We start from the raw sequence: 72089 nt of genomic DNA, 5'->3' as shown, positions 1-72089 counted from the left end.
TAATCACCGAATTTACGGACCATCATATGACACAAAATTGATCTTAACTATGCTAAATAATATTTAACAAACAGGAAAGTAAAATATTTAAAATGCAATGTTACTTGTGCTACAATTGGTGTTTGTAGCGAACAACCTGTTTTTGAGTCTATTGGCTTGGGGGATCCTGGAAGTGGACTGTGTCAATCTTCCTTGTGTGATCATTCTCGAGATAAGGCTTCAATCTTTACCCGTTCACTTTGAAAGGTTCATGACCCTCCTTGCCAATTTCGACTGCTCCATGACCAAACACCTTGTTTACCAGATACGGCCCCGACCATCTTGATTTTAGCTTTCCAAGGAACAGCCTGAGTCGTGAATTGTACAAAAGAACTCTCTGTCCTTCGTGAAATGTCTTTTTCTGGATTTTTCTATCGTGCCACATCTTGGTCTTGTCTTTGTAATTTACTTCGTTTTCATATGAAAACAGCCTGAATTCTTCCATGTCACAGAGTTGCAGTCTTCTTTGGTCTCCCACAGCCTGTTGCTCAAAATTCAAGAAAGTTAATGCCCAAAAGGCCCTATGTTCCATTTCAACCGGCAAATGACAGGACTTGCCGTATAATAATCTAAACGGGGACATTCCTATGGGTGTCTTATATGCGGTCCTATACGCCAAGAGAGCATCGTCAAGCTTGTTTGCCCAGTCTCTCCTAGAATGCCAACAGTTTTCTCTAAAATTCTTTTGATTTCTCGATTTGAAATCTCAACCTGTCCACTAGTTTGTGGATGGTATGGTGTGGCAATTCTATGAGAGACTCCAAGCTTGCCCATTAGCTTCTCAAATTTAGCGTTGCAGAAATGGGTTCCTTGATCACTAATGACCGCTCGTGGGACACCGAATCGGGCAAACAGCCTTTTCATGAATTTTACAACCACACGGGCGTCATTGGTGGGACTAGCCATTGCTTCAACCCATTTGCTTACATAATCGACTGCTACTAAGATATATTTATGCCCAAACGATGTAGGGAATGGTCCCATGAAATCTATTCCCCATATATCAAAAATTTCACAAACAACTATGTTATTGAGGGGCATGGCATTTCTAGCTGAAATATTGCCTGTTCGTTGGCACTCATTGCAAGTGCGAACAAACAAGTTGGCATCTTTAAAAAGTGTTGGCCAGAAAAAACCTGATTGAAGTACTTTGGCTGCAGTCCTGCTGGCGCTATGATGTCCTCCTGCTTCTCTATCATGACAATGGCTCAGAACAGCCTGTCCTTCCTCGTGAGAGATGCACCTGCGAATAATTTGATCGGCGCATAGCCTGAAGAGATAGGGGTCCTCCCAAAAGTAATATTTTATCTCTAAATAGAACTTCCTCCTTTGGTTAGTGGACAGGTTGTGAGGTTTAAGTGAGCTGGCCAGATAATTGGCGATGTCTGCAAACCATGGAGCAGGCTGTATGGCATACAGATGCTCGTCGGGAAAATTCTCCAAAATCTCTAGTTGTTCCTTGTGGCCTTGGTGAGAAATTCTTGACAAATGATCAGCTGCTAAATTTTTCGTTCCCTTCTTATCCTTAATTTCGAGATCGAACTCTTGCAGCAAGAGTAACCATCGTATCAATCTTGGCTTTGCATCCTTCTTCGCAAACAAGTAGCGTAGCGCGGCGTGGTCTGTGTGAACAATGACTTTTGACAGAACCAAATAGGGGCGAAACTTGTCGAAAGCATACACTACTTCCAGGAGCTCCTTCTCGATAGTGGTATAGTTCTGTTGGGTCTCGGTTAATGTTTTGCTTGCATAATAAATCGGCCTGAACTTCTTCTCAATCCTCTGCCCAAGAACAGCTCCCACACATGTGTCGCTAGCATCACACATCATCTCAAACGGTTGTTCCCAGTCGGGTCCTGCCAGTATGGGCGAGTTGATTAGCTTGCCTTTCAACAATTCAAAAGCTTTCAGACAGCTTGTATCAAATGAGAACTCTACATCTTTATGTAGCAAAGCTGACAACGGCAGCACGATCTTTGAAAAATCTTTGATAAATCTTCTGTAGAACCCGGCGTGTCCAAGGAAACTTCTCACATCCTTTACATTAGTTGGAACAACCAGTTTCTCTATCACTTCCACCTTAGCTTTATCTACTTCCATCCCCTTTTCCGAAATTTTATGCCCGAGAACGATTCCACATGTAACCATGAAGTGGTATTTTTCCCAATTCAAGACTAAGTGGGTCTCCTTGCATCGCACAAGCACAGCCCTGAGGTTGTTCAGACAGTTCCCAAAAGAGTTTCCATAAACAGAGAAGTCATCCATGAAGATCTCCACAGTCCGCTCCACCATATCATGAAATATAGACATCATGCATCTTTGAAACGTGGCTGGGGCATTGCACAATCCAAACGGCATGCGCCTGTAGGCATATGTCCCATAAGGACACGTGAAGGTTGTCTTCTCTTGATCTTCACTGTGGATTGCAATCTGATTGTACCCCGAATATCCGTCAAGGAAGCAATAAAATGCATACCCTGCTAACCGTTCTAGCATCTGATCAATGAAGGGCAAGGGGAAGTGATCCTTCCTTATGGCTTCGTTGAGCTTCTGGTAATCCACACAAACTCGCCATCCTGTTATGGTTCTTGTAGGGACCAACTCGTCTTTCTCATTGAGAACCACTGTGGTTCCTCCCTTCTTTGGCACAACATGAACAGGGCTTCTCCATACACTATCGGAAATGGGGTAAATAATTCTGGCATCCAACAGCTTGATCACCTCTTTTCACATGGCCTCCTTCATATGGGGGTTTAGTCTGCGCTGTGGCTGGATAGATGGCTTGTGATCCTTCTCCATCAAAATTCTGTGAACATAGACTGTTGGGCTAATACCCTTGATATCATCAATTTTCCATGCAATTGCATCATTGGTTCTCTGCAGCACCTCCATGAGTTGGGCTTTCTGGTCAGGAGTTAACTTTGAAGATATAATCACTGGGCTTCCGTTAGGTGGTTCCAGGAAGGCATACTCGAGATGTGAGGGTAAAGGTTTTAGTTCGAGTTTAGACAACGGCACAGTGGGTATTTCAGGTGGTTCTTGATGAGTAGGAACAGTAGGATCTAGAGGAGGTGTGGGCAAGTTGGATTCAATGGAACAGCCTGTTCCTTCACATAAGTTCACCTCTTCTCCCAAGAGAGTCTCGAGAGTGTCCTGTTCCTATTCCTGCAAAGTGGAAAGACTTTGAAAATCATCTAAGAAACAGCATGTGTCATCACTAGTGTTAGCTCGTCTCATTGCTTCATTCGTTTTGAAAATGATTTCCTCCCATTAATTCTCAAAAATAGTTGTCCCTCTCCCACATTTATCAATGCTTTACCCGTTGCTAAGAACGGTCTACCTAGGATAATAGGAACATGCAGGTCCTCATCTATGTCCATTATGATAAAATCAACAGGTAATATGAATTTTCCCACTTTGACCAAAACATCTTCCACAACTCCCCTAGGGTAACAGACTGACCTGTCGGCCATCTGAATAGACATTCTGGTTGGTTGTGGTTCTCCTAGTCCTAGTTTAGCATACATAGAATATGGCATAAGGTTTATGCTAGCTCCTAGATCACATAGTGCATTTTCAATATTTAACTTGCCAATCGAACAGGGAATAGAAAAACTCCCTGGATCTTTTAGCTTTTTCGGAAGCTGCTGTTTGTTCTGGAGTATTGAAGAACAGTCCCTGTTGAGTTGGATCATTGAGATGTTTTCCAATTTTTTCTTGTTTGACAAAATATCTTTCAGGAATTTTGCATACGACGGCATCTGGGCAAGCGCTTCCACGAAGGGAATGTTGATATGTAACTTCCTCAAAGTGTCTAGCACTTTAGAATTTTGTTCTTCCAACTTCTTGTTTATTAACCTCGTCGGATATGGTACAGGTGGAACAAAGGGTGGTGGTGGTTTGTACTTCTTTCCTTGTCCCTCCTGGTCTTGATCACTGGTTGGTTCTACCTTGACTGGTTCTTTTTGACTAGAAACAGTTTGTTTCTGCTCATCTTCAGCATTTTTGGAGGTTCCTGCACATTCAGCATTTTCATCAGTAGGTACAATTGGTTTAGTTTGCTTACCAGATCTCAGAGTGATGGCCATGACATCGCCTTTGGGGTTTGGCTCTGTGTTACTTGGCATTATTCCTTTCCCTTTTGACGTAGATGCAGCGAGTTGATGGACCTGTGTCTCCAGATTTTTAATTGAGGCTTGTGTCTGCTTCATGAACTGCATCATCATTGTCTTCATGTCTGGTTCTATTTCTTCCTTGGGTGGAACATGTTGTTTATAATGCTGCTGAGGTTGCCTCTGGTAGTGTCCTCCCTGTTGTTGCTGATACATTGGTTGTTCCTACTGATTAGGATACCTTGTCCATCCGAAATTCGGGTGATTTCTTGTTGTTGGGTTGTAGGTGTTTGAGTATGGATTTGGTGGATTTCTTTGATTATACCCGGCATAATCACATTCTCCCTGTTCACCTTTTCCTTGCTTTACTCCAGGACAGTTGATGTTGAAATGACGCCCTCCATAAAAATCACATATGTCATTGAACGGGGGTTCACTGTTCCACCTGGCTAGTTAGTTTTGACACAACATCGTCGTTCCCCACTCTTTTTCCTTCACTCCTGGAGGAGTGCCAGTTATAGCTCGTGCTCACTACTCGCTCAATAAGGTCATACAAGGCTTGTGGTTCAAGATCTTCAGGGTTACCATTGGCAATGGATTCGATCTGGATTTTATAAATGTTAGTGACTCCATTGTAAAAGTTTTGCACTTGCATCCACATGGGGATGCCATGATTTGGTACCCTTCTCAGTAGTTCCTTGTACCTTTCCCATGCCTCGGCTAAGGATTCATCCTCTTCTTGTACGAAATGGGATACCTCGTTTCTAAGTTTAATGGCATGTCTAGGTGGAAAATATTTCATCAGAAAAGCGCTGGCCATTTCTTCCCAAGTGGTGATTGTTCCTGGCTGTAAGTTCTTTAACCAGTTCTTTGCTTTGTCTCTGAGAGAAAAAGGAAATAGCTTTAGCCTGATCACATCGTCAGAAACTCCTCGGTTTGATCTGAAGGTGTTGCACAGTGTGATGAACTCCTAGATATGCCCATTTGGATCTTCCGACTGGTATCCATTGAACTGTACTGCTGCCTGCAACATTTGTATCATAGATGCTTTCACCTCAAACATGTTGTTTCCTTCGTTGGGCAACACGATGCACGACGAATGTCCTTCCGTGGTTGGCCTTGAATAGTCTCTGATTCTCATAACTGGAGGATTGTTATTCTCTCCCTCTTCTTCCTGATTTGGTTGGACTGGTTGTTCGGGAGATACCCTTCCAGCCATCCTTCTTTCTCTTTGTCGCTCTCTTTGTCTTGCACGTCGAGCTCCCGCTCGGTTTTGTCTACACATTCTCTCTAATTCGAGATCGATAGGAAAAACAGGAGGTCCAGCTCTGCGCATAAACATATAGAGAACTCTTTCTGGCTGCACTATTTAGCAAACAGATTAAAAACACCTTGTTTCACAGAAAATTTCATATAAAATTTGTTGCTTTCAATCCCCGGCAACGGCGCCAAAAACTTGTTGTCCTCAGAATAGACTCTAGCAAGTGCACTAGATACAAGTAATAAAGTGATAAGTTAAGTATCGTCTCCACAGGGATTGAGGACCAAATTTCACTAGAAAGAACAGGGTGTTCGTGGTGTGTGACTCTTTTATATTGATAGATGTTGAGAGATGTGAAAACTTGTGACTAAACAATTGATTTTACGAATAAAAATGATTACTTGATCATGATAAACGAGTAGAACAGGCTAAGCACAGAGGAACAGGTTATCGTAAGCTCCTAAACAGCCTAATCAGTCATGAATGATGCAACTGAACTCAAGGTTTCTGCTTTAATGCTCACTTAAGTCAACTCTCGTGTGTTCTTAAGATTCTAAGACTTACTAAAACCAACAGCGTCCTAAAGGTTTGTTCTTTCTTGCATTAAGATTGAAGCAGCATTTCAAATGAGAAAACCCTTGATCAAACCACCTAACATTTCTACTTCGGGGTTGGATGCTTGATAGAGAGTTCGGTAAAGATGAAAGCAGTGTCCTATCATTCTTCTAACACGGGCATATATGCATAAGCACTGAAATATAAAACCTCATCAAACACTTCATACATTAACACCATTCATTCATTAATAGACTTAGGAAGCTTACATCACCGGCCCCAACTAGCCGCGCCTATTCAAAAGGATTACTCACTCATACTGGCGAGTGAGCAATCTACTGGTTCAAAGCTCTGAAACTCCATCTCTGGAGCTTTCTTTCTTTCGGACTAAGTCTAAATTTTTCTTTCTCAAAAGATCTGATCCCTTTCCTATCCTTACTACATCTATTTAAAGGAAAGGTCAGGGTCAAAATGGTACCAGAAAAGTATCCGATCAAAATATTACAATAAAAAGTCAATTGTTCAGAAATCTAAAAATGCTAAAGGTAGTGAAGATCCTTTTGACCCTTGAACACTCAAGGGTCGAGCTTTCCTTTCATCTTGTTGCTTTACGACTGCACTTATCCGCCTTTCTGCTTGCAGCTACTGCCATACCTACTTCCTGTCCTGTCGCTGTCCATCATCAGAAGTTCTGACGTTTGACCGCTGGATTAAAGAATGGCTCAATCTCCTCTTGGCATGTGTGAAACAGGCTGCTTCCAGTCTGTTCGGCTTAAACTTTCCTTATCTGCTCAAAAGCACCTATAAGACCTTCCTTCTTGCAATAAAACACAACAAACACCCTTAATTTATTATAATTAATACGTTAAAATGTAGTCAATTTCATGCCTAACAATCTGCATGCCTTTTTAACCAGGACCACTTCGCCAGCCACTGGGTGTAAATAACTTCCTCAATGGCGTCCGCCTTTTCCAGTTTAGATATCTCTTCCTCTATTACTTTCTGCCTCTCTGGCCCATGATTCCTTCTCTTCTGAGCCACTGGGACCGCATCTTCGGCAATATTGAGTTTGTGGGTGATCACGTCTGGACTGACCCCTGTGAGGATCTCATCCTTCCAAGCGAACACATCTTCCGACTCGAGGAGAACCTTCGTAACATCCTCCTTAACCTCAACTTTTAGCCCCTTGGCGATTCGTACCTGCTTACCTTCTAAAATGAGAAACATTTCTGTGTCTCCCAGGGCCGTTGTGACGAGTTCATCATCTTCATCCTCTTTGGACTGGGGGCGAATCGATAAGGATGCAGAATATGTCTCCTGAGCGACCTCCTGGTTCCTTTTGATCATCACACCTCCCTTGGCAGTTGGGACGTACATCGTCAAATGGTGTATCGATATAAGAGCCGCCACTTCTAAGATGAAAGGCCGCCCTAAGATGATATTGTATGCCAATTGACCATCCATGATGAAGAACTCCAGATCTCCCATCCATACTTGGTCTTCATCCGCTAATTCGCATTCCAGTGTTACTTGGCCCTTTGTCTGAATTGTGTGACCCGTCACTCCCAGAATATCTACAATGGTGGTCTCGATTTGAATAGGGTCGACCTTGAGTTTGGCGAATGCCCCCCTGGTGATGATATTACAAGAACTACTAGTGTCTACCATTACTCTCTTCATTTCCCAGCCTTCCACCATCATAGTAATGACGAGAGTGTCTGCATGTGGAGAGATAGCCGGACCAACGTCTGCAAAGGGACGGTTGAGTGATGCTCTATCTAGAGCAATGGTTTTTGCTTTCTTTATCGCATGCTGATATCCTGGTCCGCCAGCGATAACATTAATGACCCCCTTAGCCTTTTTCTTTGGCTCATCTCTGGGTTTATCACCATCTCCCTTTCTATCATTCTGGACGAACCTGTCCAGCTTTCCTCTTTCGATAAGCCTCTCAATCTCCCTAGCCAACTCCCAGCACGCATCTGTATTATGGTCGTTCCTCCTGTGGTATTTGCAATAATTCTTGGGGTTTTCCCTATGTTGGTGTACTCCCCCCTTTTGGTTCGGGGTATGAAATGCTCCGCTTATGCTGGTTGTTCTCTATCCACATTAGCACTTCGCTTTTGGAGGCGTTCAACGGCGTGAACGATGGCGTATATGCTGATTTGTTCCTAGAGCCTCTTCGCCTGTTTTGGGAGGATGAGTCAGGGAGCTTTTCTTTTTCCTTATCCTGTCTCCGAGATTCGCCCTTTACTTTCTTGGGTGGAGATGCCGACTCTCTTCGAATGTCATCGACTTCCATGAAGTCTTTGCACCTTTCTATCAGCTCCGCCATATTCTTTGGTTTGTTTCTGATCAGATCCTCCTGCAAGCTCTTGTATGTTGTGTTTTTTACAAGTGCTTCCACTGCCATGGAGATATCTACATCAACAATGCGGATACACAACTTATTGAACTTGTCGACATAATCCCGGACAGGTTCATTTTCTTTTTGCTTCAGCTCGAAGAGCTTTCGAGATTTAACCACTGGAGGAATGCTTCCTGCGAATTTTGAACAAACTTCCCTACTCAACTGATCCCAGCTGTTTATCGATCCTGGGCGAAGAGATTGGAACCAGTCGTAGGCTGGACCTTTTAGTGTGGTGATGAACACTCGACATTGCACTGCCTCGCTTGCACGGTTAAGTCCGAGCAACATTCAATACTTCCTTGCATGGGCTTCAGGATTATCCTCGCTAGAATAGGCTGGTATATTTGGAATCTAAAAATGCATACTCGTTTCCTCGGCTTCAATCCATACAGTGAAGGGTGATTCCCGATTGGCGAATGGATTATGCCTGGCATTCTCTTCGTTCTGTCTGCGTAGCTCCTCCCTGATCTGATCCGCAATAGAACCTTGACCCCTTCTAGGGCACCTCCTACTATGGGACCTGCTTCGCTGCGAGGATGGGGAGCTAGATTCTGACGAAGGGTCGGATGGTGACCTACCGCCGTCACGTCCTCTTGGTGGAGATCGTCCCCTTGGTGGAGATCTTCCCCTTGGTGGAGATCGTCCCCTATTACCTCCATCTGGCAGCGGATGTTGTATAACCTGGCGAGGTAATCCATCTCGGCGTTCGTTTCCTCTTTGCTCGGGGGGTGGAGGCGACCTTCCACGCTGAGGGGATCTGGTTTTGCGTCTGCGGTGAGAACGGGATCCAGATCGTCCCTTCCTATGTGATCGAGTCCATTTCTTATGCTTGTGACCATCACGTCTGCCTTCCGATTGATCTATCATTGTGTTATTCCGTCCCTGATTCGCTTGCGCTGGCGGAGCTCGAGGTTCGCCAATAGTGATCCCTGGATTTATTGTGTTTCTCCAGGGAGATTGATCATTTCTTTGACTTCCCTCTGGTACATCATGAAATAGCCTTCGGTTTAATGGCGGGTTATCGCCGAGCCCCAAGTTGACAATTATCGAATCCGCGGGTTGAGAGAGAAAAAATGACGAGTCACTGCGAGCATTAGGCATAACATAGGCGTTTTGCCATTGCGTTAGGGTTGGTCTTGGCGGTTGATGACGATTAAGCGGGAAAGCAGTTCCTGTCGTTGCTCCACCTACATCTCGGTTTACTAGGAAAGCTCTTAATCAACCTTCCATAATAGGTCCATGTTCTCTGCCTACGGTACCTGCGCAAATATCCAAAAAGGACTCTGGTGACATGTCCCTTTCGTCATGGATGGTTGGCGCATCGGGATCGACGCGACCAGCGTTTGTGGTGGGGTTAGTTGACGGTGGTAAGGGTGGTATTGTAGCTCCCGTTGAGGGGTTAGACTCTCCAGTTTCCATGCTTAGGTTGTGAACTGAGTCCTTTCTGATTAGGACCTCCACGTTCACCGCACCAATTGGTAACTGGCGATGAACTTCTGATCGGATTCCTTCCCTGTGGGGGGCGTCGTTGGGTTCGACGGGGGGAAGCTCCGATGCCAAAGTCAGTATAGGAATAAAGAATAAACTGTATTGACAAGTGAAGGGTCTAGAGTGAGAATGTGAATGTGTACCTCAATAGCTTGGGGTGCAAGCTATTTATAGTCATGTGATCGTAACTCCCAGTAACCAGAAAGTCTCCATTAATGCCTCATTAATGGCGGTTATGGATCTCCTTTAAGTGTGGCTGTTAGCTCATTAACGGTCCATTAATTGCCTTTATTGGGAATCGGCTCAACCGTTCGGTAGGAGGATCGAGACATGATGGCGGGTCTCACGTACGTTTGACTACGGATCTCGTGTGGCGGAGTCTAGGTGATCCGCCACTCGGATGACTTGCTTAATACGCCATTGCCTCCCAGACCGCCCAAATACGCGGCCGTTTTGGTAAATATCCTTTTTGATCCCGTGGATAATATCCCGATGTTATGACTTGTATATATGGAAAGGAGTGGATATCGGTGTAGGCTTTTTATCTTGTAGTAGAGAAAGGAAATGTATAACTCATGATTTATAATACAATGCATTTAGTCGATCATAACTATTCCAATCATTCTTTTCAAATATATTCATGCCTTTATTTATTTACAAACAACAGAAATACTTGGCCAATTATACATCATTCTTGTAATTGTTCAAAATATAACTACTGTTACTAGGACCCGCCTTTTTTCGATTTTCAGATCCCAGTGATTTTTCAACTCTCCTTTTATTATTCCGGAATTTTCAAATGAGCGCCCTCTTGGGTTTTCACTCATTGGGTTGTCCCTTATTGTTGCATAGATCGCCCTTTGCGGGTTTTCAACCTATCGGGAATTTTCATTTTTTTTTTATTTTTTTTTTACGAAAAGTATTTCTTAAGCCTATCCAAATTGGTAGGTTCGGAGAACTCAATGCCATCCATCGTGGTTAGTTTCACCGCCCCTTTGCTTAGCATCTTCTTCACGAGAAACAGTCCTTCCCAGTTTGGCCTAAACTTTCCCCTAGGGTCGGTGTGCGTCATTCGAACCTGCTTTAATACCATGTCCCTTTCCTTAATAGGATTAACCTTAACCTTTTTATTGAAGGCTCGGGCCATCCTCCTTTGATATAGCTGCACGTGGTAAAGAGCCTCCATCCTTTTCTCGTCCACCAAAGCCAACTGCTCATATCGCTTCTTCACCCATTCCGCTTCAGGAATCTCTGCTTCTACCGCGATTCTCAGCGATCGCTTCTCAATCTCAATCGGCAGAACTGCTTCTGCCCCATATACCAAGGAGAACGGCATTGCCCCAGTAGACGTTCTAACTATCGTGCGATAGGCCCACAAAGCAAGTGGAAGCTGCTCGTGCCAATTCCGGTGCGACTCCACTGTCTTTACGAGAATCCTCTTAAGGTTCTTATTAACCGCCTCCACTGCCCCATTAGCTTGCGGACGGTATGGGAAAGATCTATGATGCTCAATACCGTATGCCTAGAAGAGACTTTTCACTTCCCCCTGGAACTGAACCCCGTTATCCGTGATCACGTGGTGAGGCACCCCGAACCGGGTGATTATATGCTTTTCAATAAACTTCCTCATCTACTTCAATCCCAGCTTACTAAACGATTCTGCCTCTACCCACTTGGTGAAGTAATCAATGGCAACTGTGATGAGGTTGTGTCCAATTGACGCATTAGGCCTCACCTCGCCGATGATATCAATGCCTCAAGCTGCAAACGGCCAAATGGGTGCCAACAGATGCAGTTCCATAGCTGGCAGATGATTATAATCCCCGTGGATTTGACAATCATGGCATTTCTTCGCATATTCGTTGCAATCTCTTTCCATGGCTAGCCAATAGAAGCCTTGCCTTACGATTTTCTTTGCTAACACTGCTCCTCCCATATGGGCTCCATAAATTCCCGAATGCACTGACTCCATCGCTTCACGGGCTTCTCCTCTGTTTAAACATCTCAATTGTAATCCATCGACGTGCCTTTTGTAGAGCAAGTCATTGTGGATGACGAACTGCTGGGCTAACCTTCTGATCACGACCTGATCCCTAAGCTCTGATTCTGCCGGATAAGTTCCATTTTTCATGAAATTCATGATATCGAAATACCAAGGCTTCTCATCCACTCCTAACAACATCACATCTTCGTAGCACGGTTTGTGAGACCTCCTCGACACCAGAGGCTTTGAGGCAAGGTTCTGAGGATCATCCCATACCGACACCAAAGTGGCCAAAGCATCTGCCGCTTGGGTCTACACTCGAGGAATTTGATAAAAATGGCATTCCTTGAACCTCTGTGCCAACCCTCCTAGCTGGTCTAAGTACGGGCGCAACCTTTCTTCTCTTACTTCCCAATTTCCCTGGGCTTGTTCGATGATCAACTTTGAATCGCCCCAGATTTCGACATACAAAGCTCCGAGCTCTGCTAACGATTCTAACCTATAGATGCATGCTTCATACTCGTCCATATTGTTGGTGAGAGGAAACGACAACTTCTTTGCCATAGGGATCCTTTCCCCTTCTGGTGAGATAAGTAACACTCCTACCCCGGCTCCATTCGAGTTAACCGCTCCGTCAAAGAACATTTTCCATGGTATAACTTCTATCGTATTCAGATGTTCATCGGGGAAGTCATAGTTTATCTCCTCTTCTTCCTCACTTAGGGGCTGATTAGCCAGAAATTCTGTTACAGCTCTCCCCTTGATAACCTTCTTTGTCACATATTCGATGTCGAATTCTGATAGAAGCAACAACCATCGGGTCAGCTTTCCGGTTAAGGACGAAGTTCGGTACAGATACTTCACACGGTCCATCCGGGAGATGATGATCACCTTGTAAGATTGAAAATAGTGCCACAGCTTTTTCGTTAGCCATACTACTACTACGCACGTCTTTTCGATCATATTATACTTGAGCTCGTATTCTAGGAACTTTTTACTCAGATAGTACACTGCATGCTCGACCCCTGTGTCCCCTTTTGGGGCCAACATTGCCCCAATTGATCGCTCTTCAATCGCTACATACAGGAGAAGCGGTTTCCCAAGTTTGGGTGGTCTCAAAACCGGTGGATTAGTCAGATAAGTCCGGATGCTTTCCAACGCTTGCTGGAATTTGTCGTTCCAAACCGTCGGTTGATCTTTCCATAACAATTTAAAGATTGGCTCGTAGATCGTGGTGAGTCGTGCTATGAACCGACTGATATACCGAAACTGCCCCAAGAACCCTCCACTTCTTTCTCATTCTTCGGTGCCGGCATTTCCTGTATGGCTTTTACTTTGTCGGGATCCACCTCAATCCCCTTGTTACAGATCATATAGCCCAAGATTTTCCCCGATGAAATGCCAAAAAAGCACTTCTTCGGGTTCAACCTTAGCTTAAATTCCTCAATTCGGGCCAAAAACTTCTCAAGTGCCGCGAAATGCCCCTCTCTTGTATCTGATTTGACCATCATGTCATCCACATATACCTCCACCTCTTTGTGTATCATGTCGTGGAACAGTGCCGTAGCCATTCGATGATAAGTTGCCCCGGCGTTTTTCAAACCAAACGACATGACCCTATAGCAGTATGTCCCCTATTCAGTAGTGAACGAAGTTTTTGCTTTGTGCTTCTTGGCCATCTGAACCTGCATGTAGCCCATAAAGCCATCCACATTTGTGTGTAAGACACTTGATGCTGCACTGTCAATCAATACGTCGATGTGAGGCAACGCAAACTCATCTTTGGGCAAGCCTTGTTGAGATCTCTATAATCGACACACATTCGAACTTTGCCGTCTTTCTTTGCGATTGGCACTACATTTGCCACCCACGGAGGATAGTCGATTACTTCGATAAAACCTGCCTCTAACGGTTTCTTCACTTCCTCTCTGATCTTATCTGCCCACTCTGGCCTCATGCGTCGGAGCTTTTGCTTTACGGGCTTAGCATTGGGGTATGTTGGAATACGGTGAGCTACGATGGATTTATCAATTCCTGGTATGTCCTCGTATGTCAAAGCAAACACTACTTCATATTTTTTGATTATTCTCTCAAATTCTTTCCTCTCTTCAGTATTTAATTCTTGAGCAATTTGTATAAGTTTAGGATTTTCATCCGTGCCAAGATTGAAAGTTGACATTTCTATTGCATTAATTTCAAATGTAAGCATGTTATATGAATGAGAATGCATGGAATGATCAGAATCAACATCAAGCAAGTAAGCAAAATCAGAATTCATTCCATTGATAGTTTTGGTGAGTACATCATCAGATCCAAACAAAGCGGTAATATAGTTGTCATCATCGGGGTTCTCGGGGTTCTCATTGGCCTTGGAGGTGCTTGGTTCATCCACTGCTCCCACGGTTGTCTCTGCAGTGATAACTTGCTCCTCAGCATTCAAATCTAGCATCATGATCTCCTCTATGAAGCAGCTGGCCTTTCTTTTGCCCCAGTCGGTAACATCATTAAAGATCTCAAATCCTGGCAGGATCTTTCCCTCGGTGACCCTGCCTGCTCTCGTTATTACAGTAATTTCCAGATCATCATCAGACTCATCCCAGATATTGATTAGAGCTCTCTGATTGATACTTTCCTCGTCCGAGGAACTTCCCCAAATATCTACGACCATCAGATCCATCGTGTGAGGGACGTTCGGATTTACATAGGAAGGGTCCGACGATCCATACCGAGCCCAGCCTATCAGTTCGTCATAATCCCTCAAGAACACCCTGCTCAACCTCTTTGCCACAAGTGGAATAGCACCCTTTCGGATGCACATGAGTTGCTCCTGATCGCTCAAGGTGACCTGAGACGAGGCATACTTGAACCTCCATCTTCTTGCGTAATCCATGAATGCTTCCTCGGGAAACTGCTTAATCCTTTCTAAATCCTCCAACGACCCTGTCCACGGAATGTATGTCTCATATCTCCGTACAAAGGCCTCCATGAGGGATCCCCAGTCCCCCTTTGTCTTCCCCGAGAGCATTCGGTGCCACATCAAAGCTTCTTCTGTGAATGTCTCTGGAAAATGCTGAATCAACTCACTTCGATAGAGTCCCGTGTCATACATGTAGGCACGAAAACAGTTTATGTGATCGATGGGGTTCTCGTCTCCCTTGTACTTAGCCATGGTTAATACCGCCTCAGGTGTCTCCTCATCGGGTGACTCAGGCATTTCCTCCGGATGTCCCCATGCGGTGTATTTCTTGATGAATCTCTTAGTCATTTCAGCCCAATCCACCTTAACGTTCATCGGAAGAGACATATACCACACAAGGGACTCTCCTGCCAACGAGTTGCAAAACAAGCTCGTAATTTCCTCCTCTTTGAAGCCCAAGGGACCCATAGCGGATAGATAAAAATGCAGGTGCTCCATGGGGTCCTTGCCTTCATTGTACTTGTTGACAGTTGGCCACGGGCGTCTAATAGGCTCCACTTGCATTGCGCTATGTTTCGCCACCCGTGCTTTGGCTTTTCTATACCTCATCAAAAACAAGCTTGACAACAGTGACCAATCATGCTTAGTCGAATCAGGTAGCGACTGAAACCACCTCAAAGGTTCGCCTACCAGTGACAGATAGAACCATGGACCGACATCTTCCACCTTGTATGGCTCCCTAAACATAGCGCACACATACCCGTACAAATGGGCTTCATGGTCTTCTACCCCACCAAACAAACTTAGCACGGATCTGACCCTCCGAGATGATACCTCCTCGGTTTCCTCTTTGTCATTTATTACTTCCTCTGTTAGGCCTTCTCCTCAAGCGGATACATACAACCCATTTCCCACATTTATCTTCTCATCAGAGTCAAACAACTCCTCTTCTCCACAGAAAGACTCCACTACCACGCCTTCTCCAAGTCCAGATCCGATCATACTTACCCGATGGTTAGGCAATGGATTACGCCTAGTGGAAGGGTTCGCTGATGATGGATCAACTATCTTCTTCTCCTCGATCAAATACTGGATCTCATGCTTCAACCTCTCACAGTTTTCAATGGTGTGTCCGTAGTTACTATGGAACTCGCAATACCCCTTAGTTATCATCCATGGTGTGGGTCCTGTCTTGTTCTTGGGAGTAAGAGCTTTCAGCAACTCCTTTTTCTGCAATCGTTCGAAAACTTTTGCATAGGTCAGATCAAATTGGGCGAACTGCCTTTTCTCGATAGCATTGAGTTCAAGCACCTTTACCGCGGTAGGTTCTACATTAGCACTTGGCCCTCCGGCACTATACCCGGACTTCTTCCATTTAGTATAAGCTCTTTTCGGCTCTACTATCAAAGCGTAGCTATACATCTGATTAAAATCGGTGAAAGGCATACACCGCAGCTCATTCTTAACATACGGCAAAGTATTGCCGATTACCACCCGGATCTGATCCTGCTCCGACGGCTTTTGTTTCATAACTGCCGCCTTAGCTCTCCACCTACTCATAAAGTCGGACAAGGACTCCCTAGCCTGCTGCTTGGTGCTCTCTAGCTCCCTCAAAGTAACCTCAAACATAGTGTTGAAGCTATATTGGGTGATGAATGCCTTCGCCAGTTCTTTCCAATCTCTCTTCGTTCCTAGCGGCAACGCATGAAACCACACAAGGGCAGCTCCTTCCAGATAGGCACTGAACAGCCCTAGGATCTGTTCCTCAGTCAGAATTATTGCTTCATCACTGCCACATATTGGTTCACATGGGTGGTAGGATCCCCAGTTCCATCAAACTTCTTCATGTCAAGGAGTTGAACTCCACGTGGGTCTCACACTTCCTGTGTGATGTGTGGCTTCCATTCCCCTCCCTTTGCTCTCTCTTTCCCAAACTGCTTGTTATGCAATCCTGATAGTTACCTCCAAAACGGGGACCGGTGTTCACAATGTTCCCAGATGGTTTACTACCGCTTTTCCATTCCCCTCCCTTTGCTCAGCCGGCTGGACCGAAATTGCGGCTAGTTGACCCTTGATTTTGTCCACCAATATCTCTAGACCTGCTATTTTCTCCTCTATCATAGACATACTGATCGATGACTGAGATGACTCGGACGAAGATGATTCAGAAGCCACAACTGCTGACTGTAATGGTTCGGAACTAATAATCTGTAACTACTCTCACGGAACCACAACCTCTTAATGGTGATGTCTGCGCGAGCGATACCCGTTAGTATGTATGCATGATTTTATATGCGTGATTCGTGGTGTGTGCGTTTATTATATACGAATATATAAGATAAGAAGAACAAACGTTAGTCTAAGTACACGTATCACAACATCTCTCTTCCACCCTTATTCCTCCACACACTCGATGGTTCAAGTCTCTTTCCTAGGATTTTGGTATGGGCTCACATTGCGGTCCATAGGACGTGTGATGCCATCGATTATTGCGGAACATTAAATCATTCATGAAATAATACAATTTGTCTTAACGTATCAGCATTCGGTGACTAAGATATTGACCAAATTGGATTGTCCTTTCGAATAACTCATCTTTTGTTATTTCGCGAGACGCATTAGCTCGGGTTTCGACTCCCTTTGAGCGTGTCTCGGATTTAGACGTGGTACAAGTTATTCTTTTGGTTCAATTGTCCGTTTTCGACAATGGTTCGTTCCCTTTTATTCGCGTGGATTCGTGTCTCGATTTTGGATTACAATGGGATCTTTTGGATCTATCGAGAGACATAACCACGTGTTTATTTAGTGATGGTATCACTTTTGGATTTTATTTTAGGGAACAAAATCATCGCGTAATGTGTTTGTTTCTAGCGTCAAAATCCGCTTGCTCGTTTTGGCTACGTGAAAAGACGATGAGTCTTATTCGAGTGCACGATAATCTTTCGGCTAGCAACAACTCTTTATTTCTTCTGATTCATGGGATATATCATCTCAGTGTGGTTATAGAAAATCAACGTTTCGTTTAATCGCATGCTTATTCGAAGCAGAGATATTACCGTTCTCCTCATTCAGGCACGAATCAAACAAACACACAAATCGGGCCATATTTCTTGTAGTTTTTGTAATGGTCAAAATGATCGAGCCATTAGTCAAACCCACAGTCTCGTCCATATGGCGCAATTACGCGGTTTAGCTTAATTCGGTTTTTATGATTTAAAGCGGCGTATATACCGGTTCGAGGCATGTATTCAACAACATTGGTTCATTTTCTTTAACTACCCTCGTGACTGACATATATCATAGATACGCAATGATTTTGGTCATTTTTATTTTCTTTTATTTTCTTAGTCACTTTTGTGGACACGTCCATTTCTCCTTAGAACAACGCAAGGTGTAACGTAAGAGCTCATTTTTTATTCGGAAGGGACGAGCCACGTTTACGAAACTCTTTACGTTACAACGGGGTCGTTCAAAACAGAAATGTTCTTCGTTTTCGTTTTGTCATAATCTCGTTTTATCCCAACGTATTTAAAGAATGTGAATAACAGCTACCATTAACATAGTCTTTTGAATTGAGATATAACTATCCTTAATACCAAACTGACCTTTACTAATACGCGCTTACATCACAATGGATTTCCTGAACATGTGCCTACGAGATGATTAAGTCGTCTTTAGTTCAAATCGTTTCAATGTTTTGGGGTAGTTTATATATCGGTTTAAGAGTATATATTAACGTATCGTTTTATTTTCTTTATGTATTTTAGGATTAGACACGTATCATGGCAATTTGAAAATCCGAATTGATCCATTCATCACATCAAAAATGGTAACGGGTAATCCTAAGGAAAACTTCTAAGGCTACTATATGCTGACACGGCTGATCGCGGGACCTCACAAGACCGAACGAATTCGCCCCTATCGAATGGATGGGGACCCTTCGGCGCCTTACTGTAAGGGGGAACTTACACTAGCCTCTTTCGAGCGACGAATGGACTCTCGCTAGAGGTTTCGCGGAAATTACCCAAAAGGTTTGCAATAATGCTTATGAATGCATATGAAAAGAAATAATACGATCCGTCCCCGTTATGGGCTTAATACACGCCTTCCGGAATCAAATTTCTCTACTTCCCCAGCAGAGTCGCCACTTGTAGGTGTCGCGGCCTCGCCCGGAAGACCCGGGGGGTGGACACCATTGACGACAGATGCTGTGATTGGCACCGAAAGCAACCAATCGCGAAATCAAGCTTGCTCGGTAGGGTCGGAGCTCGGAGTATGGAAGAGTCGCCATCCACGAATGGGAAATGAACACCGATCCCTTGCGAGAGACCGCTGAGGGTTCGGGAAATTAGGTACGAGCCAAGAAGGCTAGCTCCTTTTCGGAGAAAGACTACTAGGCACCCCGACATCGTCCGGTTCTGAACCACCGGCCTCCTACTTAGCATGTTAGGCGCTAACGGACTAATCACATATTTCTTTAAGTTTAAAATTCATTTGAAACCTTTTCTTTCTCGTTTTGAAAACCGTTTTAAGCATATATTATTGAAAGCCACTTTAGTAAAGAATCACCCATTTGCATGAATTTAGAATATGTAGAAGAAGGAGGGAGGCAGAAGAATTGATTAATTACAACATGTGAATATCTTTCTAAGCTATACACATCCAATCTAAACTAGTATCTCTTCCCCAAAACGTGTTTATTTTCATGGTTCGTGCCTTAATCGTCGTTGGAACGATTTAGGCATGTTTCAAATCCCCGTTGATTTACTTTCTTTTCACTCGAATCGCCGTTGGAACGACTCGAGTGCTTGAAAACGTGAAGAATGCACATTCAACCGAAAACGTGATTAAGCATACAAGTCCATTTATTTTTATACAAAACCGTTTAAACGCAAAACGATTCAAAACTCTATTATTTACAAAAAAAACGCTTTTAATTACGAGGCTCGCTTAATCCGTCGTTGAAACGAATTAAGGTTTCAAAACATGACATTTAGAAAACCATTTGGAACAAAAAGTTGAAAACTCTTACTTACATTTTAAAAGTCTCCAAATACCTTTAATCTACATAATTAAATTGAAATCCTTTTTTGTGGCTTGCTTTTCCCATTTTCATCCAATTAACTCTCACTTGAACATAATTACAATAATGAACAAATTAAATTCAAAACCCACCCACCATAATATATTTGAAATATATATACATTTTGGTAAAAATGATATTTATACCTATAGATTAAAAATGAAGTAAATAAAAGATATATATACTATGAATATTAGTAAGTAAAAATAGTAATAAAGAACAATATCCCAATTGAAAACATATAAAAACAATGAACGAAGTTCATAAAGGATAGGAAAATCACTTTTAACCCAAAATAGTCATTATGATAAATATATAGAAAGTAACCCTTAATAACCAAAAGCATTTATTACTTAATTATCTCAAAGGTTCAAACCAATTATCTCCCAAAATAATAACTAATATAACTTGAATAAATCCAAAACTATATATATATATATATATATATATATATATATATATATGATTTTACAAAGCTAGATTAATATAAATGAAGTTTAAATGGAAAATAGATAAATGTATATTACATGATTATTAGTTATATACTCCCAAAATAATTTTAATAAATATATTAAATAGTTATATACGTATATATACAAGTATAAATATCAAAAAGTTAAGAAAAGAGGGTTAAAAGGACATTTTTTAGATTCCAGTAGCTTTAGCAACGGAAAATCCGTCGCTAAACTGCTTTTAGTGACAGAAAGGATAGATTTGCAGAAACAGCCCCTATACTTTCCAGATTCGTTAAAAAGCTTTAGATCTACTCTATTTTATCATTTTGGTCCCCGAACTACCCAAATTGAGTCATAGTCTATAACAGAGTCTCCCAAAACGATGTTTTATTTTAAAACGTTAATAAAAAAACATTTTTAAATTCTATATCTACAACGTTTTAGTCCCGAACTACCCTTAAACCGGGTCACGGTTCGTATTGGGACTTAAAACGAGGTTTTTTATTTCAAATCAAAACCAAACATTTATTTAATACGAGGTGAAATTTAAATAAATACGAATGAATAAATAAAAGTGGCAAATAAAATAAATAACTAAAAACTAGAAATAAACGAAATAAATAAATTAAACGAGTCTAGTCCTCAGATAATACCTCAAGATCGGTATTGACAGTCGAAGTCGGTTGATTCCACGAGTTATGGTTTTTGGTGTTTTTTGTGCTTTTTGGTCCAATATTTAACTTTTATAAAATTTCAATTTTTTAGAAAAATAAATTTTTTCCCAAACAAATCCACTTTCTCTCTCTAGAAAATAATTTTTCCCAAGAAAGAGCTCCCCTCTTCAATGCATGGGGATCCGTGCCTTTTATATGCATAAATCCCAAGGTTGAGCGTACATGCCCGAAGGCGTCGGGCATGTACGCTCAATATACGTTGGGCATACGCCCCACAAGTGTTGGGCGTCGCCCAACATGGGTTGGGCGCACGCCCAACCATCGTTGGGCGCACGCCCAACCATCGTTGGGCGTCGCCCAACATACGTTGGACGCACGCCCAACAGCCGTTGGACGTACGCCCTACGCTGGTTGGGCGACGCCCAGCGTCTATTAGACGTACGCCCAACGCTTGTTGGGCGACGCCCACCGTGCGTTGGGCGTTCATCCAACGAGTTGGCCGATGCCCAATGAGCGTCGGGCGTCCGTCAAACGCCCGTCGGATGAGCGTTTGACGCGCCGAGCTCCGTGTCTGGCGCATGAGAGACGACGCTCGCCTGCCGGGAGCGACATTCGTCATTCGTCGATCGACGTCTGACTTCCGGGGCCTTCTCGTCCACCAACAAAACGGTGAACATACCCGACGTCATCCGGGAGATATTGAATTTGCTAGTGGGACTCGTAAGTGCCGGCTCTCCGAGATTTTTTTCGATTTAAATTTTTGAACTAATGGAATCAACCGTTTTAGCCGTTTTATCGTGGGTTTTCGGTACAGGTCCTCCGACTCGGTGTCTACAACAGCCCTTAGTAGAAGGCTTGCACAAGGGTAAGTAAAGGTCGTACCCAAAGGATTAATACTGATCTAATTATAAATATGACCAAGCAAATGACAAAAAAGGTAAAAAGGGGGAATTAGGATAGTTGATTACTAAATTAACAAAAGTAATAGAGTCGAACTGAAATTGAATATAATGATTAACTAGAATTTCAGCTAAGGGATTATCAGGCAAGGAATTTAGTTAGTCTTGATCATTGACAGAAATGATATTTCTTCTAAATTGCATATCAGACTAGTTTGGTATATTCTTCCTAATTAATGAATTAACTAAGTAAGACTTGAGTTAATTCCTAATTAACGAATAACCTTACCTCAACGGCTAAGATTCAACTCGTTAATAACGTTATGAATTAGAAGAACCTAATCTAAGCCAACCGATTCTCAGCGATATCGATTCAGAAACTTAATTACTCATTCACTTGATATGACAAAATTGAAAATAGATGTATTAATGTCACATGGATAGTTCTCAGTTGTCAATCTGATCATCCCCAAATACAATCTAGAGTTCAACTTTATAACATCAATTGCTACTTACTCAGATTTAACTAAATAATGACTCGTTGATTATCTAGTTTAATCAGATAATCGTATATGCCAGTTTAATCAAATGAACAATCGGTCGTTATCATTCAAAAGTAAACTAACAATTGAGATAAAATCCCTAAACACAGTGAATAAGCAAATGATATAAATGAAGAGTTTTACTAGAAGAAAAACGATCTCACAATACTTGAAGATTCCTACCTTTAAATTATCCCTTAACCGAAATAAAGGATTTACCTATGAATAGCCATTAAGAACAAAACTAAGTGTTTCAAGTTTTCCAGTCTGAAAAACGATCTCTGGAAATATACGTCAAAGTCTACGGAAGAAGAGATAAGAGAAGAGAGAGGATAATCTATTATAAAACCTAATGTTTTGTAAAAAAAGATATCCCTAAAACTTAACTAACGAAAAGAATATTTTTCACAATCACAAATCTCTCATAATCTTTTTCTATCCCTTATTTTCTGCCTTCTTGTTTGAGTAGGAAAGAGTCCTGATCAATCTAAACATCAGCAGTTCGGAGGTCTTAGTCTTGGGCAAGACTAACTCCATTTTCGTTTCAAGTCCAAAGTTTCTTCAAGTTAAGTCCAATTCTGCTCCTTTTAGTCATTTGAGTCCCGTGGAGATAAATCATACTAAAACAAGCAATAACACCCAAAATAACACTAAATTAATTAAATAACCTAGCACTAAAGTGGACATTTGAACGTTGAATTGGACACTTATCAATATTCTTGATAGCGCCTTTATCACTCATCTCCCTAGACTTAATTTAGATCATTGTCCCATAATGGTCAACTTAAATGCTGATATTAATGTAAGTACCTCTAAATCCTTTCGGTCCGATCTCTCTTGGGTATCCCATTTTGATTTTATAAATATCATATAGGGCAATTGGGATAATAACCTGTCTTTTTTGGAGAATTTAGGAAAAATCACTAACTCTTTATTAGAGTGGAATTCGAAAGTTTTTAGGAACAGTTTTAGAAGAAAGAGTAGACTTTTGGCTCGTATAAAAGGTATTCAAACCAGTCTTGCTAATAAATTCAATTCTAGCCTCTTGAAGTTGGAAAAGGAACTTAAGAAAGAATTTGGATTTAGTTATCCATCAAGAAGAGATTCATTGGCATAAAAAATCCAAAAAAGTATTGATCACATCAGGAGATCGTAATACAAAAAAAAAAATCGTATCTCAACTGTGATTAGACGGAACATGAATCGTATTAGAGGTCTTTATGACAAGGAAGGCACCTGGATTGAAGATGAGAATAAACTTGTATGTATGGCTCAAAATGGTTTCACTAAATTATACTTTGATGACGACATTATTGTCCCTTGGCATTTTCATAATTTTCCTATTCTAGAGGAAGGAAATACTATGCTGCTAGCTTCGATTTTTTTGATGGATGGCATTCAAAAGGCTCTATTCAACACAAGCCCGTCAAAAAGCTACTGGTCTTGATGGTTTTAACGCTGGTTTCTACTAAAGTTGCTGCTTTATTGTTAATATTTCCATATACAATCTGTTCATGATTTTTTGGAATAGTGGAAAGCTTTGCTTACAAAATCATAACTAAAACTTTTGCTAATATGGTGAAACTTATTCTGTATTATATTATTTCCCCTACATAGAGTAGTTTCATCCTCGGTCGCCAAATTTCAGATAACATTGTCATTTTTCAAGAAGTGATTCATTCTGTGAATAAAAAGCATTATGGCAAGGGTCAAATGATAATCAAAATCATCGAAAAAGCCTATGACAAACTTAGTTGGGATTTTATTAAGGATACTCTAGTAGCTACCGTTTTCACCTTGGTTTGGGTGAGAAATATTATGGAATGTGTCAGAACTCCCAATCTTTCGGTTCTTTGGAATGGGATGAAGCTGAAACAATTCCGTCCTTTACCTGGTATCCGTTAGGGGGATTCTTTGTCACCTTACATTTATTTGCTTTGTATTGAAAGGTTATCTCATCTTATCAATCTTACAGTTAAGGAAGGAAGATGGAAACCGATCCAAATTTCTCAAAGAGGACCTATCCTCTCATATACTTTATCTGTTGATGACTTGGTTTTATTTGCTGAGGAATCTCCAAAGCATATGTTAGTTATTAAGGATTGCCTTGATGTTTCTTGTATGAGCTCGGGTCAAAGAGTAAATTTGCTAAATCTGCAATTTTCTTTAGTAAAAATTTGGATTTGGGCCAAGCTAAAGACATTAGTCTTCTCATTAACATTCCTATTACACTTTATCTTGGGTTGTATTTTGGCTTGCATTCTATTCATGGTCAGATGACTAAAGCTTGCTTCCAACATATCTTAGATAGGATGAATAAGCATCTGTCGGGGTGGAAAGCTAAAACACCTTAAACTTTGCAGGGCGTCCCACTTGGTGAAATCTGTCCTTACAAGTATACCTTTTTACTCCATACAAACCTTGCCCCTGCCAGCAGGTACCATCAGTGAGATTGAAAAAATATCTAGGAGATTTTTATGGGGGAGTAACGGGAATTCTCCTAAGCAGAGCCTCCTCGATTGGAAAAGAGTGGTTAAGCCTAAATCTCAAGGCGGTTTAGGGGTACTTGACCTTAGAAAGATGAATTTAGCTTTTTCGGCCAAATTGGGTTGGAGATGCTTCAAAGAAACCAATCAGTTACAGAGTAGAATTCTTCGTGCAAAATATTTTCGTACTGCATCTTCCATTAACTCTATCAAGAAAAAACATTCAACTTCAAACGTATGGAGAGGAACTGTTAGAGCAAAGTCAGTAATGGTTGCTGGTATGAGATATAAAATTGGTAATGGCTAAGATATTTTATTCTAGACAGATCCTTGGCTACTTGACCAACCTATCTTCTCTGTTATCAATTTTGTCATCCCTTTGGTGGAGAAATTCAATTCGATCGCCTTTTACTAGAGTCTGATCGATTGGTGATGGGATTTACTAGAAGGTTATTTGACGGAGGATATCGCCAACAAACTCAACAACATTTTTATTGATGATAGCATCGACAATCACGTCAATTTTTGCCGAGCGTGGTCTCCTAAAGGCCCTTTCACTGTTAAGTCCGCATATATTGCACAATTGGATGGTACTGAGAATATGCAAAATGTTAACTGGAAGAGCATTTGGCATATTCAAGTTCCGTATAAAATCTACATATATTTTGTGGGTTGTGATTTATGAAAAACTAATAGGGAACTATGAGCGTCTTTGACGAGGCTTTACTGAATCACATGTCTCTAATTGTAATTTACATCCGAAGACTACACCTCACATTTTGAGAGATTGCCCAAAAAGCAAAAGAAATTTGAGATATTTTTATTCCAGACAGTTTGCAGAAGTTTTGGAACTCCATGAACCAACAATATTGGGTAGTGTTTAATCTTAATGATTTTTCTCATCCTGAGTTCAGCAGAAATTGGAAAATTTTGTTCTCTATCACTATTTGGTGGGTCTGGAAATGGCGCTATATCAAAATGTTTGAAGGGAAGGATCAACAGCTTCACATGATGATCGACTTTCTTAGAACTAGTTTTGAAGAAAACGCAATCACATATAGGATGGACAAGGAGAGGAACATACACATTGGTTTTAGACGAAAGATTCAGGTGCAATAGCATTCTCCGTTTGCTAATGTGTTCAAGCTGAATACCGATGGTTGTAGCAAAGGCAACCCCAGGCCAGCAAGGGGTGGGAGAGTTATTAGAAATCGAGAAGGAAGTTGAATTTCAGGTTTTGCGCTCAACATCGATATTTGTTCAGCATTCAAGCGGAGTTGTGGGCTATCTATAAAGGACCGGAGCTTGCATGGAGCTTAGACATTGACAATCTTTTGTGGGGAGTGATTCTAATTTAGTAGTTTCTTGCACTATGCCATTTTCCCTTTCATATGACACAAGATACATGACAGACATTTGTTTTCGTGTCGTCTGAATATTTTTCGTGACAATATTTTAACTGTATGTCATCTTAAGGCGAAATAAAAAATGCGCTCGATTCTTAGATGACATTACGATTACAGAATCCTGTCATCCAAAGAAAACGCGCGTTTTCGTTAAATTTGATGCGCTCAACAGATGACACTTCTAATAAATGAATGTCATTGTATGCCGAAAACAAAAAAGCGGCAAATGAAATTTCATTTACGCGGCCATACCAAATTTTAGGCGCTCTATATCATTTGACTGAAATTTCAGCTGATATATAAACCCTCTCTCAATCCCAAACCCCAGTTTAGGCTACGCAAGCTTCACCCCCCCTCATCCCTCTCTATCTCCATGGTTGATTTGAACATGCAATCACTAGGTGAGCTCGAAACACGGTACTGGTAAGCCATATTTTCTTCGTTCCTAGCTGTATTAGAGTATCATTATTCCTTACTCTATCTTTTCCTCATCTGATTTACTTTGGTGTGTGTCGATTTCAGCAGCTGGTATAATGATTTTGTGATTTTGAGACCTATCGTTGAAAGGTTTAGATCTCTCGCTTAGCTACACTGATTTTATTGTATTTAGATTCACTGTTGTAAAGCTTGGGTCTTTATCTTTTTTAATCTAGGGCAAGATAATGCCTGATACAGTAGATGGTATGAACTCATCTGATTCCTTTTCATTTGAACACTATTTGCAGGGATAGTAAGAATGCTTCAGTACATGGGAAGGCTGACTGAAGAGATTGTCAATCGGTTCATGCCCTTAGCATATGGGAAGATTTCTTTAACTTACTGAATATATATTAATATTATGTTGGTTTGAACTGATCGGTCATGCCTTTAGAAGTGATTGTGTATGTTTGATGTACTGTTTTGGAACCTAGAACTCATTTATTTAGGAAACTAGCCTGATTTAGTATATATATTGTTATGTGGGTTTGAACTGAATGATTACATATATGTATGATGTTGTGGGTGATGATGAAATGATTGGTATGAACTGATTGGTTAGATATAACTGTTTAGGAAGCTAGGACTCATAGAGTTTATGTATGAATGATCATTAAGCATGTGGCTGATTAGTCATACTCTAAAGCTTTGAATGTTTATTGAGATTGGCACTACTTTTACACCTATGAGTTATACTGCTAGAAGTGATTGAGTATGTGTATGTGTATGAAACATATTTATGTATGATGTTCTGTTGATGTTTATGTTTGAGGTTCTATATGAGTATGTGTACGATTGTTCATTTGGGCATGTAGCTTATTCATCATGCATCAAGTATTAGAGGAACATTGTAAAAGGTTCATTAAGCATGTGGCTGATTAGGCATACTCTAAAGCTTTGAATGTTCATTGAGATTGGCACTACTTTTACACCTATGAGTTATACTGCTAGAAGTGATTGAGTATGTGTATGTGTATGAAACATATTTATGTATGATGTTCTGTTGATGTTTATGTTTGAGGTTCTATATGAGTATGTGTACGATTGTTCATTTGGGCATGTAGCTTATTCATCATGCATCAAGTATTAGAGGAACATTGTAAAAGGTTCATTAAGCATGTGGCTGATTAGGCATACTCTAAAGCTTTGAATGTTCATTGAGATTGGCACTACTCTTACACCTATGAGTTATACTGCTAGAAGTGATTGAGTATATGTATGTGTATGAAACATGTTTATGTATGATGTTCTGTTGATGTTTATGTTTGAGGTTCTATATGAGTATGTGTACGATTGTTTATTTGGGCATGTAGCTTATTCATCATGCATCAAGTATTAGAGGAACATTGTAAAAGGGTCATTAAGCATGTGGCTGATTAGGCATACTCTAAAGCTTTGAATGTTCATTGAGATTGGCACTACTCTTACACCTATGAGTTATACTGCTAGAAGTGATTGAGTATATGTATGTGTATGAAACATGTTTATATATGATGTTCTGTTGATGTTTATGTTTGAGGTTCTGTATGAGTATGAGTATGTTTGATGGTTATGTTTGAGATTGTCTACTTGTTATAGCATGTTCACTTGAATATACATGTCTACTTGAATAAGTTGTCTACTTGTTATAGCATGTTAGGCATACTCTTAAAGCTGAAAATGTTATGAACTCAACTGGCTCATTTTTATTTGAACATGACCTATGATGATAAGTAAGGATTCTGAATGCAATTCGTTTATGAAGCATGTATTAAAGGGTAAATTTAGGCTAATTGCATGTACTGATATGGCTTGCAAATGATAAGATATATTTTGATTAGATAGAATATACATATACATACGAACTGAATAACAAGCTCTACATAAAGGGTTATGTATGTGCATTGGCCATACTCTTACTATGTTCCTTTCCACTCGGTTTGATATCGTAAGAACAACATTAAACATGGTGATAGGTTTATGATGCATTCAGCACAAACAGAGTCCCTTGTTTTGACAGCATCATAAACCTCATTACCAAGTTTAGAGTACCATGAGTACAACCCAAGTGGAAGGAGCATTATAAAAGGGCCAGTTTAGTCTACTTGCACATACATACAAACTGAATAGCAAAGCTCTACGTTATATTACAAAAGGGGGGGATGAGTGTTGCCTTTCGGTTGTAATTGATGGTCCAAAGCTCCTTAGCTGTTCTGACTAGTGAAAGGAAATTTGGAATTGGAATGAGAACCACATTTGGAGCTCACATTGCCTTTCGATTCTCCTTTCACTTAGTCAAGACAGCTTAGGAGATTTGAACACCCTTCATATTCAGCACAAACAGAGTCCCTTATGGTGACAGCATCATAACCCTCATTACCAAGTGGAAGGAGCATTATAAAAGGGTCAGTTTAGGAGCACAAAGCTCTACGTTATATATTACAAAAGGGGGGGAATTAAAGGTCCAAAGCTCCTTAACTATTTTGACTATAGAAAGGAAATTTAGAATTGGAATGAGAACCACATTTGGAGCTCACATTGCCTTCAGGTTCTCCTTTCTCTTAGCCAAGATAGTTTAGGAGATTTGGACACCCTCATATCCACTTTGCATACTCCTTAGTCCATATCCGGGCGATCCCCTCATACTCTTCCCTGTTGCTGCGGTATTGCTTAGCAACTGCTTCTTGCCCAAGATATGGCTCCTCACTGTGGGCTGTAGAAGTAGATCATATATGTGCCACAGACACTACAAAATGCATAGAATAATTAAAACAAAAATATGATGTTGTATGTTTATCAAATGAAATAGATAAATGGTTGCATTATACCGTGGCAGTGGAAAAGCGATGGTTATTAAGGATACGGGGAAGATGAATCGACCCCTGAGGAGCCACGTTAGGATGATATATCCTATTCCGGAACCAAAACTGAGAATAAGAGGAGAGATTTATTAGTGTATGTTTCATGTAGGTGATTATATCTTACTGATCTGAGTTAATATTACTCTTGCAGGTCTGTTTGGGAAATCCAGATGGTAGCTGATTCTGATTTCAAATACACCCCTTTCATATGGGGTGTATTGGGGGCCTTTCATCCTAATCGACCATGTGAAGAAGTTACCATCGAGAGGACCTGTACGTTATCATCCAAGAAGAATCATTAGAAATACACAGAAGAAACCAGGAAGGGTTACAAAACAACTATGGATTGACATACGTACCATTGATGGCCATAAGCCACTATGGGTTCTCCATGTACAACTTATTCAAGTCAGCAATTATGTCTCTTGGAGTTTCAACAAGGGGATCCATTGTTGGTAAGTTTTCTGGTTGTTGAAGGTATGATTCTGAATTATGATGCATATATTTATAGTGATATGATTGTGGTAAGTGAAAGGTCGTGAAAGGGGAAGGGTCACGTAATTACTACTGAGTTTAGGGTTGTGTGTAATACTAATGACCTGCTTGGCTTTTGCAGATACCAAGACCTTTGGGATTATAGGCCTAATTATTACTCTAAGATATGGATTGACTTATGGAAGATTGGTTATTTTTTTGTGTTTTAATTCAGAAATGTATTGGTTATTCAAGATATGGATTGACGTTAGGCACAAATGTAAACATATTATGAGTATTGGTCTCCAATAAAATTAAAACCATTGATATACAGAATTTAATCTTCATATTTTAGAATATTTCTGTATTTAGGTATAAAAACCAGAAATTCAAACGAAGAAGAAGGCATAAAGTGACATTTTAATTTTAAAAAATGTCATCTAAACAGCAATAAAAAGACATTAAAATTAATGTTTCTATCACATGAAAAAAATCATTTGATTAAGACCTGTGCCATCTAAACAGACTATAACGGCAGAAATTATTATACGAACTATCATCTCAAATTAAATATGGCAATTTCCCACACGCTAACTTGACGGTTTTAATTGTTAGAATGTCATTTGATGACATTAAAGGTGACGACAGTAATAAATAAGCTGCATCGTAACAAGGGTAAGATGACAGTAAGAAAATAGGCTAATGTCATGTGTGATGACGAAACATGACAGAAGCTGACCGTCGTCTGAAGGTGCAATAGACGATAGCGAGCCTCGTGACAGATTTATATCTCGCGGGATGACGGTTTTTAACCATCGTCTGAAGAGGGTTTTGACGTAGTGTTGGATCAACAATAGAGATGGTAATTCAAATATATCTAACCATCTTATTTGTGCCTGTTCTGAGGTTATTAATAGAAGCTTGGATGTTAGAATTTTTCATTTCTTTATAGAAAGTAATAGATTGACGGATAATCCGGCTAGCTACGCGTTGACTTTGACGAGAGGGATTCATGTGTTTCAAAATTGCCTTTAGTGTCAGTTGTGAGTTTTAGCAAGACATTAGTGAGATTTCCTTGCCTAAATAGATGAACTCTTAGTAATGTTCATTTATTTTGTCTCCAGTTCTGTGTTGTTTTGTTTATCTCTCATACCCGTTGAGCCACCAGTTGTATAAAAAAAAGGGAAAAAGTACAAAAATAAACCTTGTGGTTACACCCATTTTCGAACAGCACCCATGTGGTTTAAAAGTTTGCAAAGTGGTACCATGTATTTCATTCCGTTAGCAAACACATACCAAATTGACTAACGGTGTTAAAAGTCAAAAGAAAAAGAGTTAATTTGGTCCTTATATTTATTTATTTTTATAAATTGACCCCCTTATTATCTAATTATCACAAACAAACCCCAAAATAAAAAATAAAAATCAAATATACCATCTTCTTCGTCTCTTTTTAATTTTTTTTTCTCTTATTTCTCTCTCTTCTCTCTCCTCTTTGTTAAATTCTCTCTAAAATCAATTGAATTTCCATGTTTTCAGTTTCTCTCTCCTATTTCTTCCAATTTCTGACCTTGCACCATCCTTTCAATGAAATATTTATTTTGGCTGGAATGGGTATTCGTTGAATAATTGCATTGATGCATTTTAATCTATTGTAGTGATAATGGAAGGAGGAGATCCACTGTATCATTGTCACCTTCTATGAGATTCTTTTTAATTACCTATCAGGATTTATGAATTATCAATGAAAATGGGAATGAAGATGTTATGAACTTGGTACTTAATTTTTATATTTTTTTTTTATCACAATGAACTTAGTAACTAAGAGAAACTTTTTCTTTTTGAAACTACAGAGAGTTAATTCTATTTATTCGTTTATTTAGGATTTAGAGAAGTTGTTTGCTATATATGTTCGGTTTCATTTTTGTGTGCGAGTTCTAGATGTGGACATGCAAATGAAGTCCAGTTCTTTTAACATTTCGGTGGTAGTTGTCTGATCCTTCTTCTTTGCTTTAGGACTTATAAGCCAATTTGGAATTGGTGAATACGGAGGAAAGAGTTGAATACTTCTAGACTCAGGAAAGTTTTGGTTCTTTCTTACAAGTCACTCTGTTATAAATTAGAAAAATTGGTTGTCAAAGAAGGAAGTCTGAAAAAAAGCAGTTTGCAAGTTGAATCAATATCTAATTCTAGGTTAAAGAGACCTTTAAAGTATAACCAGATCCAAACTCAGGCCCGTGATATGAGAGGCCAGGATGATAATTTTCTTGTTAGTGCTCAGCTTTTCCTTTATTCTTGTAAGTCAGACCCACTAATGTGTACCAAACATGGAGTATTTGTCTGTGATAAGGAGAATTTAACAAAGAGGAGAGAAGAGAGAGAAATAAGAAAAAAAAAATTAAAAAGAGATGGAGAAGATGATATATTTGATTTTTATTTTTTATTTTGGGGTTTGTTTGTGATAATTAGATAATAAAAGGGTCAATTTATAAAAATAAATAAATATAAGGACCAAATTAACTCCTTTTCTTTTGACTTTTAACACCGTTAGTCAATTTGGTATGTGTTTGCTAACGGAATGAAGTACATGGTACTACTTTGCAAACTTTTAAACCACATGGGTGCTGTTCGAAAATGGATGTAACCACAAAGTTTATTTTTGTACTTTTCCCTAAAAATATATATATATATATATTTATTTTTTTTTTATGGAGAAAAGTTTAGGTAAAGGTAGGTCTACCCACTCCCAAGGTCAGGGCAAACAACAGACCTCGATGAGGGTTTACAGTGAAATTTACAGATCACCTACCAATAAGGGCTAAATTTTGACGGGGTGGGGAATCGAACCTCAAACCTTTCAAGCAGAGATTCAACGCCATATAAATATATATATTTATAAAATATAAGTAAATTGATTTTGCAAATGTATATTTATGATTTTTGGGGTCATGCTATGAACTGATCATACAAACAGTAGTCAACACTAATCTTCATATTCATACAAAACATATATAAAAAAAACATCGCTATCATCCTCGCCAACTCTACTCTTGCGTAATTTCAGCTTCTATTTGTTTATTCTATATGGCGCTACTAGATGCAGAGAGCACAAATACTCTTTGATATATCCAACTCCAACTCCAACTACACCTCCTTTCTTCACTTCTTCATTCCTACTGCTAATTCAATGGCTAATTCGGTAGAGCCTGAATTTCTCTATAGGATTTTGGCAGAGGAAACTTCTTCTGAGCCAACTGACGCCGTCCTTTTCTTGGGCTTAAGTTTGGTGCTTGGGATTGCATGCAGGCATGTCTTGCGCGGAACTAGAGTCCCTTACACTGTTGCTCTACTCATCATCGGCATTGCTCTTGGATCCTTAGGTTTCCTCATCTCTTAGTTATTTCTATTTTGAACTTAATTCCTTTCTCTCCTTCTTAGCTTTATGATTTTGCTTTTATGCTTATCCCTATTTCAAGTTTGAAAATCGATATAAGTTTCTGCTGATAATATGCTTCGTTTCAAAATCTGAATCTATTCAGTTTTGTTGATTTAGCAATATAACACAAAGATGATTTTGATTCACTTATGCACAAGTACTGCAATAAAATGAGTGCTTCTATGTACAATTACAGTAATAAGTGGAACCCATTGCCTAGGCGCTTTTCTTTTATTTATTTATTTAATTTGCTAGAACCCTTTCAAGCTCTTTGGAGGATTAGATAATACTGTTGATGATTAATTAAGATCAGAAGTCATCCGAGTTGAATTTACTTTTGATAATTTGTTTTATATTTTAATATGTGTGTTTACCGGTAGCGTCAGATGTGCGAGGACCTGCAAAACATAGAACTCCGTCAAGTGGCCGGTAGCCACTTTGGGATGCTGAAGTCAGAGAGTATATTACAGGCGGTGAATTATGATCAACTTAGCTTTGGGTTTATTTTTCTCTTGGCTTATATATATAGTGTAGTCCCGTAGTCACCTAGTCATAGATATCGGCATAGCATCTCATGGGTCATCATTGAGACCAACCTTTATATATTGCTAGGCCTTCCCTTATTCTAATAGATTTCTTCTTGGTGTTTGTATTGCTCTTTTCCGTTGTTGTTTTCTTTCTGCGATAGATATCTCAATTTGGAGAGATTTCTGAGGCACCACATATGCTATTATGCTAAGCTCTATTCCTTGCTTATTCACTCCTGTCTTTATTAATGTTTTCCGTTGCTTATGGTTTTTGTACATTCATATGCGTTTGAGTAAAATTTGTTCATTTGCACTCTGTGGCAATTTGGCTGACCAAATATATTAAAGATAAATTTATTTGCAGAATATGGTACAAATCATCGATTGGGGAAACTTGGAAACAGCATCCGCATTTGTATGTTCTGTCTGCGAACTTCTGTTGATGTTAGCTTATGAAACATGTTTAACTTCAAATAAAAATGATGTTATTAAATGCAGGGGCAAACATTGATCCTGATCTATTATTGGCTGTTTTCCTTCCTGCCCTTCTTTTTGAGAGTTCCTTTTCAATGGAAATGCATCAGATCAAGGTTTATTTTCTCTCATTCTCTTTAGTGTTTTAGACTTCTAGTTTACCTCTAACCCAATATTTGGGTTGTTGGCTAAAACAACACATTTCACTGATACAAGGTGTTTAAGGTTGCTAGGGTGGGGAGAGAAGTTGGTCACCTATTTATTGGCTTGTACAAGAGAGTTGTGAACAACCAATGTGCCTATATTATAGATTCCTTTTATAGTTGCATTTCTGAACAATAGTATTTGGGTCAAGTTCTTATTACCTTCTAATAAGTGAAAAACACAGGGATAACCTCAAAGGGTTGAAATATAATGAATGTTGAATTTAAGGGTTCCTTAAAAACATTACTAAACTAGAAGAAGATGTTAAATTACAATTTATCAGAGCTGATGTCAATGGGTGGAAGATGAGAGACGGTGACAAGACATCTTGATGCAGTTCTTTTTGGATTTCTACTCTTGATTTATTTATTCACTTACTATTATTTCTACTACAATTTGATTTATCGATTTTCAGTTTCAAGTTCATACTTTGGTTACCGTAGCTAAAATTACTGATTATGAAAATGGTACAAAACTAACAATGACATTTTTGTGAAATAGAACATGTGAAGTTGAAATATTGTCATCCATATGATATGAATCAAGACAATTATCAACCAACTTGTTTAATTTCTACCTAGATTATTACAAACACCAATATTGATACAATAAAAAATATCTAAGATTTGGTGTAACAACCAGTTGTTGCTTATTCTTCATCGACATGTATGGAAAAGAACCATGTATCTGTGGTGGATAATGTTAATGAGTTGACATGATGTTGTGACTCCTATGTCAGACAACACGTTCTAATATATTGTGCTTAATTGGGCATTGTTGACAAGATTAAATTGGTTCTCATTGTTGTTCTGCATCGATAAACAGGGGGTTTATATCGCATACACTTTCTTTTGGTGTATAATGAAACTGCAATGGGTATTCCCCCCTCCCCTCCCCCCCACACACATAGACACACACAACACATTTTTTTAAGACATAGATGAATGTCATTATAGGCAATAACTCTTTCAAAGCCTGCTTACAATCATTCACATTACCTAGTGGAATTCAGAGTTGAGACCTCTTTTTGTTGAAATCTTTAGCCATCATTGTTGCCTTGAGGATTCTTCTTTTCCAACCTGGAAACTGATACAAGAGAACAAAGGGATGGAAAGTTCTGGGCCTCTGTCTCATGAAAATGATTAAGCATATTGTAAAATATCATGTAAATAGAAAGAAATACATGGCATACCATGTAATCTGAAAGACTACATGAATATACTTAACTTAAGAGGAATACTTATATATATGAGGTTTTCCCTACAATTAATTTAAACATAGTTAGCTGTCACAACATCCTTAGCAGCCTAACCATGCTGTAATAGCAGGCTAAGCAAGCTATACATTTATTGCACTTCCCCTCAAGCTGGAGTATAGATGTTAATCATGCCCAACTTGCTACGTATATAGGTAATAACTTGCAGGTCTCCTTCCATGGCAGTTTCTCTCCGGTAATGATTGACTGTTTTTTTTGGAACTGAATACCGTAGGAAGAAACTCAAAACATAGCATCTACGCTCAAACATAGTCTCAAAACAATATCACTTAAAGAAACTCAAGGTTCTTTCGGTATAAAATTTAATTTGGGAAATACAATCCAGAAAAACAAATAGGAGACTGAGAGGTGACGACGTAACAAAAATCCTCGCCGGAAATGGAGAAGCAGCACCCAGTTGAAGCAACAGCAAGAAGCTGCGAGCAACATCAATACAAAGAAGGAGATTCATCGGAAAACTAACCAGACAACAAAGAGAGGGGAGAGAGGTGACACCGGAACAATTGACGTCGTCGGAAACAGAGCTGCCATGCGCCCTCACGCACTGGTGCATGGACGGAGCTCCAACAAGAGTGGCAGCATGTTCGGTGACCGGACTTCCTAGAACAGCTAATCAACGAGAGGGGAAGCCTGTGGAGTGGGCTGTGAGACAATTTGAGATGAAAAAACACACTCACCAAAGGACCAACTTCTACAGATAGAAAAACCTCTTGGCAACTCAACCCAAAAACCAGGGAAAAGAAAGCAAACTAGGCTTTGATACCGTCATGGAACCAATTGAACTAAAAGCTTAAGCTGATAGTTAAAGCTCACTTCATATTAATATCTGACACACCCCACGCGAATGTCAACAAGACTTGAAGTGTGAACATCACAAGCGCATCTTACTACAACAAAAACAACAACAAAGCCTTACCCGAAATGATTCGGGGTCGGCTAACATGAACCATCATATAAAACTGTGGAATCAAGTCGTGTCAGCGACATAAATTCTCTCCCTCCACTCCCTCCACTTCGTCCTTTCACTACCATATTTTCCTCAATCCCCAATAAACTCATATCACTCTCGATCATTCTCTTCCAAGTTTGCTTAGGTCTTCCCCTACCCCTCACCATTACATCCCTTTGCCACTCTTCAGTCCCCCTAACTGGCGCATCAAGTGCTCTTCGTCTCACATGGCCAAACCACCTTAGTCGGGTTTCCCTCATTTTATTCTTAATAGATGTAACCCCTACTTTTGTCCTAATTATTTTATTACTCGCCTGATCCCTTCTCGTATGACCACACATCCATCTCAACATACGCATCTCCGCCACCGACATCTTATGAATGTGACATTGAAAGGCTATTGCCATTCAATAAAGCAAGCTATTTCCAACAAATTATTTTTTGAGATCATGGAGTTCTCTCTCAACGAGCTCCAAATAAATCGTGGAGTTCTCTCTTAACGAGCTCTCCTAACTATTTCAACAAGATAGGTAAGGGAAGGAAGAGTTCTAAACATTGTTTCCTAGAAGTTTATAGGGTACAAGGTCCTCTAAGAAGATCCCGAACCGGTGTTTATAGCATATGTTTATCTTATTCCTTTGCTCCATTAAGTTTTTCTTTCTTCTAAGGAGTTTTTATGTGATTAGTTTTCAATTTCTTTTGATGCCTTATTTACTCATTACGACATCGTGGTCTTAAGCCCTTGATAAAAAGGAAAACGATCTCTATCCTCTAAACTCTTGAGAACTTTGTGTGAAATATTTGTCAGAGAATTAGAGTTTTCTTGCACTTTTAAGTAAACTACTCCTTTTCCCATGCTTCTACAGAGATGTATGGCACAAATGCTTCTGCTTGCTGGTCCAGGAGTATTGATCTCTACATTCTGCCTTGGATCTGCTCTAAAGGTTTGGTCGAGATTTCAAGCTATTTTTTAAGCTGTATTCATGTTTTTATAAAATTTAATCTTCAGTGCTACGCTGCAGCTTGCTTTCCCTTATAACTGGAGCTGGAATACATCATTGCTGCTTGGGGGACTTTTGAGTGCTACTGATCCTGTAGCAGTTGTTGCTCTCTTAAAAGAGCTGGGTGCGAGTAAAAAATTGAGCACAATAATTGAAGGAGAATCTCTGATGAATGATGGGTATTATGTTTTATAGATCTTTTTCGTTTATCCGATGGACTGTAGTTTCTTAGGGAATATGAGCAAATGAAAGATGGAGTCAACTAATATATGTTCACATCTTGTTTCCTAGATGACTTGGTCTTATCATGCTATTTATATATTCTTTTTTCTCTGAGTGCACTTAATTCATATGTCCAGGACAGCGATTGTGGTCTATCAGTTGTTCTATCGCATGGTCCTTGGAGAGAGCTCTAATGCAGGGGTGATTGTCAAATTTCTGTCACAAAATGCATTTGGAGCGTAGGTGTCGGTTACTACTAGTCAGTATTAATAAGGCACTTTTCTGTGGTTATGAGATTCTTTCCTTGGTCCAGTGTAGGCATTGGTCTTGCTTTTGGAATTGCATCTGTTCTGTGGCTGGGATTCATTTTCAATGACACGGTGATAGAGATTACGTTAACAGTTGCTGTGAGCTATGTCGCTTATTTTACTGTATGTCCCTCTCTATCTAAGGAAGGCTCTTTCATTTGTTTGATTACTATATATTATTGATGAAAGTAAAATGTCAGTTGTGACATTCAGGAGAGAAACTCATAAAATCCACGAAGTTCTTTAAATTAAGGTTTCAAAACGGAAAGCTCAGATTGCTTGGGAGGATAGACTTTATGTCTCAGTAAATTCTTTGTTATCTGCTAGGTTATGTGTTATTATCTCTTAGTCCCTTGCAATCAGTTCTTTAGTGCTCTGTTATTTGTTGGTTCAGGTTTTTTTGGCTTTCCTTTTCTTTATGCTCTTTTGACAACCTGATAGTCTATGATATCATTCATATCCCACTGTTCTTCTCTAAGGACTATTTTTGTTGATTGATTCCTCTAGATCTATTGTGTTCTCATGCATGATTATATTTTGGTAACATTTCAGATGAATGAGGAATTTCAGTGGTATCTTTTATATTTTTGTTTGACCCAGACAAGCAAAATCAGGCACTGCAATTGTTTGAGGGAATTTCTAACTTTCCAGAAATTGTTAGAGGAAATTTATTTACTAACTGAGAATTCAAAAATGTTATACAGATAAACTTGACAGAAATTGGAAAACAAGGTTGGTAAAATTTATTTGGAAGATTGGAAAACACATGTTCTTACTCCAGTTTTGAACCTCAGGAAATTTCTATTTTCAGTAGGTAAGTGCTTTTTCAGGAAAAAGAATTAGGAGATGAGAAAAAAAGCTGGAGAAGAAACATGGAGTAGTTTTTTGTTGCAGTAGACACTTGTTAAGTATTTTATTGAGCCTTTATTGAAATTCATTTGAAACCATAACAGCAGTCTAAGGATAATTTAAATTGATATTCTTTTGTTATAAATAAGTTTCCTCTACAGTGCACAGCAGTCTTAATTATCAAACTTTTTTATTTTATAGGCGCAAGAAGTTGTTCATGTTTCTGGCGTATTAGCAGTAATGACTTTAGGAATGTAAGTTGGTAACATATCAATATTGACTTCGCAACTTGGGAAAATTATGGTTATATTATTTCAAACTAGTTTTTTCTTTTCATTGCTATTAATCACAAGTACAAACGGGACAGGTTTTATGCGGCAGCTGCAAGGACAGCTTTCAAGGGTGATGGTCAAAAGAGTTTGCATCACTTCTGGTAAATCTGATGCTATTTATTTTAATTGATGTAGAGGCGTAAAATATTGTATTTTATTTTATTTTAGGAGCGGCCTCTTGCGAAATAAATTGGCAGGGGAAGGCTTGCCCCCAGTACACCCTTGTGTTGGGACCCCTCCCCGGACCCTCGCTCAGCGGGGACGCGTAGTGCGACCGGGCCGCCCTTTTTAGAGGCGTAAAATATTGTATGAATATTACTAATATGGAACTTAAGAAGGGAAGCTTTTGGTTTCATTTCTTTTACAGAAAAGCGAGGACTGAAAACCATCATATTGAATACATGAGAAAATTGGTTAACTAACATTTCTGTGTATGGTATAGAAATTAACATGTGCAGAGCCATACTTAAACTATCTTCAAACAGATTTTAACTCCTGATTCTTATTAATTGGTTTAGAATGTAACTTCAACCATGAAGTAGCCAAAACTTTCATACATATTGAGTCATAGGAGAATAAAAGAAAACCTTGAAAAATCTGAAATCTCTCTTGGATTTCATAAATAATTTTTCGAGATATTATCATAGTTTTAGAAGTAATAAAAACTCTACCATGCTGAAGAAAAAAGGACAGATGAATAGATTACTTCTATACTGCGCAGAAGTAAGTTTGAGAACAGCAGGATTTTGGCTTTTCTCATGTTTCTTTTTATTATTTAGTGGCACATTTCCTCCAGCTAATTTAGTTTCAATATAGTTCCAGTCACGGGTTCGAGTCTTAGGAGCGGCCTCTTGCCAATTAAATTGGCAAGGGAAGGCTTGCCCCCAATACACCCTTGTGGTGGGACCCCTCCCCGGACCCTCGCTCAGCGGGGACGCGTAATGCGACCGGGCCGCCCTTTTTTTTTTTTTATAGTTCCAGTGAGGCCGTATATATATATACACACACACAGTAATGATAGTGGAAGTGGCTTAATAGTACAACTGGTCATCAGCTATGCACCATGGTTTATTTCCACCAGAGCATATCTGAGATGCTCTTTTTTTTTTTTTTTTTTTTTTTGTGTAGGTTGACTTGATATTTCGTTCAAGGATGTCTTCTAATCGATTTTCATTTTATTTTCTCAGGGAGATGGTTGCATATATTGCAAATACGTTAATTTTTATATTGAGGTAAGGAGTCATCTCATACTTTAGCTGATGGTTAGTGGATCTATAAATAGAAGATAAAAAAGACATTCATGAATGTAAAAACCCATGTAATTCACAGGGATACTATGTAAATTAAGATACTATATTGATATATTTTATTTGGGAGCAATATGTCACGGAACCAATTGAACTAAAAGCTCAAGGTCCAATCATAGATCTTATATTAATCTCTCACACCCCCACACTTTAATGCAAATTAATGAGGTTGTCAGGACTCAAACCCTCGACCGTTTGGTCCAAGAGGCTTTCATACCATGTAATGGAACCAATTGTAATCGTAATCTGTAATCTTTGGTTCAGGCGAATCATTTGATAAAGAAAGAAGACATGCGCCATCATCAATGACCCATTTGAGTGATTCGGTCGGGATCAATTTTTGTTCTGGACTTCGACACCATCCATTTCAAATGGGATTTGTCCCGTGGACCCTAGAACTAAAAGCTCAAACTGATAGTTAAGGTTTATATTAATCTCTGACACAATACACATGTATATATACAAGTAGTTCTTCATATTACTCCTACAATCAAGGAGACATATTGACCTTACCAGCAGCCTAAGCTTGCCCAACAGCCCTTCAACAACCTTAGGCATGCTATTCATTAATTATATTGGCTTATTTTATAAAGCTGAAGCATGGATTTTAATCATACTCAGCTTGTTATAGATACAAATAACATAGCTTTAAAGACAATACAAACTGAAAACAAAAAACTTAAGATACCTTAGAATATGAATATATTACGGGAGACAGAACCTAGAAGAACAAATCGGGCAAGAGAGATGACCGAGGAACATCAAGCAAAACTCAGTTAAGCACAACACCATTGCACAAAAGGAGATTCACTGGAAAACTAACCGGACAGACAAGTCGGAAACAGAGAGGCGACGTCTGCGTAAGAGGAACCGAGACTTGGAACACTAGGTCCAAACAGTCTGCTCACAAGGCACACAATAATGCCGAAAGAAACATCCCAAAAATACGAACCCAAAAATTCTTACAAGTGCAGAAATTGAAGCCAAACTAGGAACCCAGAAATTCTGCATACAAGGGTAGCTCTCAAACCCAGAAAAATTATGCTCACAAGGGAAGCACTCAAACTTAGAAGAATTCTGCTCACAAGGGTTGAAAACAAATTATGGAATCTCAATCTAGAAACCCAAAACAAAAAGGCTCTGATACCATGTGATATACAAGAATACATAGGATGCCATATAGATTAAGATACTACATTGATATATTTTACTTGGAAGCAATATATATATATATATATATATATATATATAAAAGATAGTACACAAGTTAGGATAGGGTACAAACTATACCCATACTGTAACAGGAAAACCATACCTCTACCCATACATCTTTGTATATGTAGATATGTGGGTTTATGCAAATGTTATGAAGTGTAATAATACTTTCATCACGATCTTCACATGGTATCAGTGCTGCCCTTGTGAGCAGTGGTTTTGGTATTCTTTTTTTTTTTTTTTTTCGGTCTACCTTTTGAAATTTTTTCTTCTCAGTCCTATCGTTGCGTATTGACAGTTGGGGAAGGGAATTATTTTCTGAGCATCTCCTTGCTTAACCCCCGCCCCAAGCAAACAAACCATATTCCGATCAGCACTTTCGTACAACTCCGGCCACCGGACATGTAGCGAGTGTCTCACGCGCTGTCTGAAGCTTCCGTCCGTCACCTACGCACCGGCGAGTGAAGGCACCTCCAGTGGCCGTTCATCGTCGGACTTCCCTTTCCGGCGTCGTCTCGTCCTCCACCATCAGAATATCCGGTCAGTTTTTTGGGTTTCTGCACTTTTCAGTGTTTAGGGTTATGGTGTGTTACACTTTGTTGCCGTTCTGTTCCGCTGTTTTTACCTTTGGTCTCTCCATCAGTGGGCTATATAGGTGGGTTGTGATTAGGAAAAGTCGTCACTTATCTGATGCTCCGGATACAACTGACGAGAATTGGATAAAGGACGATGCTCGTTTATTCATTCGGATTAAGAATTCAATTGATACGAGTATCGTCGGTATGATTCAACATTGTGAGTATGTCAAAGAACTCATGGATTTCTTGTAATTTGTCTACTCATGGTCGAGGTAATGTCTCGCGCATATATGATATCTACAAGTCTTTTTACAATGCCGAGTGACAGGGTCAATCTGTTCAGAACTACTATATGCAACTTATGCAAATTTTTGAACAATTGAAAGAGTTGGTGCCCTTGAGTACTAATATCAAAGTACTACAAACTCAATGAGACCAAATGTTTGTTCTCAAATTTTTATGTGGACTTGGCTCAGAATATGAGGCTATTACTTCTCAAATTCTTTCTAGTGCCGACATTCCTGACTCATGAGGCTCTTACTTGTGTTCTACGTAGTGAGCTTGTTATCTCCACTCCTCCTGCTGTTCCCGCCTCTAGTGCTCTGATCAGTCACAAGCATGGGTCAGACCACTTCCCTACGGGTCCGCCTAATGGTATCACTCGAGCCGCTGAACACTTAGGAGAGGTAAACCTCTATGTTGTGTGCTATTATTGTCATGAACCTGGTCATACCAAGCGTACCTGTCAGAAACTACAACACAAAAATCCAAGGAATTGGTTTGCTCATGTTGCCACTACTGATGTTGCATCCTCCTCATCAGATCCAACCTACACACTTACTGTAGCCGAGTATGCCACGTGCCACGTACCAAGCAACATAGTTGTCCGACATTCATCTTCATCTATCACTGCTCTTCCCGAGTTAGGTAACACCAATAAATGCCTCCTTTCGTCTTCCTCACAATGGGTCATTGATTCTGGTGCCACAGACCACATGACAGGTAATTCAAAAAAATTTCTCGTCTTACTCTCGTACTTTTTTTCCTTCCCATGTAACCCTAGCTGATAGAACAACTTCATCTGTCATTGGCACTGGCACTGTTGACCCCACTCCTACACTCTCTTTCCTCTGTCCTCAATGTACCTGGTTTTGATTTTAACTTAATATCCGTGAGTAAGCTTAGAGCATCTCCAATGGTTCATACCCACAACTCCTCAATATACATGACATATTATCAATGTAAGACTTTTTTTTTTTTTTTTTTTTGATAAACTTCATTTTATTAAACTATTAACTCCAATGGTTAAACTCTGTAAATTCCACTGTAAACCCTCATCGAGGTTTGTGGTTTGCCCTGACCTTGGGAGTGGGTAGACCTACCCTTACCTAAACTTTTGCCTACCAAAAAAAAAAAAAAATATTATAAAAATAGTTAAAATCTTAATAAACTACTCAATATCTATTGAGTGGTTGATAAGTGCTCAATATCTTAAACTCACTCCAATGGGAGATAGTTTAATGAAGGAGTATGAACCATTGCTCAATATATTAAACTACTCGATATCTATTGAGTGGTTCATTATACTCCATCGGAGATGCTCTTACTTGTTCACTAAATTGCTCTATCTTATTTCTTCCTGATCAGGATCTCCTCACGAAGCAAATTATTGGTAGTGGACGAGAATCTGCAGGTCTCTACGTGTTGGATACTCGTGTTAGAAGACCTATTGCTTGCTCCACGGTATCCACTCCGTTTGATGAGCATTGTCGGTTAGGACACCCATCTCTTCCTCTTTTGAAGCGGTTGTGTCCTCAGTTTCAAAGTTCATCTACTTTGGATTGTGAGTCGTGTTAGTTTGCTAAACACCATCGCGTGTCTTCCTATCCACGAGTCAATAAGAGGTCCAATTTTCCTTTTGAATTAGTTCATTCTGATGTTTGGGGAACTTGTTCAGTTGTGTTTAAAGTTGGTATTAAGTATTTGGTTACCTTTGTAGATGATTTTTCATGTACTACTTGGTTATATTTAATGAAAAATCGTTCTGAATTATTACTCATTTTACCTTTATGTGCTGAAATTAAAACTCGATTTTATGTTTCAGATCACACCTTAAGAAGTGACAATGCTAAAGAATATTTTTTGGACTATTTCAAGCTTTCATGCTCCAAAATGGTATTCTTCAACAATCCTCTTTGTGTTGATACACCATCTCAGAATGATGTAGCTGAACGTAAAAATCGCCATCTACTTGAAACAATTAGAGCTCTTTTATTTCAAACACATGTTCCTAAACACTTTTGGGATGATGCAGTTTTGACAGCTTGTTTTCTTATTAATCGAATGCCTTCCACAGTGTTACACGGTGAGACTCCTTATGGTACTCTGTTCCTAACCAAACTGTTGTTTCCTATCTCCCCACGAATTTTTGGGAGTACTTGCTTTGTTCGGGATATTCGACCACAAATTACTAAACTTGACCTCAAAGCCCTCAAATGTGTCTTTCTTGGCTACTCTTGTCTTCAGAAAGGGTATTGATGTTTTTGTCCATCTTTAAATAAGTATCTCACATCTTCTGATGTCACATTTATGGAACGCCTTCCATGCTTTCAAGCATCCTTTGATTTACCTACTACTCCAGATGACGATAATGTGTTAGTTTATCAAGTCCACCATGCTCCATCGTCTGTGCCCCCAACAACGCCTAAGCCACTAATTGTTCAAGTATATTCTTGGCGTTAGAATCCTCCTGCTTCTAGTCCAGTACCAATATCTATTTCGCCATTAGATCCACCTTCTGACACAAGTTAAGATGACCATGATCTTCCTATTGCCCTACGCAAAGGTGTTCACCCTTTTTCAGCTTTTGTTTCTTATACTAACCTCTCCTCCACTTCACGTTGTCTTATTACTTCCCTTCCATTGACTTTACTTTTGTTCCTAAATCCGTCTCGGAGGCCTTGTCACATTCTGGATGGCGCAATGCAATGATCGACGAAATGAATGCTTTGTATTTTAATGACTTGGGATCTGGTAGATTTACCTTCTGGCACGAAGTCGATTGGATGTCGATGGGTGTATCCTGTGAAACTTAATTCTGATGGATCAGTGGCTCGTTTAAAAGCGCGCCTTGTAGCAAAAGGGTATACTCTCAAACCTATATGGTCGCTTACTCTGATACGTTCTCTCCGGTGGCTAAAATGGCCTCCATTTGGCTCTTACATCAATTGGATATCAAAAATGCGTTCTTACATAAGACCTTCAAAAAGAAGTCTATATGGAACAACCACCAGGTTTGTTGCTCAGGGGGAGTATGGCAAGGTTTGTCGTCTTTGTAAATCTCTATATGGCCTAAAACAGAGTCCTAGAGCATGGTTTGGGAAGTTTAGTCAAGCAATTGACAAGTTTGGGATGAAGAAATGCAAGTGTGATCACTCTGTTTTGTATAAACACTCTGCATCGGGTATCATGTAGACGATATTGTCATTACAGGAAGTGATAATTCAGAAATTTGATCTCTAAAAACATTTCTCCATAGCCAATTTCATACCAAGGATTTGAGAGCTCTAAAATACTTATTGGGAATTGAAGTATCAAGAAGTGAAAAGGAATCTTCTTGTCTTCGAATTCGCATCCCACATCAAAAGGAGAGCTATTTGAAGATCCTGGTGGATATAGGAGGTTGGTGGGAAAATTGAAGTATCTTACACTGACTAGACTTGTCAATGTTGTTAGCCAGTTTATGTCTTCTCCCACCGTTGATTACTGGACACCGCTAGAACAGATCTTATGTTACTTGAAAGGAGCTCTTGGACGAGGAATATTTTACACGAATCATGACCATACACAGATTGAATGTTTCTCCGATGCAGACTGGCCAGGAGATAAGGAAAATCGGAGGTCCACTACGGGCTATTGTGTTTTTGTTGGAGGAAACTTAGTTTCGTGGAAGAGCAAGAAGCAACATGTTGTATCTGGCTCTAGTGCCGAATCTGAATATCGAGCCATGTCTCAATCAGTTGGTGAAATTATGTGGATTCGCCACCTTTTATCTGAATTTGGATTCAAAGTTAATACTCCAGCAAAACTATGGTGTGACAACCAAGCAGCACTTCATATTGCTTTGAGCCGAGTATTTCATGAATGAACCAAACATATTGAAATAGATTGCCACTTTGTCCGTGAAAAACTGGAACAAATATCATATCTACAGCCTATGTCAGGACGGATGGTAAACTTGTATTCGGGTAAACTATATTTATCATGCCCAGCTTGAGGGGGATAGGGTACAGACTACCCATACTGAATACCTATACTGTAATTGATAGACCATACCTCTACCCATACAACTTCTTTGTATATATAGATATGTAGGTTTCTCTAAATGTTATGAAGTGTAATAATACTTCCATTACAATCTTCACAATATACAAGTAGCTCCTGATGTTACTCCAACAATCAAGGAGACATATTGACCCTACCAGCCTATGTTACATGGACTCAGGAACTTGTATCCGATATTGGTACAAATCGGAGTATCCAGTACGGCAAACTTGAAAATTTTAGACACGGGGACACCGTCCTAAATTCGGACACGGGTACAGGGACACGGGAATTTATATATATATATATATATATATATATAGGGTTTTGATGGGCTGCATATAAGCATTTAATAGGTTAGTATGTTCTTGTGTATTTCCCATATTTACATTTATTATTGAATTGAACTTTTGAATAAATTAAATACTATTGTGTATTTCCAATATTTACATTAATAGGTGGTGTTGTATTTAGAAGTTCAATGCAATAATAAATGTAAATATACTAACCTATTAAATGCTTATATGCAACCCTAAGGACTGCATATATCAAAACCTTATATATACAAAAAAAAAAAAAAAAAAAGACAATATAAGTCATCTGTCAACTAATGTGCTTTCACTCCAGACCCTATTTCCACCTCCACCACCATCAGGCGTACATAAAACCTCAACATGACTCCCCAATGGAGTGTCATCGAATCCCTTGTTCTTAGGAGCATTAGGGTTTAGGAGGGAAGAGGAAGAGTTAGAGACTTACCGTTTTTTTATTCCCAAGGTAGAAGACGCTCCAAATTCTTCAAAGTTACCGACACTTCAAATTCTTTATAGAGAATAAATGCTCAATAACTGAGCTCCAAAAAAGTTAACCATATCTTATGTTCTACAACAGTGTCCGACAAGGATTTCATACCAGTGTCCGTATCATGTCGTGTCGACACTGGTATGGGAGCCAAAATGAAGAGTACAAGTATCATAGCTACCAGCAGCCTAAGCATGCCCCAACAGCCCTTCTGCAACCTTAGGCATACTATTCATTAATTACATTGAATTATTTTGTAACAATGAACATGTAAGGGTCATGAAAATCAGAAAAGAAACTTTTCCCAATAAAGCTGAGATTTGAACCTTGGGGCACATTTTATTACCAAATGGGCATATCCGTGTTGAGTTCTCTGTGTGCTTAAGGCATTAAGACATAGGCAGGTAAAAAAGAAAACAAAAGGGATGTTTATCAAACCAAGATTGAGATGATATGCAAGCTTTTGTTTCAATCATTATAAGATTGAATGAAACTGGAGTTTCATCGTAAATGCTTCACTGTTTGTCAAACTGTGAAAATGCCTGTAAGTTGGTGAAGAGTTATTAACCTTGTTTGTTCGCATAGGAAGAACTTTTAGCTGAAGCTTCTGAATTTTCCTATTAGCTCATCCTTTTCATTGCATTTATGGTTTGGATGTCTGTTTGCGTGTTCCTTGTACTTCAATCTGGTTAATCTGTTTCCTGTCTCTTTTGATTTCCTTTTGCTTAAGACTTTAAGAAAAAAAAAAGGTGAGCTTGAGTTGTTGATGCTTAATATTAGAAGGTTTTAAGCCTTATTATGTAGACGAAAAGCCTAATTGATGAGAGTCTTTCGAATGTATGTGGTAAGAGGCTAGAAAAGTAGAAAGTTAATGTACAGTTTTTTTGACTCGGCAATCTTGTGTACATTATCTTTGTATCTTCGTTCCTGTTCAATGTCCTATGGTTGTGATATATGTCTGATCAGCCAAAATAATTATATTTGGGAATTTACTCTTGCAAAAAGGAATATACTGTTTTACGTAAGATATTTTGCTTATGGTGTCTTTTGTTGTGTTTTCTCATCAAAGAAATTCATTTGGTACCAGTTTACTTTCTCTGATTTATTAAATTGCTTTTGCTGCAGTGGTGTTGTTATAGCTGAAAGTGCTCTTGCAAGTGATGATATTTTTCATAACCAAGGTATATGTGTTTTTGCAGTATGCTGGAAACTTTATTTCTATAGTGGAAAATTAAGTTAGGAGAGCTCTAAACCTATCTGAAGTCCAAAATTTGTTATTCTATGGTTTATGTTCTCGATCTGTTAAAGGTTCATTAGTAGAAAATCATTTTAAAGCCAATTAAGATTGATTAGGGTTTAAATACTGTTAAATGAGTATATTCATTAGCTACCTAGCATACAAGTTAACTAATGAAGGCCACTTCAGGGATATGCTGAATGCATAGATTCATTAAGGTTTTGAATTGAGAATTTAATTGAAGATTGGACTTTAAACAGTTTTCTGATTTATAGATTTAAATTTAAGAGTTTCAATGATAGTTAATGATACTCAAGTTATGTTTTAGTTACAACAGCATGGATGAACTTGAAATTTATTCATTGTGAGAGGAAAATGAGAAAATGCAAATTATGTTAGTCAAATATGCAAATGGGAGCTATTTCTTAAATTTCAACCTAGGAATCTTAAATATGATTTACTATTTAGGCCTATTTTACTAACAATTTTCTGGACAAATGGCTTGATCCGAATATCAGTTCCATTTTTCCCCTTATTGAAGTGAAGACACAGTTCTATAATGGCATGACTTCTCTCTATATAAACACTAAAAACTAGCTTTCTTTTTGTTTTTGTTTCAGGACATTCTTGGGGATATCTTTTTCTTCTATATGTTTTTGTGCAATTATCTCGGTTTATAGCTGTTGGAGTGCTGTATCCATTTTTGCGATATCTTGGTTATGGTTTGGATTGGAAGGAAGCTGCTATTCTCATATGGTCAGGTTTGCGGGGTGCTGTTGCATTGTCACTCTCACTATCAGTTAAGGCAAGTAATCATGGAACTAGGCAATAAAATGCTTTAATATCAATAGGTTGAGATTATTCTCTTTCCTACAAGTGATTTTGTTACGAACATCAATAGGTTTATTTTTCCTACAAGTGATACATTAATTATTAGAATTATATTAATATTCTACTAGATTTGGAATTCTAGTAATTGAATATTATATTAAATATCAAACAAATATTATGGGAAAAGGGGGTCGCACTATATTTTCCAATTTAACTGGAAAGCCCTATTGTTTAGAAACATAGTGTTCTTAACCGTCCACCAGTTTGACTTGTGACTATTTTCTGCTAGTGTGACTAGCGGACTTGTAGTTTCTGATTCAAAATCACTATAAATTGGAAAATATTTCAAAACATGTACAAAGTGGTGCATGTTTTCAGAATGATCATAAATTCCAAAACCAACTAAACTCTTTTTATTTTCATGTGGAATTTCTATTTTATTTCTGTAGAGAATTTGGATTTAGTTTACAGAGATTTGTGGGAGAATAGGGCTATCATTTTCTGCTACTCACCCATTTTACTTGTATGTATAAACGTGAAAGATTTATAAAAACGGAATTTTCATACATAAGGAAATAATACAACTAACCACCTATTTATGAAATACTATCAATCCCTTGATAAGCTCCTATGCAGCTGTCGATAATGTATATACAACTATTAGCAATTTTCGCATGAACTTGTGTTTTATGTTTAATTATTTTATTTTCTTTGTGTTAGCGCACTAGCGACAGCTCGGTGTATATCAGTACTGAAACAGGAACTTTGGTGAGTATTTAGGACAAGTAATTTTTATTCCTAAATGTTTAATTTTTTTCCCAAGTTGGAAACATATGCTAATTACAACTTTAGTCCATCAAATCATATAGGAAGAGGATTACATTTTTGAGCTTCCTAATAATCCATGCATATCAATTAATTTATGTTCTCTTGATAACCTTTGCAGTTTGTTTTCTTCACTGGTGGAATTGTATTTCTGACGCTTATTGTGAATGGATCCACTACTCAGTTCATTATGCATCTTTTAGATATGGATAAGCTATCGGCTGCCAAGGTGATGTTTATGTTTGCATCTAGAAAATTACTTTGCCAAAATAATCCTTTTGGCCTGTTTGGTTTTGTTGTACACGATGAGAAGTTTTCTGCAATAACATCTAGGTTTATCATGTGAAAAAATATCTCGTGGTGAAATTTTCTGAAGGCAATTGTGTATGAAAATATTCATGGAATGGTGATATGGAAATTCCTGATGGATGAAAATTGACAATCTCTTCAATCTACTTTATCTTTTTATGAAACTTTCTTCCTCTTGCAATCATATACTGGAGTTGATTTCTGCCTCTTTCCAATAGAAACGCATATTGAACTATACAAAGTATGAGATGCTGAACAAAGCATTAGCCGCTTTTGGTGATCTGGGAGATGATGAGGAACTCGGACCTGCTGACTGGCCTACTGTTAAGCGATTTATTACAAGCTTAAATAATTTGGAAGGAGGACGGTTGCATGATCATAGTGCAACTGAAGCTGAAAGTAATCTGGACCCAACAAACTTGAAAGATATCCGCATACGCCTTCTAAATGGTAAGTCAGTTTTTTTCTGCTATTTAAGATATGATAATAAATGAAATAAGATTGGCAAATCTACCATGCTACTCCCTTGTCTCAATAGGAACTATTAACACACATAGATATTTTGACTTTTTCCCTCGACTAATGATTTGCGTTCAGCATTTGCTTTGAATTTGGTTTTTCTGATTTGTAACTGATTAAATTGGTCCATTTTGTACTAAATTTGTGTTAAAACAAAAGATAACAGCCTACTTAGATTACATTTTGTTCTAGCTTTGAACTTATGTATCTGTGTATGTTTGTTCTGGCCACCAAATCATCAATATGTATCTGTGTGGGTGTATGCCTTTTGTTCTAGCTTTGAACTTATGTGTGTATGTTTGTTCTGGCCACCAAATCATTAATATGTATGTGTGTGGCCGCCAAATCATCACTATGTGTGTGTGTGTGTTTGTTCTGGCCACCAAGTCATCAATATGTGTGTGCGCCCGCACGCGTGTGTGTGTGATTGTCTGTGTGCATGTGCGTCCGTTCTTGCCATGCAGTGAGTGTGCGTGTGGTCCGTCATGCGTGCGTGTCTGTATGCATCTATGTGCATGTCTATATGCATGTATGTGTATGTATGACTGTCCATGTGTGCATGTCTGTATGCATGTATGTGTGTGTCAATATGCATGTATGTGTGTATGCAGTTGCAAGATATTATTAAGAACAGGGTATGCTGAATCCTGAAACTATTCTGTTAGCTAGTATTCACAACAAAAAGAACGATTCTCATTATAGATTTGCATGAAATGGAATGATTTCTTCTGTGAAAATGATGTTACTGATGTTTATATTTTTCATTCTCAAGTTCAGAGTTAAATAACTTTTTTCTTAAGCAAAAGAATTAACAAATTATGAAATGTGGATGCTGAGATGTATCAGAAAATAAAAACTGGAACTTATGCGTACTTCCTTTAATTTATATGTGCATACCACTGACTGAACTTTTGGATCTGTTGCAGCCAGTTAATGAAACAAATTTTTTGAAGGTTGTGTGCAGTGTTTAGCCTAAACTTTACTTCCTGATGAATGACAAGCATCCTATAATTGAAAACCCACATCTCACATTTTCAATATGCTTGGGAAAATAGCACGCTGGGAATCAAATTATCATCTATTTGGTCCGACAAGCATCCTATGTAGTTGCATTGATACTGTGTTACTATATTTATGTCTTTTGTTGAAATAGATGTCTAAACCACATCTCACATTTTCATATGCTTTGAAATATATCATGCTGGAAATCAAATATCATCCACTTCGTTACAAAGCTTTAAGCATTGATATTGTGTTACTATATTTATGTCTTTTATTGAAATAGATGTGATATTAAGTTGCAGACATTTAGGCTGCTATGGTAATGCCAATTTCAGTATAGCTAATTTGGTATCATATCTTTTTGGTCTAACATAGCCCATATGGATTAACCCAAAAGCTTAAGCTTAAAGGTAAGGTCCTGGAATAACTTCTATTATTATCTCTGGCATACTCCTGCACTTAAATGCCCCTTTGGGCTTGAAGTGTATACAACACAGACCCATCCTACCATGTGTTAAAATTCAATTAATAAATGGATTTGCCGGATCTCTCAACCACTTGGTCCAAGAGGCTGTGGTACCATATGTCAAGGAACTAATAGACCTAAATGCTTAAGCTGATAGGTAAGACCCAGACCCAATAATAGCAATCATAGCGAAAAATGGCTAGATATGTACCAATATAAAGACATCAAAAAAGTGAGAGAGTGGGATTTCACACAATTACTGCTGTATGTTATTTTTAAAACTCAGTATTAACTTTTATAAGTGGTTAAACCTGTGTAATGATATTTTCATCATAAAATGTGCATTGTTCAACAGAAATAGCAGCTAATTGCTCTATGACTCTAATAATGGAATCCTTCATCTTTTGAATATGTTCTTCTTTTGGAGCTCAACAATTCCTCTGTCTATAAAAGACTGAAGTGCTGATTCAGAGACATTTTTTTGTGTAGGTGTACAATCTGCTTACTGGGAAATGCTTGATGAGGGAAGGATAACACAAAGTATTGCAAATATTTTGATGCAATCAGTAGACGAAGCAATTGACTTTGTTTCTCATGGGGCTCTTTGTGATTGGAAAGGGTTAAAGGCTAATGTTCAATTCCCGAGTTATTACAGGTTTCTTCAATCGAGTATTTGCCCACGAAAACTGGTTACTTATTTCATTGTAGGGAGATTGGAATCTGCATGTTATATTTGTGCTGCATTTCTACGTGCACACAGAATTGCACGAAGGCAACTGCACGAGTTTATAGGTAAATACTTCTACAGTTTAGGGCATTATGTTTATTCTTTTATGATGCATTGCAACTGTTTTCAGCATTGATTCTTATGGTTGTCCTTACATATGAAAGCTTAAATTTCCATCTTACATGATCAACATGTTCAGAATATTATTTTCATATTTGTTATTTACTCTTTTTTTTTTGGAAAAACTATGATACTGTCTTTTGAGGTGACTTATCATGCTTCAGATTTTTAGATTAAGCAAGCTACGGTTTCATTGAATCAATCACCTGGAATGGTCGTAATGTAGGAAGAAGAGAAGGGCTTGCGTCTAAGGTCACTACTCTCTAGGTTTCAATTGCATATGATTTACTGCTCAAGAGTTTCTGTGACCAGATTCCCTAGATCCAGGGCTGGCCATGGTTCATGAAAAATACAAACTGAATCAAGCTGTCAAACGGATGGTTCAAGTTGTGGTCCATGACCTGTCAGGTTTGGTTTCAGCGCCGGTTCCGGCTCTGATTCTGATCTGTTACAGCTCAAAACTTAATTATGAAATTAACTTTTTGATAAGGTTAATATTTATTATTTCTTAGAAAGAGATTTTTATTCTTCAATTTTTAATTGTAAAAATTAGTTCTTTTAAATGGTCTAATTGAAAAACAAAATAAATTAAATTTTTACTTCTCAAGTTTTTAGTTTAAAATAATTCTTTTTAAATAAAAAGGGCTTGATACATCGCCTATGTATATTATTCTCTCTCAATTGTTATCTTCAAATGTTGCATGCCACCCAAATCAATTGTAGTTGGCTCACTTCTAATTTTACTAATTTGAGAAGAATGGTAAACATGTTGACCATGATGAACGTAAATTAAACTACCTTACTAAATAACTAACAAAAATTGTTTATTGTGTTTTTTCATTATAATGTAACATATATATGCTATGCTCTTATAAACTGTAGTAAATTGTTTTTAATTTATTACTTAAAACTATTATTAGGATTTATAAATTCATAATTGAAAATTAAAAAAACAATCATTTAAATTTCAATACATAAAATTTATTTTTAACTATTTATATTTTCAATGAAGTTTTAATATTAATACAAGTTTTAGACTTTATGTTATGAATATATTTATTTTATTTACTCAAGTTTTGAATTACACCGTTTGGAACTTGAATTGGACAGCCTTCATACGATTCCATTTCCAATTAAGTGTCTGATTGGTTTTGCTCCAGTTTTGATTGGGGCCTGTTCCTGTTCAACACCAGCTCTTGGCCATCCCTTGCCTAGATCTTATGTTGTAATACTTAGATCTTGTATTGTAATAGTTGTTTTGCATTGCTACATGTGAGCTTAAAATTCTTGTTCAATTTCTTTATTAAGAGATACAATTGCATTGCTAAATCTGAGCTTAAAATTCTTGTCAATTTCTTTATTATGGAGATTTGAAAGTTTTTTTGGTGCCCTTGATTACAAGCTTAAACTTTTAGGTTGAGGGTTTTTTACATGGTATCAAAGTTTTATAGACCTATAGATCCGCAGTTTGAATCTTTTAATCCCCATCTTATTTATTAAAATTTCAACTTAGTAGCTCATGCTCGTAGGTTAGGACATGAAGACTAGTTTCATCGCTAACTCAACATTGCACAGAATTACCTATTGGGCGTAAGCTGTTGCAAGCACAACCCATCTTGTGTTTGATGGGAGTGATGATTGTTCGATCTCTGGGTCTTTTTATATGATTGGTTTTAATACCATGTCAAAAAATTACTCAACTTAAATGCTCAAACTTGTAGGTGACGGCTTCAACAATCTGTTTATATCTCTTAACATTTTCATTTCATGCATTAATTGATGAAGAGATTGGGAATTAATAAGTAAATGCATAAGGGTTTGTAACCTAAGTGTCATGGTAATTTTTATTTATCATCCTTCGAGTCCACCAAATCCAATCGAGAAATTGAGCATCGAGAATGGGGCTTTGTTATCCGATCCAGGCATGTAGAGGAGTATGGTGGTCAGTCTTCAATACCTCACCTTCACCCGTCCTGACATTTCCTTTGCAGTGTACATGCACGCGCTCGTGAATCACACTAAGTTGGATTCAAATGTTACTCCGCGAAGTTGGGTTTCCGGTAATCTCTCCACCTATCTTATGGTGTGATAATTGGAGTGCAGTTTATTTAACCGCAAATCCTGTGTTCTGTAACAACATCAAACATTTGGAAATTGATTTCCATTTTGTTCAGGATAAAGTTTGTTCAAAAGCTCTTGTCGTACGATACATTTCTACCGTGGATCAGACAACAGATGTTTTTATCAAACCATTGCATCGCAGAAGATTTCAATTGCTTTGAGACAAGCATACAATGCAGTCCCGCCCAGTACAGCTTGAGGAGGGTGATAAGGATGTCGTTCCTAAGTTTATCACACGTTGTCAAACCTAGTTAGAACTATGTATAAGTCGGTTCTACGAGGTAGAATTAGGTTAGATTTTGGTTCTCCTAATCAGTATTGGTTTAGGACTCTCTGTGTATATATATTGTGTCTGTTCAATTGAGTAAGATAAGCATGAATTATTTCAGAAATACTTTACTTACGGATACTACGTTGATATATTTTATTTAAGAGCAATAGACATATATATATACAAGGTTCTCCTTCAATCAAGGAGACATTGTAGGACCACAACAACCTACAACAGTTCTATAGCAGTCTAAAGCAATGCTTTAGTTGACTTAGGCATGCTTACATTTATTACATTGAATTATTATGTATCACATACTATCACTAATAATACTGTTTAATATGCTGTACATTATTATTGATTCCATACAAGTTTAAGCATGTGTAGCAGGCATGATAAAATTATTTGTAGTTTTGATTCAGCAGTCTTAGTTGGTTTGGATAACTAAATTGGACTGCTGCATTTGCAAACTGAATGGTGAACTCGTGCCTCAGGACAAGATTCTTGCCGTTAAAGTTCTATAAGAGACTATAGAAACTCTAGTATTGTTTATATCGAAAGCATGGCTTCATCTAAATCTTGATGCATTTTGATTCTCAAAGGTCAGTTAGGGGCATGCTAAAGAGCTGAAAACCATAGTAGTCTTGATCATGACCATCTGATCCAGTTGGGAAATAAGTTGCATATTACAAATTCAAATGCGAGATGGACAATGTTGTCCTAGGGCATGAGTCTGGTATTATGGGTTATATTCATGTTCAAACATTAAATATACCTACCTTCCTCAAATGTTTTGGGTTTCGCTTCAATAATTATACTCTTCTGTTACCTTGGAAACATCCTCTTAGTTTTGAAAACTGTTTTCGTGTTAGTTATTCAATATTCTTTCATGGTAATGCTGATGAATATTAATAATACTTTCGACAGGTGTCCTGGGATAACTTTTCTCTAGTTTCAGAAATATTGATTTTATTCTCTCTTTTCTATTTTATAAAAAGTTTAACCTAAAAATGCACTTGCCCTTCTAGGTGATACTGAAATTGCTTTCATAGTCATCAATGAAAGTGAGGCAGAAGGAGAAGAAGCCAAAGAATTCTTGGAAGAAGTTCGCGTCTCTTTCCCAGAGGTTTTAAAACTTAATTGCTCATGTATTTTATTGATATAGATTGGATTCTGGATGGAATTAGTTAGATTAGAACCATATGAACTATGATATGAGTACCGATTTTTTTTTTGTCCCTACATCTTAGTTGATTGGAGCAATTTAATATCAGTTATTGGTGTAATATTGCTAATGTTGGAATATGTTATGTAATTGTCTTTTTCAGGTTTTGCGTGTTGTGAAAACCAGACAAGTAACTTACTCAGTGTTGAACCATTTAAGTGATTATGTGCAAAATCTTGAGAAGGTTGGACTCTTGGAAGAAAAGGAGATGCTTCATCTTCATGATGCTGTACAGGTACTTGTGTTTTTTATAATATGGTTCTGCAGCTTCCAGCCGAAGTGTTGCTCTTCATACTTAACCTTTTATCGCAGACTGACTTGAAAAGGCTTCAAAGGAATCCTCCTTTAGTCAAGATTCCAAAAATAAATGATTTGATTAGTGTCCATCCTTTGTTGGGAGCCCTTCCTTCTACAGTACGTGAACATCTAGAAGGTTCTAACAAGGGAACGATGAAATCACGTGGTGTGCCACTTTACAAAGAGGGCTTGAGACCGAATGGTATTTGGCTAATTTCTAATGGTGTTGTCAAGGTAATTGAGCAAGTTGGGGATTTATGAATTAAGCTTCTTTCTTTTTACTTTTAGTTTTAAAACATATCTGATGCAGTGTTTTTGTTAAGCATTTTGTAATTGTAAATTATTTTGTGCAGTGGAAGAGTAACAGCATAAGGAACAAACACTCTCTGCATCCAACGTTTTCACATGGGAGCACATTGGGCATATATGAAGTTCTAGTCGGAAAACCTTATATCTGTGACATGATAACAGAATCTTTGGTACTCTGCTTTTTCATTGAAAGTGAGAAAATACTTTCAGCCCTACGGTCAGACCCTGCAATTGAGGTTTTCTTATGGCAGGTATTTATTATTTTTTCTTTATCTTTTCAATTTGAGGGTTGTTACAAAGTAAGTCAATGTAATTGTAAACAAAGGCCCAACTCACCCCAAAAGGTACCTCAAAGGGTGAGGATTGCCTCGCATATTTAAGGAGCCATATAGCTTCCTCATTTAGCAATGTGGGATGTCTAACACGCCCCCTCACGCCCAATTCATTTGGTGTGTGGCGCTAATATCAGCAGGAGCCCCAACATTGAACCATGGCTCTGATACCATGTAAACAAAGGCCTAACTCACCCCAAAAGCTACCTCAAAGGGTGAGGATTGCCTCGCATATTTAAGGAGCCATATAGCTTCCTCATTTAGCAATGTGGGATGTCTAACAGTAATTAATGAATAGCATATCGAAGGCTTCTGAAGGGCCGTTGGGGCATGCTTAGGTTGCTGGTAGGGTCATTATGTCTCCTTGATTGTAGGAGTAATATCAGGAGCTACTTGTATATATATATATATGCATCGCTCCCAAGTAAATATATTCATGTAGGCTCTTAATCTACATGGTATCCCATGTATTCTTGTGTATTACATAGTTTTTTACATGGTATCAGAGCCTAGTTTTTGCTTTTCTTGTGGGTTTCTGGATTTGAGATTTTAGAATTTGTTTTCTGCCGTTGTGAGCAGAATTTTTCTGGGTTGAGAGCTGCCCTTGTGAGCAGAGTTTTTCTGGGTTTGAGAGCTACCCTTGTGTGCTGAATTTCTGGGTTCCTAGTTTGGCTTCAATATCTGCCTTTGTCAGAATTTCTGGGTTCGTATTTTTGGGCAGTTTCTTTCAGCATTATTGTGTGCCTTGTGAGCAGACTGTTTGACCAAGGGTTCCAAGTCTCAGTTCCTCTTCCCCCGCCGCCGCCTCTCTGTTTCCGACCTGTCTGTCCGGTTAGTTTTCCGGTGACTCTCCTTTTGTGGAATGACGTTGCTGGAAGCCTCTTGCACTTTGCTGAAACTGAGTTTTGCTTGTCCGTTTTTGACAAGCTTGATGTTCCTGTCATCTCTCTTGTCCGATCTGTTCTTCTAGGTTATGTCTCCCATAATATATTTATATTCTAAAGTATCTTAAGTTTTTTATTTTCAGTTGTAGTGTCTTTAAGACTATGTTATTTGTATCTATAGCAAGGTGAGCATGATTAAAATCCATGCTTCAGCTTGAGGGAGAGAGTGACAAAATAAGTCAATGTAATTAATGAATAGCATGCCTAATGCTGCTGACGGGCTGTTGGGGCATGCTTAGGCTGCTGGTAGGGTCAATATGTCTCCTTGATAGTAGGAGTAATATCAGGAGCTACTTATATATATATATATATATATATATATATATATATATATATTGCTCCCAAGTAAAATATATCATTGTAGTATCTTAATCTACATAGTATCCCATGGATCCCTAGTGTGTTGAGTTGAGACATACATGGAGAAAATACATCAAAGAGATAAGGACTCTGAGCTTAAATAACAGAGTTCAAGAAAAGGCCCTAAAAGGTAATGCTAAGAAGAATTACACTCTAATTGTTCAATTACTCTGAAGAACAGTTATAGACTATCTGGAGAAGTCCATACAGAAAAAACCCATGTAAAAACAATGTGAACCACCTGTCCAGCAGCAAATTGAAGAAAAAAAACTGGTTTCAGGAAATGCGAGCATACTCTCTGTATCATCTGAATAGAACTTTAATGTACTATACTTTCTTTTTCTACCACTGAATCTTTTATCCATGAAGCGAACAAAGCTTATTAAGATTCAACATAAAGACATTTCTCCCCGGGAGGAAAAGGAATGCTCATATGCTAAGAATAATGACACACCAAACTAGGGATCTGGGGATAACACTTTATTAGACTTCTTTCTTGGTACCTGTCTTCACTATTCACCTTGGTAAGATATGCAGACGAAACAATAGCTATAACTAATAAGCATTGTAGCTCCTTAGCTTTCCATAGTTTTAGATGAAAGAAAAAGGTGATATTGAAAGAATGAAGATATATGATGGATATAAACATCTATTTCCTGTTGATCAAATTGTTTGTGCTGATTTCAGTGCTTGGATATAAAAGTTTTGATGTTTCCACAGTTAAAAGGATGGAACATTTTTTTAGTTTCTAGTCAACACAATAAGCTGAAACTGACTACAATATATCAGATTCGGATATCAGTTAATCTTCAACACTGTTTTCTTTTTCTTTGTTTTCTTTCCAGGAAAGTGCTATAATACTTGCCAAACTTTTACTTCCTCAAATATTTGAAAAAATGTCAATGCAAGATCTGAGAGCTCTTGTTGCAGAAAGGTCAATGATGACCACTCATATAAGAGGAGAAACCATAGAAGTACCTAATCATTCTGTTGGCTTTCTCTTAGAAGGATTCATAAAAGCCCATGGCTTCCAGGAAGAATTTATTGTGTCACCTGCAGCACTATTGCCTCCACATGGCAGTCATAGCTTTGGAAATGCACATGCAAAGCAAAGCATTCTAAATGAACAAAGAACAGGTAATTTTAGTGGACTTGAAAAGAAATATGAATTATAATATTATTTATTTTTTCCTTTTATATTGCTCTTTTAAAACTGGAGTTACATGTGCTGTTCTTCCTTGATATACGAGTGGGTGTGACCTAATGATTGATGGCTGGTGAATATTTTGTGATGAAACTGTGATAGAAGATTAGCATGCTATGATGGTACAAGTTTATTGTGTTAAACCCTGTCTTACATAAATGGTTTGGGTAAAGTTAGGGCTACTGAACTGTTTGCTTTTACTGTTTTTTCATTATGAGGCTTTGTAATTTTTCGATTTATGTGTTTTTGCAATTATTTGAAACCTTATATTTCGTCATTTGGCATGCTCGAGAAATAAACTGTCATAGAACCATTTAATGCAAAAATTTAAGTTGATAGGTAAGGTCCACTAATTGTTTGGTTATTTCTTATATCCTCCGGCATGCAAATGCCCTTTAGGGTGTATTGGGAGCAAGCCATCCCCTGCCAATTTTTTTGGCAAGAGACCGCTCCCAAGACTTGAACCCGTGACCTCTCGGTTACATGACAACAACGTTTACCGTTGCGCCAAGGCTTGCCCTCACATTTTGTTCGATATATAATTAAAAAATGGAGTTGCTAAGATTGGAACCCTGGACCTCTCAGTTTAGAAATAGAACCATTTAATCCAAAAGCTTAAGCTGATAGGTAAGCCCCAACAATAGTTTTTTATTATTTGCGACAATGACAAATTAATTGCAAAATTTTGGTAGTCCAAGATCTAGAGTAGAGTTGGCTGATCTCCATTTAACAAATCTTTCCTAGTCTACTCAGTTGAAGGCATAACTATTTCCCCATACCCTTCAATATATTTCTCGTAATATTACCTAAGAATGCATGCACCCGTTTAAGATTCTGAAGTATAGATCAAGCTCAGGCAGCTTGCATGTACCTGAATCTGTAAACACCCCTTGAGCACCAATTAAATGATCCAAATATTTGATCATAGTTCCCAAACTGAAATTTGTAGTGATTTACCGAAACTTACAACTAGACCATGGTATCATTGAAGAATTCTAACATGTATTTATGAAGCCAAGTCCTCATGACAGCTTGGAGGGTTAATGGGACATTTGTGAGTTTAAAAGGCATCACTGAAATTTGCAATGCCCATCCTGCATCCAGAAATTAGTTTTCTGGTTATCTTCCTCACACATCGGGATTTATGCCTGGATTCTTTGTTTGCCTTTGGGAAATAAAAAGACAATGTTTGCCATTGTTACAGAATAAGTCAATGTAATAAATGTATAACATGCTTAGGCTGCTACTAGATCATGCTTAGGCTTCTGTGACAGCTATGGGGCTGCTAGTAGGGCCACTATGTTTTCTTTATTGTAGGGAAAACCTTGTATAAATATGTGTATTCATCTTAAGTTTAATATATTCATGTAGACTCTTAATCTACATGGTATCCCATGTATTCTAGTGTATTACATGGTCTGTTACAGCCATGTGAACTCGCATCTTTTTTGTCTAGTGTCATGGAACCAATTGAACCAAAAGCTGTGCTTGAAGCGTGCACAATACAGGCCCACTGGCTTTGATACCATTTCATGGAACCAATTGAACTAAAAGCTTAAGCTGATATTGAAAGGTCCACTTCATAGTAATATCTGACATCTAGAATATGCATTGCAGCTAGGCTTGATTTTGCCTATCATCACATGTCCCAAAATTGCCTTTGGATTTCCTCTTTATGATCATGAAGATATCGAGGTACACCTAACTCACATCTTTCTTGGCTAGAATATACATTGCAGCTAGGCTTGATATTGCCCATCTTCAACATACCCTGAACTTGCCTTTGGATTTCTTCCTGAGCATGAGATGTCGAAATGGAGATACAACTGGTGGGCCTCGTCCAAGAAATAAGTTGATTGATGTAACGAACAAGAGATAGTCCCTTAGGCTTCTAAAAGACTGCAACAAAGTGTATTTAGACCTTCCAACACAGTTTTTTGTCCATAATTAATTGCAACTGATTCTCCAGTCCACACCCCTGATTTCTCCTTCAGTCATACAATGTCTTTCAAACTGTTCTTGGAGCCTTCAAACTAAGCTTGTAAGGGAAGCAGTAGACTTCCTTTGCTGGGATATTCCATGCCAAAATTTCATTCTCCAGGTGTGCCAACTATGCATTACCTTGTCCAAAATTCTTAACTATGAAATTGTCAGAACATATTGAGATTTGGAATAAAAAACCAATGCTTGAAGGAGACAAGAAAACCACTCAGTTTCAGCTGTATAATAATTAATAAGACAGTTTTCAGTAACCACACCTTGTACCATCACCTACAGTTATTCTGATCCTAGAATTTTCTCTGTCGTTAATTTCTTGAAATGAAATTGTGTGTAGCGCCACTATTGAGTTAAATGTCAGTCCCAATTTCTTGTTGCCTTTTCAAAGCAAAGCAAGACCAATTACTAGCCAGTTCTGCTATGTAGGTCTCCTTCTCAATCTCCTTCCCCTAAGCAAGAGTTCTTCCTTGTTTTCCGTCATGAATACAAATAAATTTGGGTGTGTGCAAAGGGGACTGGGTTGGGATTGGAATTTTTGTGCAAAAGCACAAAGATAGATGTTATTTTATATTTTTATTTTGAAAGATCTGAATTTTAAGACCATGGTCCTGACCTACAAAAGTAAAATACAATATATATATATGGTACTGATCTTGATTTTAAGTAGCCCCATTTTCCTATACTTTTTTTTGTCTTTTTTTTAGTCTTCCTTTTTTGAAGCATGAAAAATAGAAAGATAAATATCCTCATCAATACTGATATATGCAGGTTCCAGGACAGGCAGTTTCACTCATCAAAAATTTTGGTATCAAGTTGAAACAAGAGCAAGAGTGATAATCTTTGACATTGCAGCTTTTGAAGCTGATAGTGCTCTTCAAAGGTCTTCGTCTTCCTTCCGGCATACAGCTGATCATCCCCATCGGGCTCTAAGCAGAGAGCATGCTCTGATGAGTTGGCCAGAAAATTTCTACAAGGCAAATTCAAATGAGCAGAATATTGAAAATGGAAAAGCAAATAACTTTTCTGCAAAAGCAATGCACCTGAGCATCTTTGGGAGCACGGTATGGTCAATCTATTTCTGCTTTCACTTTCAGGGTTGTGCTGTGCATGCAAAGGAGAAATTATAGACATAAAATGATGTGTTTCAGCTTACATATTTAATATGTAGTAATGATTAGAGATGCTATTGTGGAATAAACAGAAATTCACGAGTGGGGAAGAGTTAAAAGGTGTTAGTGATAATATTACGTACAAACACAATATTTCACTGCTAATCCTAATTGTGTTAGGATTAGTTTTCTGTTTCTTATCTATATTTATTAATTTATTTATTCTTAGGAAGTCTTTTATGTTTAGGATAACACCTCCTATCCTAAACTCTTTTTTTCTTAGTTCTACGAGGACTCTAATTTGTACCCACGCTGATATTCTTTTTCGCCGCCATGGTGACTCCTCTGGCCGCTGCCCAAGAGGTTGAATCCTCTCTGTCTCACTCATTACCCCACTTCTTCCTCCCACTTCAATGAATCGGAATTCACCTAATCTCCGATCCGGCTTCATCACTGCTGTCTCACTCAAATTCTTCGCTCTTCCCACCCCTAGGTCAGTTCCAACCACCACAGTCTGTGACCGATTCCCCCTTTCACTGATCCCCTTTGACTAGCCTTTCCCCCTCAGGTGTCACAACCTCGACCATCCCAAACTTATCGGTTGCTTCCCTTTTCTAATTCTGCTCACTCATGTTACTTCGGCACAGCTACGTCACCATTCACGGCCACACTCCTATATTCCACCTACACTGACTCCATTATGTGTTCTTTGATACTTCCTTTTATTACAAGTAACTCCACCATCTCTATCGAACTCACTCGTAACTACAGATCATGGACGACCAATATTATTGTTCTTGAAGCAAAGCAATCTTTTGATGAACACATTACGGGGGCAATACCACCACCACCCCAATATGTACCACGTGTTCACAATGCCAATCCTAATGTCCCTGGTGATTTTATTCCGCACATGGAAACAGAACTATCGTTGGGTTAAAGCATGGATCATCTCTTCACTTACTAAGGGAGTCTTTCCTATCATCACCAACTTGGACAATCCTTGGGCAATCTAGTATGCTCTTGAGCGTATTTATGGTACAGTATTTGAAAATAGACAATTTCAATTGACTCTGGAACTCTTTGAACTCTAACAGAATGACCAACCTGTGGCCGAATACCTCCAAAAGGTGAAAGCAATTGCTGATGAGCTGGCGCTGCCGACACACCTCTCCTTCTGTGCATCTCACGACTTCCCTGTTAAAAAATACGGATCAGGAATACCACAACACCATCACTGCTCTTAATGTCAGAGTGGGGCTTCGGTGGATTACTATGAGCTGTATGATCAACTAAATCAACAAGATTTTTTTTTACTTGGATTTTTTGTTTAGAAAATAAAAGTGATGTTCAATCTGTTTTGCTCAACTTTTATGCTATGATTGTTCCTCAATTTGATGTCAAGGTTAAAAAATTTTACTCGGATTTTGGGGTGAATTTCAAAAATTAAGATCCTTCCTTGATCAAAATGGCCTTAGACACAAACTTGCTTGTCCTTGCACACATGAGAAAAATGGAATTTCAGAACGCATTGACACTGCTTTAACCATGCTTGCACATGCTTCTTTACCCTCTTAAATTCTAGAATTATGCTATTCACCAGTGTCAAATTGATAAACTTTTTAGCCACAAAAGTTTTAAATAATGTCTCACCCTCTTTTCGGGCATTTCAAGTCACTCCAGATTTAAAAAAGCTTCGTATTTTTGGTTGTGGGATTTTTCCTTTCCTTCGACCCTACAACAAGCATAAGTTTGAACTTAGAGCCAAACCTTGTATCTACTTTGGAGACTCTCCAAATCACAATGGTCACCTTTGTCTCGATTTTCCCCCGGATGAGTATATATATGCAGAGGGCGAGCCTTGGCGCAAAGGTAAACGTTGTTGTCGTGTGACCAAGAGGTCACGGGTTCGAGTCTTAGGAGCGGCCTCTTGCCAAATAAATTGGCAGGGGACTTGCCCCCGGTACATCCTTGTGGTGGGACCCCTCCCCGGACCCTCGCTCAGCGGGGACGCGTAGTGCACCGGGCCGCCCTTTATGAGTATATATATGCAAACACGTCGAGTTCTGAGGAGGTCTGCCAGGACTACAGCATCGTCCCGAGTGTCACTGTGTCGACTAGCTCCTCCTCGAGGCCTTCTGCAGTGCAGCTTCCATCTTTACTTGGTCCGTACACAAGTACATCCTCCTCTTCACACACTCAGTCCAACAATCCTCTTGGTTTGCTTGTGTATTCTCAAACTGCCCGCCCGAGACATTCACAAAAACTCTCTATCTGGAAAGCACTGTTATTTCCATCTATGCATCCCAAACGGTTGTCTCTCACTCACCAATTATGCCTCAGACAACACCAACGACAGTACTTTGCGTTTACTCTCGCATTTCCCGTCCGCGACTCCAACAACCCATTTACACATCTATCCTTTTGCACTAAACCGATGCAGGAGCTTGAATTTACGCGGGTCCCACGAGAGGTGAGGGAAATCGCGGATGATACGCGAGAACCAATTCATTGCGGCGCTGGTCATGCACATCTGGGCTAGTGAGAGCTTCATTGGAGGCTGAGTGTGATGAAACCGGAAGTAGAATTCTGCTTGAGAAATCTAGGCGGAGGGATCGATACCGGAGAAAACATGGAGTTTTACCTTTGGGAGAGAAACCACAATGCTGAAAAAATGGTCTGGGCATAGGTGAGACTCCAAATTGGGAGCAGAGCTCTCGCTACGGGTAGGAGGAAACAACGGGCGGTCAGGAACGAGTTTCTCACGGTCCGAGGAGGATTCAGAGGAGTCATCTTCAACAATACCATCAACTGGGTGGGATCCCTGGTTTTTCTGAAGGTGGAGAGGGTGGGAGTCAAAGATATCCATCCCGGTGTCAAGCTTTCCAGGTACTTAAGTAAACTGGCCATAGTATTTCGTATAGCACACATCTGTAACTGAATAGAACCCAGCACCTCTGTGTGCTCCTCAACGAGCTTGGATTGAGCTTCTAGTTTAGATTGAAAACGAGTCTCCATGGCCGTGAATCCGACAACGAAACCAAATGATAGGATCTCGAACAAAAGAAAACAGATCAAGTAAAGTGACTAAGCAGGGGAGGAAGAGAATATAGGGAATGTTATTAATCTAAAAGTAAAAGGTAAGGAACACGTAAGGCTCTCTACACTAAGGAAGGGCCCTCCATAACAGTGCAGAAGATAATAAAACACAGCCTTCCCTTCCCAGAAAGCAACTTAAATACAACAAAAGGAATAACAAAATATCATAACTAACTCTAGCCACCTCATTCTTAATTCCCTAGGTGTAACTAACTGATGGTGATATTTTCCAATTGCCCTTTATCCTTCTTCTTTCTACGAGAGTAAACTTACAGCTCCCTTGGCCCATGAGCCTCATCAATTAAAGGGCCCCCATTAGTATCATGATCTCTATCACCATCTCTACTACCCACAATCACCATATGGACCTATGCCCATCGACTGTCACTAGGTGTATGAAGTATTCTACTCTTGTGGCTACTGTTGCTGACTCCATTGATGATCCATCCTGCTTCACTAAAGCTAATAAAATTCCAGCATGGCGTCATGCCATGTCTGTTGAAATAAAAGCTCTGCTCGACAATGAAACATGGAGACTTGTTCCACGTCTTAGGGGTTACAGGATACGGACAAGCCAGATCATGTGTATCTTCTATAGAAGTCCTTGTATGGATTGAAGCAAACTTCTAGGGAATGGTTTACCCGCCTTAAACTTTTTCTCCGCTCTCTGGGTTTGGTCATGTCTTTAGTTGACAACTCTCTTTTTATCAAACATAAGGCTCGAGCTAAGTTATACATTTTATGCTATGTTGACGATATTCTAGTCACCGGCACTGATTATGAGCTCATCCAACAGATAATTTGAGCCATTGAGAGGGAGTTCCCTATTCCCAATTTGGGACAAACCACGTATTTTCTTGGGTTGGAAATTCGGTACACGAAACTTAGTGTGCATCACTCTCATGCTAAATATGTCTGTGACATTCTTGAGCGTGTTAAGATGACGGATTGCAAGCCTTGCAACACTCCAATGGCTACCACTCTGAATCTCTCCAAGACCAACACTCTTCTCAAATTTGGGGATGAGTATGGTAGCATTGTTGGTGCCTAGCAATACCGCACACTGACTCATCCTGACATAGCCTTCTCTGTTAACAAGCTTTGTCAGTTTCTACATAGTCTTATAGATGAACACTGGTAGGGAGTCAAGCATATCCTTCATTATATTCATGGCTCATCTGATTATGGTATCCTTTTCTTCTCCTCTCCCATTCGAGACATTCACATTCATTGTTACAACGATTGGGGTGGATGTCCGGATGATCGTTGCTTACTGTGTTTATCTTGGCAAGAGTCTGGTATTTGGCACACTAGTAAACAGCCAACTATTGCTCGTTCCTCTATCGAAAGCGAGTATAAAGCTGTGGCCAATGCTACGACTGAGCTTCTCTGGATTCAATCACTGTTTCAAGAGCTTCAGTTCCCTGTTCCAAAACCAATCTAGCTATGGTGCGATAATGTTAGTCCTAATTGTGTTAGGTTTAGTTATCTGTATTTATTTATTCCTAGGAAGTCTTTTTTTTTATTATTTTTTTTTTAATGATTAGCATAACACTTCCTACCCTAAACTCTTGTTTAATATTGCATATGTTGTTTTGTTATTTTGATTAGGTTGATGTGCATGAGCGTATAAATAATTGTTCCAGCAGTGTAGTGAAGCGAGTACGTAGCTTGCCATTTTGTGAAGGTGCATCCTTTAATGGGCATACGCTGATTAGTGTTAGATCAGAAGGATCTACTACTGTAAGGAAGAACCTACAGGTAAGAAAGTTGAGGTGGAGGGATCCTGGTGGCAGTGCCAGTGCCACACAGCAAAATGCAGACAAGAATGACGATGATTCCAGTGATGAAGATGAACACATAGTTAGAATTGACTCGCCAAGCAGGCTTTCTTTCCTACATGAGGAATTGAAATAATGTTGTATTAGAGCATCTCTAATGGATGCCATTTCTTTGTCACTTTGTAAAAGTTGCAACCAAGCATTATAACAAGCATTATGATGGTTGTAACTAAAATTAGTTTGTTACCAACTTTGGTAACAAACATCAATATTTATCAATAAAAATTGCAAGGAGAGTGTGGCACACACAATTAATTGTGACCAATGATAGAGAGTATGGAGTGTGAGTCTTATAAATCAATTTATTTTACTTTTCTCCATGGCCCACTAACTTCGTTTGATCTGTATATCACCAATAAAGTAAATAGATAATTTCATTTTCAATCCAAATTTTAATTAATAATTTCATTTTACTCTATTAATATATTGAAATAACAAATGCTCTAGTGGGATGTAACTTTTGACTGTTATTTAAGTCTAAGTGGCACCTCAAAGTTACAAACACCACTAGAGATGCTCTTATAGTTCACAAATTTCGGAATGAAATCTTGTTATATATTTATGAATTTGCATTTATAGCACTCAAACCGAGCAGGTATAAGTATGATATACCTCTCTTGAAACTATGATAACTGTACTTTTATACCCAATCCCAATTGTAGTCAGTCTCGCCTGATGTGTAATAGACCTCGCCATGGGCCGATGAGTCCGCCCACTCGGTCCGAGCTCAGATCCATTTAGCCGGGCCTGGATACATAAAATTAGTGTTAGGCCCGGTCCGGTCCAAGCCCGAATAAGCCCGTCTAGAAAATGGGCGGGTTTGGGCTATATAAATACCCATCGGGCCTGGCCTGGCCCGTTAGCTATATATACATTTATCGAAAGTCATTGCCTCATCCATCATATTTTTATTTATTTATATAATTCTATACAATATCAACTTTTAATCTAATTTAATTAAAGACAACTTCTATTTTTTCGTCACAATGAACTCAAACGTGAAGCAAGATAAACATTTATTTTCAGAGATCAATTTATACCTAAAACTCGAAGCTTCTATTTTTGAGTTAAATATTGACATTATTAAGCCATTTTCTGTCAATAATCTAATTTTATTTTAATTGATTTTTTTAATATAGATATGGGCTTGGACGGGCGGGCTTGGGATTCCTTTTTTAGGTCCGAGCCCGATTCTAATTAGTGTGGGCTTGGGCTGGGCTTGGGCTTATCAGGTTTTATCAAAAGCCCGACAGGCCCGGCCCGAGACCGACCCAGCCCGGTCCATGCCGAGGTCTAATGTGTAATATATATATATATATATATATATATATAAATATTTCAGAAAATTATGATATAAAATTTTGAAACAAGCACAAAAAAACATTCATTTTATTTTATGGATTTGCAATATTATGATATAAAATTTTGTAACAAAGTAAAAAAAAAAAATTCATTTGATTTTATGGATTTAAAGTATTGTGTTGCTGCTTTTTATGGTTACCTTGTCAAATATTTTTTATAACCTAATCAATAAGATTAAAATTTATAAAACAATTACTAATCTATATATAATATAAAACAGTAACGATGGAGCTGAGGTGTCGACTCCTCAATTTTTGTTGATTAAAAATAAATATTGATAAATTATCTTTTTTCTTCAATTTTTGGATTTAATGGGATAAAAAAAATCCAATATAGATGAATGCGTGAATCTAATGTGGTTATTATCCATAAATACATAAAATCTAATTAAATGTGATAATTATCTATAAGTTCATTATTTAATGTGATAACTCTAATTTAATGTGAAATTATCCACTATGGCCGAATATTAAGATATTGATGTGATAAAAATATTTTTGTTTATCAAGGAGTAGATTTTCCCAATAATTTATTTTACTCCATAAACTCTAATTTAATGTGATAACTCTATTTAACATGTAATTATTTACTCTAGATGTTTGCAATTGCAGTAAGCTGTTAGCTGTTTAATTACTAGTGTTTGGTAAAATTATATTGAAATGCTGCTGTTCAGATTTAAAATATCTAAAATGGACATGTTTTAAATTAATCAACGATGAAATTATAAAAGGGAAAAATGTGAAAAAAATACCCATAATGTTTACAACTAGGAATAATTTTACTCTTAACGTCTAAAATTATACAATTTTACCTATAACACTGGCAGTTAAGAGCAATTTATCCATAACATTGACAAGTTGGGTCAATTTCAAATATTATTAGAAAATATAGATATTTTATTTCTTATTCTACACCAATTGCACATATCAGTAGTTTTAAAAAAGAGATTTCATAGTTTTTTTTTTGTAATTTATTAATAAAATTGAAAATTAATATTTATAAATTCGGTGAAATATTTGAATTTTTTTTGTCCAACTTGTACAAATATTTTTTTTATTTTCTAAAAAAAAATTCATGTCTAATCATATGTTTGTGATCTGTTACTAACGACGATAAAATGGTACACATGTGGAGTGTAGATGACAATATTCATGACCAAGAAGGAAGTTTGATAAATTATTTTTCAAATTGACCCAACTTATCAATGTCAGTGGTGAAATTGATTTTGATTGCCAATATTAGGTGTATAATTGCACCATTTTAGACGTTAAAAGGTAAAATTGCTCCTAGCTATAAATGTTAGGGGTATTTTTACACTTTATCCTATTATAAAATAAAAAATGTGTTACACAAATTAATAAAAATAATCTATATAAAAAATAAAAAATTTATTGAATGCAATAAAAAAATATTCTTCCGGTAATTATTTTCTAGAAATATAAATAATGTTAAAGAATAAACATATTTTGTGGAAATAAAAAGGATAATTTTGTCAATAATAAATAACTACAAACAGCTGTTTATGAAAAACTCCAAATAGGAGCTTTTCGTGAAACGCTCCAAAATGCTGCAGATTTTAGAAAAAATGCTAAACGCTGCGGTTATATAAACCTAACCAAACGCTATTTTTCCTGCGGTTTGGAGTGAAACGCTAAACGCTCCTCCGAAAAGTTAAAACAA

At 38.4% G+C, this 72089-nt stretch overlaps 1 protein-coding gene and 1 non-coding gene across 8 annotated transcripts; both read left to right on the top strand.

The window, feature by feature from the left end:
- The first annotated feature begins 4816 nt into the window (after positions 1 to 4816).
- Positions 4817 to 4923, top strand: LOC136210139 (small nucleolar RNA R71). The gene has a single exon (XR_010677847.1). It is a non-coding gene; the product is annotated as a small nucleolar RNA R71 (small nucleolar RNA).
- A 28152-nt stretch (positions 4924 to 33075) lies between these two features.
- LOC136209351 (sodium/hydrogen exchanger 8) lies at positions 33076 to 69453 on the top strand. 7 transcript variants are annotated; one of them, XM_066000794.1, is made up of 24 exons: positions 33080 to 33479; positions 34427 to 34477; positions 34561 to 34652; positions 37832 to 37909; positions 37988 to 38145; positions 38326 to 38427; positions 38502 to 38619; positions 39547 to 39599; positions 39713 to 39778; positions 40865 to 40909; positions 49027 to 49082; positions 49759 to 49943; positions 50690 to 50737; positions 50916 to 51023; positions 51322 to 51553; positions 53580 to 53882; positions 55929 to 55997; positions 57358 to 57455; positions 57658 to 57789; positions 57867 to 58085; positions 58205 to 58411; positions 60642 to 60933; positions 63767 to 64059; positions 68818 to 69453. In XM_066000794.1, the coding sequence occupies exons 1-24, from the start codon at positions 33197 to 33199 to the stop codon at positions 69121 to 69123; spliced, it is 3594 nt and encodes a 1197-aa protein (XP_065856866.1). In that variant the 5' UTR covers positions 33080 to 33196; the 3' UTR covers positions 69124 to 69453. The 7 variants fall into 7 exon arrangements, with proteins under 7 accessions (XP_065856869.1, XP_065856868.1, XP_065856866.1 ...); XM_066000797.1 differs by lacking the exons at positions 63767 to 64059; positions 68818 to 69453 and adding an exon at positions 62726 to 63090 and having other exon boundaries at positions 33076 to 33479; XM_066000796.1 differs by lacking the exons at positions 63767 to 64059; positions 68818 to 69453 and adding an exon at positions 62618 to 62754 and having other exon boundaries at positions 33076 to 33479.
- Positions 69454 to 72089: the final 2636 nt, after the last annotated feature.

This window comes from Euphorbia lathyris, chromosome 10, assembly GCF_963576675.1.
Source record: "Euphorbia lathyris chromosome 10, ddEupLath1.1, whole genome shotgun sequence".
Classification (NCBI taxonomy): Eukaryota; Viridiplantae; Streptophyta; class Magnoliopsida; order Malpighiales; family Euphorbiaceae; genus Euphorbia; species Euphorbia lathyris.
This window is presented reverse-complemented; position numbering and strand designations above follow the sequence as displayed.

Coding starts and splice junctions, on each gene's coding strand:
- LOC136209351 (XM_066000794.1), top strand. CDS start 33,197: ATGCAGAGAGCACAAATACTCTTTGATATATCCAACTCCAACTCCAAC. Junction 51,554..53,579: donor CCGCATACGCCTTCTAAATG/GTAAGTCAGTTT, acceptor TTTTTTGTGTAG/GTGTACAATCTGCTTACTGG. Junction 55,998..57,357: donor TCCGCGAAGTTGGGTTTCCG/GTAATCTCTCCA, acceptor TTGCCCTTCTAG/GTGATACTGAAATTGCTTTC.